A 60,948-nucleotide genomic window follows, 5' to 3' on the forward strand; every position below is an offset into this window, starting at 1 on the left:
GGTGACAACAACAATGGCTGCCGCTGGAGAGTTGAGGTGAGTAGATTCTGCTATTAGGTCTGTTCTAGAAGATACCGACAGCAAATTAATTTTAAAAGAGGAACAGAGAAACGCCATCAAGGCTCATCTTCTTATTCTAGGCGTGCAACTGCACGCTTTGATTTTTGTGGACAACAACTATGCCTCGCTTAACATACGTCACGCACTCCGTTGCTCTTATTGGTTGTAGGTCTATCCAATTGAGTGCAGAGGCATTTTTTTCCCTGGTTCGTTCGAAACACGCCCCATAATCACAGCTCTATGGAGCAGCATCAGACTCATTCTGACTAGAATGGAGTAGGACTACGTCAGGCTAGAGTTGTCCACCGCTTGTGGTCGTTACCACTTCAGAGCATCAAGTGCGGGGGAGCTGGCGCCAGCCGGCGCGGAGCATGCAGCGCTGTCCGTAAGGGATGATCCAAAGCTGAAAAGCAGTCCTGAACCACTTCAGAAACCAGGTTATCCGAGAGCCAATCTGGTATCCAGGGAGAAACCAAGCCGGGGTCAGTAAACAGTCCCAGTTCAATAACCTGCAAAATCCAGGGAGTCAGACCAAAAGTCACATTGGATGGCTAGAGTTACTCAGCTTGAAGAATCCAGCGCTGATGGCAGGAGAGCAAACAGCATAAATCGCTGCAGAGACGAAGTGAATCAGATTGGCAGCAATCAGCCGCATCAATAAGGCAGGTGAGCAGGAGCAGAGGAAGAAACCAACCATCAGCACCAGGATTATGACAGAAGGACCTGCAGTAGAGCTCCTTTTTCCAAAAGTCTCTGACTAAAGGAGCTGCTCAGCTCCTCTCCAGTCTGCTGCAGAGGGTGGAAGGTGGCGTCCATGATGGATGGAAGCTTGGACAGCTCCTCCTCTCAGCCACTGAGTCCAGACTGCAGCCTCTTTCTGTCCCTCTCTGAGCTGCCAGGGGCCCAGCAGACGACAGCGTAGAGGAGGGCTGATGCCTCCACAGAGTCAGAGAAGGTTTGAAGCAGGAGCCTCCTCACTCTGAAGGACCTCAGCCTCCTCAGGAGGTGGAGGGAGGCTCTGGCCCTTCTCATGCAGGGCGTCACTGTTATAAGTCCAGTTTATAATTGAAGTGAACACCCAGGGATCTGAAACTCTCCACAGTTTCTATTTCCTCCCCTGGATGCTCACGGGGGGGTGAGGTGGGGTTCTGCTCCTGAGGTCCATCACCATCTCCTTGGTCTTACTGGTGTTCAGAAACCAGTGAAAATGATATCATAGCTGATGGTGACTGATTGCATCCAGTCAGAGCAGGTAGAGACAGGAGACCTTAAAGGTCAGGCATCATCAGGAGGAGGAGCTTAAACAGGAGCTGCTTCCTTAAGGCCACATTGTTTCACCTCCTCTCATTATGTTCTTCTCTCCACGCAGCTGTTGAAGGAAACCCACCCAGATTCTCCTCCTCTACCACCTGCTGCTCCTAGTTAGCCGGTTTAGCTTCACCGCCTCTCATCACCTTGGAGGAAAACGACAGAACGCTCCAAACACCATCTCCTGCAAGCAGGGGGAGCTTTTTAACCCTCATGCATAAATTATGATAAACTAAGTCAGGATTTAAACATCCTTAGGCATGTAAAACAAGGTTTAATAAAATCTTTATATTTATGTAACCCTTATCTTTCTATACATAAATATTTATCTGTCCCATCCAGTGTACCTTATGCATTTTATACTATAAAAAAAAATCTATATATCAACAAAGTAGTTGCATAGATATACTCAGTTTTCCAGTTGCTATCCTGTATTCTGATGGAATGTTGGTTCCTCTTCAAGTAGAAACAGAAATAGTCGAGATTTTTAATCTTTTTCCGTCTGTCAGCAATCTATTCAATTCATTCAGTTTATTTCTATAGCGCAAATTCACAACACACGTCATCTCAAGGCTCTTTACAGCAGATCATCCAATCAGATTGATTCAAAGTTTTCTATATGACTGTTGCTTGTAGCGACAGTGGAGAGGAAAAACTCCCTTTGAACAGGAAGAAACCTCCAGCAGAACCAGGCTCAGTGTGAGCGGCCATCTGCTGAGGCCCACTGGGGTTCAAGGAGACAGAAGCAGACATAGAAAAAGAAGCATAGATACTAAAGGCAACTGTCAACCAGCTCCACAGGCGGCCCCGTCCAGGAAACACACAGCCAGGCAGACGAGCTCCGAGCCAGCTCCCACGTCAGAGGATGAAGAGAGCACATCCAGTTAGTCACAGTCAGAGAAACAGGACTACACTGGAAAACAGGCCAAGCTCCAACATCTAGAAACAAAGGTGTTGATGGCAGCAGCACAGCTGATATTTCTCTCCAGGATGGAGTCACAGCCAAACAGGAACAGACCAGATGAAGCTACTATGAGAAAAAGCAGAGAGAGCAGAACGTTAGAGATTGAACTAACAGATTCTGCAGAGTGGGAGAATAGAGATAGAATGATGAAAAAGGGGTCCCTACGTCCTCCAGCAGTCTAAGCCTATAGCAGCAGAACTATAGAGATAGATCAGGATAACCTGAGCCACTCTAACTAGAAGCTTTATCAAAAGGAAAGTTTTAAGCCTAGCCTTAAAGTAGACAGGGTGTCTGCCTCACGGACTCATCTTGATTTGACTGATTTTTTTCCCATTGAAATGATCAACAAAATAGATTTTTGCATATTGATTATATAATACCTTCCACTAGATTTGACTATAAGCATAAGTGGCTAAATTTGAAGGCTTACTTATAGAAAAAAAACTCTTTTGGACAGAAGGAACCTTCAACAGCAACTGATGGAAAAACATGGAACTGAGAAGATTCAATCAATTCAATTTAGTTTATTTATAAAGCGCCGATTCACAGCACATGTCATCTCCGGGCAGTTTAAGATCAGAGTATTTCTTCAAAGCATTAAATAACATTATGAGTTTATTTATTTTACCATACGAGTTAAAGATAATCATTTAAATGTTCATGGAAAAGCTTTAAAATCCTAACTTTGCTTTAAAGATTTTCTGCGACAGTTCAACTGCCTCCTTTTGTTTCACTGGTTTGGTATCCTTGCACTGGTAACCAGTCCCACGTTATTTCCATCTCCCCGTGGCGTATATGTGTGCATAAATATACACTTTAGCAATTTGTCCCGCTGATTTAGTGCTGGGCGACGCATCAACAGAAGGATTTGCTAGGTAAGACGGTTCTGCCTGCCAGCAGGAACATCGTCTGTTTGCTGCATAATAAAGGGTTGTTAAGGTAAATATTGTATACTGTCATCATCTGTACTTTCACTAATGATGTTTTGGTCATTTGCCAAACATTTATGAGGCAGATCTAACCAGACGTTATCAAGATGGGCAGCTCCCACGTTCTTCTCCTCGCTCTGTCAGCGTGTTTGTTTCAACGCTTGTATTTGAACCTGAAGCATTGCTAACAGGAGCGGGCTCTGCTGCAGCACTGAGCCATTGTTTTCCTTGGCAGAGATTAGTGGCCCCCAGGGGCCCGTGCCACAAAGAGGGCTCTGTTACCAACTAGAGGGCTTTATTGTTCCCTAAATTACCCCTATTGACAGGGTGGAAAGCAACATGGCAGATATTGAGCATGCATAATGTCAGTGGAAAACTGACAGCAGCCCAGGCCAGAAACTCCAGGCTGCAGCCCTGCTGCTCATCTTTGCTTTACAGACAAGAAGCACGTTGACTCAACATTACAAATGTTCAAAGTAACGTCTATGTGAACTCTGACCTCCAGTCCTCGTCTTTTACACATTCCTGTTTCTTTTAGCCTTTCTTTTCTTTTTCTAAGGGCTGCAAATATTTCATATTTGACTTAATGTTTGAACTTTTGGGATTTGTTGGCCTTAAACACCTGATCGAATGCTCATCCATGTGTCGCCGTTAATAAACTAATGAAATGTTGTGACTCACAGGATTCTTTGAGTTTTAACCCGTAGTTATAGATGTTAACAGCAGGAAGCAGGATGACACCATCTATTGACTGACAGCTCAACTCCATCGTGTTTTAAAGCCAGAGGCGTCAAAAGTATTCATCTTTATTCCTCCAGAATAAATCCTACTATTTAAAAACACTTTTATAGAAGTTAGAGGATCAACTGCAGCTTTTTACTCCAGTAAAACTCTAAAAGTACCATTTTTAAAACTACTTAAAGTATAAAAGTAAACGTAATGCAGGAATAAATGTAAAGGCCAGAAGCTTTACTGCTCTACTCTATTAAAGGAACTATTTTCTACAATTCTGAATGATAACTTTTCCTTTATTTTCTTATTTTCATAACTAAAGGTAACAGTCACATTTAACTTTGCATCATCTGGAAAAACTCTTTGTTTTGGTTTGTGGTGAGAAACAAGTTGGGGCAGCACCGAGTCCAACCACAAAGAAATCAACTATCTGGATGAAACTGATTATTTCGATGTTTTTTTGTTGTTTTTTTAAGCCATAATGAAAATGAGCTTAAATGAAGCAAAACTAATGATTCTATTTTAAAAATGTAAGGAATAGAGTAGAAAGTATAGATAGGCAACATTTCAGCTGAAGTAAGGAAGTAATTGGACTTTATTTGACGCCTCTGTTTCCAGCCTCTATAAAGCTTTTTCTGCTTGGATTGCAGCACCTCTGCAGAAGCTTCTGACTGAAGAACCTCTGTCTGATGAAGACGATGCTCTCTGCTGCCCTTCATCTTGTTCCTTCTCTGTGGAATCATCTCCAGAGCTTCTAGAGGAGAACAGAGCCGGTGTTCTGTCAGCTCAGCATACGGCGTCAGGCCAGCATTCCCTCAGAAACACGCGTTGCATAGTTTCCTCCATCTAAGCTATTTATAATCACGCTGTTTCATTTACCGATTTAGTCGGTTTTTATCAGAGTTTTGTTCATAAACCAATAAATAAAATCCACCACACACATTAGCTTTTAAACCAATGCAAGTCTATTTGATGCAGATCTTATTAAAGAATAATCTGCATTTTTCCACTGAGAATTAAATATTTATAGGGAGAGGATTCTACAACTCAGTTGACAGGATTAGATTTATCTGTTTTTAGTTTGTTTAATATGAGCAAGATGCAGATAATTTCATTTTTATTGATTGATTTTTACAGCACATTTACAGCACTGCTGAAATTATTTTCAGATTACATTAAATGAATACGTTTAGGGTTAGGATTAGGATTCAGAGGTAATAACAACCTACTGAACCTCCTGGCACAATCTGAAGCCAATCTTTGGGACTGATATAGGGTGGCCATTAGTCCGGCTTTAGGGCGGACAGTCCGGATTTTCATCGAACTGTCCGGCATCCGGCGCCGCATCCAGCCGGACGTGTATTTGTCCTCCTTTATGAGGCTCTAGGCTTGTAGAGCAGATTTTTATTTTATTTTTTTTTTGCTGGGCTGCAGCACAATATCCAATCATCAAAAATGCATCACTATCTGATCTAACAGATGATTGGCTAAGAGTGGCGGCGTGCCAGATAAAGATCTGCTGTCATTGGTTACAAAAGTAAACAAGGATCAGAATCACTGATGCTAAGTATTAAAGTTAGCGTCCTGTTAAAACCAGGACGCCGTTTAACCCAGAATGGACAACAGAGCGTGAATTTCTGACCAAAGGTAGCGGAGATTCATTCCATGGTTTCTGCCACTCTGTCGATGCGATGTGGGCGGAAGCAGGCGAGGAAAAGCTGCGATTGAACGGCGTGCGAGTTCAGATTAACATAAAGTAATAAACGTGCAGCAGCTTCAATGTCGGCTTTACATGAAGTTTTGTCGTCCCTGGATGCTAAAATAACTTGTGCATCTTATATTCAGTTATAATCTTCATTCTGCACGTGGCAGAGATCTGGGAATAGAATGAAAGCGACGTCCTTCAGCTAAGAACGAAGTGTAATATTTTGATAAGGCTGGAGACATGATGTCTCCTCATCTGCTAACATGTTTGATGTAAAATGTGATGAAGTAGCATCTGGAGATGTATAAAATGCCTCTTTAACTATTAATCAGGGTCACTTCCTGATAGGTGAGCAGCTGCCTTCTGTGGCTTTAAGAAACTTCTCTGATCGGAGTAAGATTACAATTTCTATCTAAATCTGTTGTCACGTCTCCTTATTTAATACGTATAAGTTATGAAGTGTTATTTAAAGAGTTTGTTCCGAGTGATTTCATTTCAGGAAAAAGAACCGTAGAGAGAAATCTTTAAGGAGTAGAATCCGAGCTTTCCTTTAACAGAAGGAAGTGAAGGAAGGGCAGCAGAAAAAGATGGAGCTCCTTCCCAGACCTGCAGAGAATAAGACTCCCTTTGAACGGGAAGAAACGTCCAGCAGAACCAGAACCGGGCTGAGAGTGAGCGGCCTGATGCCCCGATGGACCGAGAGAAGCAGACACACAAGATCTGCCTCCCATTCTACTTTTAGAAATTCTAGGAACCACTAGTGAACCTGCAGATTGAGAGCGAAGTGCTCTGTTAGGAACATAAGGAACAATCAGATCTCTGATATCAGATGGAGCTTGGCCATTTAAGGCTTTATAAGTGAGAAGGAGGATTTTAAATTCTATTCTGGATTTAACAGGAAGCCGATGAAGAGAAGCCAGGATAGGCGAGATATGATCTCAGCCCAGTAAGGATGAACCTGACCAGTTTGGTTACAGTTCACAGATATCTTTTCCCTTCATCTTTTCTAAAGCTTTACCTGCCCTCATGGCTCTGGGCTCACACACCCTGGGGTGTCACATGTGCTGCCACCAAACCATCAATAGCAGGGATTAACCCCCCTTTCATCTCCTTCCTCTGGGTTTTCTGATGATTCTATGCCTCATCGGCTCCAGCTGCGATTCTTCGCTTTCTGACACAAACGGACCAAAGGATCCAACTGCTGAGCTACTTTGAAGATCAGCAGCTATTATTCTTCAAGCGCCCACATTGTTCTACGCTTGGATTAGTGCACCTGAATCCACTAATTGATGCTGGTTGGTTGTGTTTGGACGTCCAGGACGTGTTTGGGCTGTTATGGGATGTCTGACTGCCTCCCAGTAAAAGCTGCTGCTGGTAAAACAAACCAGTATGAATATCTGAGCATTCAGAGGTAAAACTGGGGGGATGCTTTCTCTGCTTCATATATGAATACAAAAAAACTACAAAACCAACCCTTTTGATGCTGAAAACAAATACTGGCGTTTTGGATTTTGAAATTAAATGTTTTAATGTGCTTTGATTCAACAGAGCGAAATGTCTGAATGTTGTCAGGTTTTTATTTTACACATTTACTCTAATTGTTCCACTTACACCTTAACTCAACATAAAAACCTAATCTTAAGGCTAATAAATACAATATATTGAAACTATTTTGATCAAATTTAAATGTTATACATTATATAAAGGGTTTCTTCAGCTCCACTGGCTCCCCATACAGTTCCGCATTCAATATAAAATTATCATGATGACTTTCAAGGCACTTCACCATCTTGCCCCCCCATATCTGTCAGACCTCCTGCATGTTCCCACCCCCGCCCGTGCTCTTAGATCCTCATCTGCTTTGCACCTGTCTGTCCCCTCCGCCCGTCTCACCACCATGGGGAGCAGAGCATTCAGCCGCTCTGCCCCCCGCCTCTGGAACTCTCTACCCCCCCAACTTCGAAATACTGACTCAATTCTTCATTTTAAAATGCAACTCAAAACCCATCTGTTCAAGATTGCTTATTCTCTTTAAAAATATCAATTTCACTGTCACAGCCTCTGTATTTTTTAAATGTTTTTAAATGTCTTTATAATTATAATTTTTATTTTTTCTGACACTTTTTATGTTTTTGTACGGTGACCTTGAGTGTCCACAAAGGCGCCTTTTTAAATAAAATGTATTATTATTATTATTATTCATGCAGCTGGATGTTAATAGCTGCAGCTGCCGATGGAGGTAACTGAGAAGCAATTGACTGAAGAACTTCTGTTGGTGTTTAACGGTCTGATGAAGACGATTCTCTGTTTTCCATCATCTATAAATGTCCTGTACTTATATAGCGCCTTTATTCAAGTCAGGAGACTTGACCAAAGCGCTTTACACTACATTCATTCACCCATTCACTCACACACTGATGATGGCGAGCTACATTTTAGCCACAGCTGCCCTGGGGCTCACTGACAGAAGCGGGGCTGCCGTACACTGGCGCCACCCTCTGACCACCATCAGTAGACAATGCAGGTGAAGTGTCTTGCCCAAGGACACAACGGCACTGAAAGTCGGAGTCGGGGCTTGAACCGTCAACCCTTCGATTTCAGGGCAAACTCCAACATCCAACGCCACTGTCGCCACTTTATTTCTCTAATTCCTTCTCTGTGAAATTATCTCCAGAGCTTCTAGAGGAGCTTCTAGAACAGAGCAGGTGTTCTGTCAGCTTCAGGCCAGCATACCTGTGCAGTAATACTGTGGTCGGAAAATTTAGTTTCTCTTATTTCATATCTTGGATTTTGCTATTTTAATCCCTATAAAAGTTTTTCACTCAGTCTGTTTAACCTTGAAGGCCACACCATTCTCTGCAGGATGCTGTTTGTAGAGCAGACATAGCTTCTTCAATAACAAACCAGATTCTTTCTCAGGTTTATTCATAACATGTTACTGTTTAACCAAAATGTCTGTAATTAGTTTTGACTCTGACTGCTTTCCATTATTGTCAGTAAGGAGGAACGAACGCTGCTGGATCAGAACAGGATATTACCGAGCAATCAATGCAATCCTGATTGTATATATGTAACCGCAAATCTCTGTGTTACTCCCTTGTATTTTTTATTTTTTTATTTCTTATTTTTATTTTGTTTTTCATTATGTGTGATACATGTATGTACACTTGCACCTTAATCCTTATTTATCCTGATATACTGTATATATATATTGTTTATTCTTAATGCACCTTTTTCCTCCTTGTTTGCACCTTCTTTAATCACTATGCCAAAATGTGACGGGTGAATTTCTCCGCTGTGAGATCAATAAAGCTCATCTAATCTAATCTAATCTAATCTAATCTAATCATAATATTCTTTTAGAAATAAACAAGGAACAGCTCTAAACTGGTTTAGATCCTGTCAATCCGACCAAGTTCAGTTTGTTCACGTTAATGACAGATCTTCCTCATGCTCAAAGGTTACCTGTGGAGTACCACAGGGATCAGTGCTAGGACCAATTCTCTTTACTATATACATACCCCCAATAAAAATATTAGCGTGGGATTAATTTCCATTTTTATGCTGATGATACCCAGCTATATCTGTCTATAATCCAGATGAAGCTAACCCATTACATAGATTACAGGCATGTCTGAAGACACGAGTCAATGAGTCGAAGCAATCAACTGGCTCTAATTAGATAGAAAACTTTGAACAGATCTGATTGGATGATCTGGTTTAACTGTGTCTGTAAATTGCCTTAGGATGACGTGATGTGAATTGCGGCTTTAGAAATAAACTGAATTTAAATGATCAAAAAAGACCAAAATCAAAGCACTAATAACAAGGTTTCCCACATCTATAGGTACCATTTGCTTTCTTCATCATTATTACTATTATGTTTATCGGGATTTTAGTATAGAGGAGGAGCCTGTGCTGGTATTTATTGCCATGCCAGGAGCCCACAATGGAAAAGTGTTGAACTGAATTAATCTATTGACTTAAAGAAGGAAATACAGAATGATTTAATTTCTTTTAACATTCTGGGAAATACTTCTAATTACTTTTGTTTATTTGTCTGTTTTAGGCTTTTATGTTGAAATTGTATCAAAGTTAATTAATTGAATCTAAGGTCTGTGTGCATTTCATGCAACAATATAAATGCATGGATCTTTTATTAAACATAAAGAATGTTTTAAACGTGAGGAGCAGGAGAGTTGATGGAAGGTTGGCCTCGCTAATGGCGTCTGTGTGTGAGCCGTTCTCATCTTGTTCTCACTGCTCCTCTGACAGCCCTAAAGCTAAGCAAACAGCAATTACCAAATTACATTCTCCAAGCCAAACAAGCCATTTAAACAGAGGAGTCAGCTGGAACCAGCTAAAGCTAAACTCCTTTCTCTGGTGACAACGTGTGACGCCAAGCAGCAGGAGTGCTTTTCTCCCTTTGTACACTTTGTTATTGTAATAGCCGGAGACGTTAATGGACGAGCTGTAAAGCAAAAACAACTTGTGTCATTGAAGGCTTAGATATCTGACACCAACAGCCACTTCAGACTCCGACAATCAACAGCGTCTCGCTTTAAGGTGGTCATGGGAGAAGGAGATCAACAGTTAACGTTCCCATCATCAATGTGTTTTTATTCCATATTTAAAGATGATAAATGGCAGCCATGAAACTCAACATAAATAATGTGGTATTACTGGTATTAATGGTAATTATCATGTATTTATGATCCAACTTCTTTCCTCTCAGTAAGGTTTGACACATTCCCAGGGTTAATTGTGGCTCCTGTGATGGAGCCAAAGTGTTTAATGTAAAGATTTATAAATATGTTTGTGATTTTCTTAGCTTTTGTCTTTGATCTGAGTTTCTCTTTTGTTGGTAGAATTGAAGCAGCAGAAAAATACATATTTAATAAAATAAAGATATTTGTAGGTCCAAGTGATATAGGGCTTACTCTGTCATGTCTTATAATTAATAATCAATAACCACGTGTACTAAAAGAACATTTTATCCCTACTTTTATGGTGCGTTCACACCAAATGCATTTTGAGCTTTAAAAAAAAGCTACAAATGTGACAACTAAGATGATTGTGCATAAAAAGAGCAAAGAATTGACCAGAGATGGCAAAAGTACTCACTTTCCGTACTTGAGTAAAAGTACAGATACTTGTGTTATAAAATACTCTGGTAAAAGTGGAAGTACTGATTAAACTTCTTTACTCAAGTAAAAGTAACAAAGTACAGGCTTGTGAATGTACTTAAAGTATAAAAGTAAAAGTAGAAACCACTTTTTTCATGCCGTTGCCTACATTTTAAATGGATGTCTGCCAATAGGACTAGATCTCCGTTGTGTTCATTTTCAATCATCTCGTCGTCCATGCTACTATGCTAACGCCACCGCCACCAAGCTGCAATGATTTGCCGCCAATGAATACCGCCGAATCTGTCGATTCATCTTGTAGCGGTGCGTCAAATGCAACGTAGATTCCCATCCAATTAGATTGAATTTGGTATTGATGACGTGAAAAATAATAACGGTAACTCCATTGAAATGATTCAAAACTAAAGTAACGGGACAATTTTTTAAAATGTAAGGAGTAGAAGTAAAAAGTCGCCATAAAAATAAGTAGTAAAGTAAAGTAAAAATATCAGAAAAATCTACTTGAGTACAGTAACAAAGTATTTGTACTTCGTTACTTCCCATCTCTGGAATTGACCAATGCTACTGATGCGCATCTGGGGGAAATATCCTGAGTTTCAACACGGTCGAAATTAGTATTAACTTTTTTTTTTTATTAACATCCACCCAAATTTAAGTAATCCTCACCTTTCTGCATACCCAAATAAAAAAAAACTAAGAATTAAGGAACTGTAAGCCCAAATTCCATGTCTGACATATCACTTAAAGCTAACATATTCATGACAATAGTTTGACTAAAGGCAGCCTAAACTGCATCATTTCAAACACTCAAAAATATTAGGTCTTTTTTGAACAGCAGTAATAGAAACATGCTTTAGAATAGGCAGGTCTCATTGTATTACTTTTTTTCTACATCACCTCAACCACAACTGCAGAAAATTTCAGACCTCTTCCTCCAACAGTTCCAGAGCTGTGAGGCTTTGATCTTTTGGTGTCACCAGCGTATCAAAACCTCTCCAAATGTGCCAAACTGTGACAAATGCTTTTACTCAATTATCTGTATGCATGAATTTATGTATACAGGTGCTGGTCATAAAATTAGAATATCATGAAAAAGTACATTGATTTCAGTAATTCCATTTAAAAAGTGAAACTTGTATATTATATTCATACATTACATACAAACTCATATATTTCAGATGTTTATTTTGTTTAATTTTGATGATTACAAATGACAACAAATGAAAATCTCAAATTCATCATATCAGAAAATTAGAATATTACTGAAGACCAATAAAAACAAAGGATTTATAGAAATGTTGGCCAACTGAAAAGTATGAACATGAAAAGTATGAGCATGTACAGCACTCAGTATTTAGTTGGGCCTCCTTTGGCCTGTATTACTGCAGCAATGCGGCGTGGCATGGAGTCGATCAGTCTGTGGCACTGCTCAGGTGTTATGATAGCCCAGGTTGCTCTAATAGTGGCTTTTAGCTCTTCTGAATTGTTGGGTCTGGTGTATTGCATCTTCTTCTTCACAATACCCCATAGATTTTCTATGGGGTTAAGGTCAGGAGAGTTTGCTGGCCAATTAAGAACAGGGATACCATGGTCCTTCAACCAGGTACTGGTAGCTTTGGCACTGTGTGCAGGTGCCAAGTCCTGTTGGAAAATGAAATCTGCATCTCCAAAAAGTTGGTCAGCTGCAGGAAGCATGAAGTGCTCTAAAACTTCCTGGTATGTGGCTGCGTTGACCCTGGACCTCAGAAAACACAATGGACCAACACCAGCAGATGACATGGCACCCCAAACCATCACTGACTGTGGAAACTTTACACTGGACTTCAAGCAACGTGGATGAAGTGCCTCTCTTCTTTTCCTCCAGACTCTGGGACCTTGATTTCCAAAGGAAATGCAAAATTTACTTTCATCAGAGAACATGACTTTGGACCACTCACCAGCAGTCCAGTCCTGTTTCTCTTTAGCCCAGGCAAGACGCTTCTGACGCTGTCTGTGGTTCAAGAGTGGCTTGACACAAGGAATGCGACAGCAGAAACCCATGTCTTTCATACGTCTGTGTGTGGTGGTTCTTGAAGCACTCACTCCAGCTGCAGTCCACTCTTTGTGAATCTCCCCCACATTTTTGAATGGGTTTTGTTTCACAATCCTCTCCAGGGTGCGGTTATCTCTCTTGCTTGTACACTTTTTTCGACCACATCTTTTCCTTCCCTTCGCCTCTCTATTAATGTGCTTGGACACTGAGCTCTGTGAACAGCCAGCCTCTTTAGCGATGACCTTTTGTGTCTTGCCCTCCTTGTGCAAGGTGTCGATGGTCGTCTTTTGGACAACTGTCAAGTCAGCAGTCTTCCCCATGATTGTGTAGCCTATAGAACTAGACTGAAAGACCATTTAAAGGCTTTTGCAGGTGGTTTGAGTTAATTAGCTGATTAGAGTGTGGCACCAGGGGCCATCAATTTTGAACCTTTTCACAATATTCTAATTTTCTGATATGATGAATTTGAGATTTTCATTTGTTGTCATTTGTAATCATCAAAATTAAACAAAATAAACATCTGAAATATATGAGTTTGTATGTAATGTATGAATATAATATACAAGTTTCACTTTTTAAATGGAATTACTGAAATCAATCCACTTTTTCATGATATTCTAATTTTATGACCAGCACCTGTAAATATATATATATATATAAATAAATAAATATAGTGTGCCCTTTTAGCTATAGAATTAATTTATTGGGCTTTTATCAACACAAGTAAAACAATTTTATATAAAAATATAAACATAGATATAAAACGTTTAATTTAGTGAATAACAACTAATAACTCTTCGGTGAGTCATTTGCTGACAGGCAAGGAGTGATTGTCAGACTTCAACATCGCAGGAGAATGTTTGAGGAAAAAAAGTCTTATTAGCACGATGCTAAGCATCAGCTATGACTAGCTAACTTTTCTGACGTCAAAAAACGATTCTCTCATCACGGAATGTTTTTCTTATGAATTTTTTGGATTACTTCAATCAGTGGCGGCCGGCCCATAGGGGGCGCTGGGGCACCGCCCTCCCTGATAAGAAGAGAGAAACGTAAAATATATGTTTACAAATTAACTCATAAATGTCAGTTTTACTCTCTAGAGTGTTTACCTATAAGCAAAACAAATTATATAAACTACATTTCCCTATCTACTGTCATTCATTTGTGGATTTCCACAGACAGACTCCTACCGTCTCTGTTCTGGGGGCGCTGATCAGACAGCCCCACATTTGCAGAGAATCTGCCAATCATGTACTATTGCTAGGTGAATTTAATAAGTTAATGGTCAATCAGCGTCTCAGAATTTTATGGTCTTGGGGCTCTGAAAATACTGCGCTTTAACAGGCTTCTGCACCCAATGCGCAGGTGCCGACTATTAGAGGGAAGATGGCGAACGTAACGAGCGAGATGCAGCTTCCACCAAATTCGGTGAGATCCTTATTTATCTACCCGTTTGCCAGAAGAACATCCCTGTTGTAGGATATGAACATTTCCTGTCATGGTTATTGTGACCAAAATCATCACTGTTACTGTTATTATATAGTAAATTAAATCATTACTGTTAAATTGTATTTCATTTTCTGGATTGGTTGGAGACATACACTAGGCTATATCAGCCCCACCAAAAATATTTTTCACCAGCCGCCAACGACTTCAATCTGTGGACCTTTAGGACCAATAGAGTACAAATGATTGAAGATTGGATTTATAAAACAGCTTCTGGACCAGTGGCGGATCTAGGGGGCGGCTACTTGGGCTGCAGCCCCGAATGTTTCCCCTGGAGCCCCGGATCTCGCTTCTGAGCTGATCTGAGTAAAATGTGCAGTACTGGATTTCACCAGATGGTGGCAGCAAAGGCAGGAAAGCAGCCCGTAGCATTCCCGTGCAGAAGAAGAAGTTCTCACCAATGGCTGTTGCTAAACAGACTGATGTTCCAGGGATGTGAAGCTCTGACTGACTTCCAGACGTTGTTTGTCCCGGTGGTGTATGAAATTCTGTTCCCCTCGGGAATCGCATTGAAGCCAGAGAGGCGGACATGGCGGATGGGACCATTTTCACGACGCGTCTGATCGATTTCTCGCTAAAATCAGCTATAATCATGTCACAGTTACAACATCCAGTTTAATCAGCAGCTGTTGTTTACAAAATTGTAAAATAAATAAATAGACGAGGTGCTTTAAAGCTATTTTGTGTTATTTTAAACGCCAAGAAAATCGTCTTTTTTCCAACTTCTGTCACTTAAACCTGACAGAAATAAAAGTCAGTCACCAAACAGTCTTCCAACAGTAGTGAGTATTAATCATTTTTCATTGCTGATATCAGAGGATGGAAACTGGCTGATAGCAGGACACAAATATTCCTGAAAAGATGAGAGTGTAGACTTTCTGATTTATCCCGTTCTAATGTAAAATATGACAGATTACTGGATTAAGGACATTCCTAGTATACTACATGATATCACACAAACAATTTTTGAGAATCTGGAAACAGATGCTTTTTACTTCCCAAAGATACGGGAGGAGGAGAGACTTGATGTTTCAGCTGCCTGAAATAATCTGTTCCTCCTCCATAACATGGGAAGAGATTAATTTACCTGCACATTTTTAACTGTGTTTATTCCTCTTCATCAACAACAAATCCTCTGGATTTAGTGACATTTGATCATTATTTGCCAAAGTTATGAGGGGGGAATCGTATATTTTAGCCCCCTGATAGAATCCGTTCCCCCTTTGATGATCTTTATGAAATATATTTTCTGTTTAAATGTTTATCTAACAATTCATAAATATTCCAACAACAAAAAAAGTTCAAACCAAAACCTCTGGACATTGTTTTCCAAGTTTGAAGATGTTTCTTAATTCCAAATGTCTGGAGCAATGCTATTGCAGACATTTGGAATTGAGAATTAAAATACATTAAATAAAGATAATCCAACAACTATTTTGGATTTAAAAATATAAAATAATAAATGTTTTAAACATAATATATGAAAAATAATGACAGTTTCACTGGATTTGTTTATTTTTTTTCCCATGTTATGGGGAAACGGATTCTATCAGGCGGCTAAAATATATGATTTCCCTCTGATAACTTTGGCAAATAATGATCAAATTTGACCAAATCCACAGAGTTTGCTGTTGATGAAGAGAGGGATAAACAAAGTTAAAGACTTGCAGGTGAATTCATTTCTTCCCATGTAATCGAGGGGGAATTGTTATGTGTGACAGCATGTAGTATAGTAGAAATTTCTTTAATCCAGTAATCTGTCATATTTTACATTAGAACGGGATTTAGAAGAAAGTCTACCCTCTCATCTTCACCCTCGGGGCTAAGCCCCTGATCTCCTAGGATCCTAGATCCTCCCCTGTTCTGGACGCCTTCAAAGGTAGGCTAGCGTGTCTCTTTGTCATGTTTTTGACCTGCTGCTATATCTGGGTTAATTGTGCTTTGGTGCTCGCTGTCTCCATGAAATGAACTTAGTGGTTAAATTGTGGAGAATCAAACTGGACCCGTTCATCCGTTTCTATTTGTATGTTTTCTAAACTAAAACCAGGCTTTGTTAGGCTGCTGGATAAAACCTGGAACTAAACGCTATTTCTGACATTTTGGATTGAAAAAACTTCCTGGATGGAAGAGAAACGTCTTCAAACTTGGAAACAAAGACCAGCGGATTGATTTGTTTTTAACTTTCTCTTTTTGGAGTGACTCTGACCTGGATGACTGGGATTCTACACCAGCATACAGGTACCTGTTAGTATCCTCTGAAGTTGGTTAGTACAAATAAAAGTGTTGCATTCTGTACCCATCCCAACCCGTACCCAGTCCATCATCTCTGGAAATGTCTTAAAGACCTTCTAACTTCTCCTTTCCAGGGTCTCATTCTGCACACTTCCAGTAGTGTAAACATTTACCCTAAGAGGATGATGCACAGTGGACCAGAGAACGTACCAAGTTGAGAGGTGGGTCAGAATATGCGAAATACACCAACTGCTAAACTAATACTAACCTGATCGGAAGTATTAAATCTCCCACTCACTATAGTGGCAGATTGAGATAGAAACCTTCTTTAAAGAACCCTAAAGAATTGCTTTGAAATAACGAGGAATCACATCAGTGCCTGTAAAAGAAATAAAAGGAAGAAACGGAAGAAAAGGAATAAAAGGAAGAAAAGGAAGACAAAAGCAGTAGAACAAGAATTTCTCTCCAGGACAATAGAAAACCTGCTTTGTCTCTTATGCAATTTTCCGTAACAAGAGCAATTTACTAAACATGTTAAAACACGCTGGGTAACTAATAACCTCATTCACACAAACATTGGTTTATGAAGGCCTAGAGTGACAGCTCATTAAACTGTTGTCAGAACCTATCAGTAAACTCGTCTTTAATTTGCATTGTCCTTTCAGACTATTAAATAAAATACAATACTCTCTTTAACAGATTCATGGTAACAGAATCATCTTGAAGGTAGTTTAGCAGATGAGCTGGCGTCTTGTGTACCAAACACTCTTTAATGAATCCTCATCAATCATCCCTGCAACAGACACCTCTGCAGGGAATCAGTTCATCCATTATCAGTCAGATTTGATCGGATTTAAGTAGCTGCATTTCTATAAAAACTGATATCATCTTAATTATTTTAAGATAATGATATAAACGTTTTAAAAATTAAAATAGCTGTTGTTTCTGAGTTGACAGACGGTTGAAGGTTTGCTTTCACTCAGCAGGTTCTGTTGTTTATCCATAAACCCCACCGAGCAGAACGAACATCACGACTCAGAGACCAAGGCCTACAGATCAACCATCAATGGCAGTAAATAATGTGCGCCAATCCTGCTACTAATTCCAGCAAGCATCAAGCTACATGAAGGAAAAGCAAAGTTGCATCAATTCAGGCGGATCTCCAACATCTAGAAACAAAGGTGTTGATGGCAGCAGCACAGCTGATATTTCTCTCCAGGATGGAGTCACAGCCAAACAGGAACAGACCAGATGAAGCTACTATGAGAAAAAGCAGAGAGAGCAGAACGTTAGAGATTGAACTAACAGATTCTGCAGAGCTTTCAAGGTTTCACTCGCTAATCAGTCTGGAGACTCTCCGTTAAAGAAAATTTGGAGCCGTTCACCAAACGAACGTCCAATCAGCGTTGGCTTTGAGGCGGGTTGAGGTGTGACGCAACGAGAAGCGCGACAGTTCAGTCTAAAGAACATGGCGGCTTCAGCCGATGAAACTAGCGTTAGCGTGGCTATCGAGCAAGTTTTATGGGAATTACAGAGTATTTCTTCACTGAAAGAAGAGCAAAACACTGCTCTGGAGGCTTTTCTCAGAGGAAAAGATGTTTTTGCTCTTCTCCCGACTGGTTTCGGCAAGAGTTTGATCTATCAATTGGCTCCTCTTCGTCGTCGCTCTGTTAGTACGTCATATGCTTCGTTGATCTGATTGGTTTATTTGGCCCGTCTATCACCAACATAGGCCAATCAGCTAACCAGTATTTTCGCCCCTTCCCAAAATTACTTCAACGGAAGGTTTCCAGATGGATATGCCGAGCAAATCCATCTGGCGGAGTCAGGTTAATAGAGATAGAATGAAGCAGAATGATGAAAAAGGGGTCCCTATGTCCTCCAACAGTCTAAGCCTATAGCAGCAGAACTATAGAGATAGCTCAGGATCAGCTGCAGCTGTCTGATCTACTTTCTTAGTTCTAGTGAGGATGCAGGCATCAGCATCTGGATCCTTTTCTTATCCCTGATTCCATCTTTGCATTCACACAGAGCTGAAATCGGTTCATAATCATCTGGTGACATCAGAATGTAGGTTTGGTGATCTATGCTGTTTATTAAAATTCAGACATTGGAATTGAGAAAGCTTCCTGGAGGGGAAGCGAAACGTCTTCAGATCTTGGAAATCAAGTCCAGTGGATTGTTTTTAAAAAAATTTTAAACTTTTAGGGAATGACTACGACCTGGATGACTGAGAATCTTCATCAACATTAAAATCTATGTTAGGGGATCATATAGATATGGAACAGGACGTGCCCTAAGATGGACCCCTGGGGGCCGCCACATTTGATGGCATTCTACTTCCCGTTTCCAAATAGTTTCAGAGCTGGGGGGCTTTCAAGCTCAGTTCTCTCCCTTAAACATTTGCTGTGAATGAAGTAGAGGAGCCATGCCGCCGTCTCAGAGGCTAATCCGATGAGCTCACACCCAGGACGCTCCTCCTGTGAGTTCTGCATGACTGGCGCTGCCCCCAGAGATGAAGAATGGGGGGGGACGCTGCTGTCCTCACATAGAGGCGGGGGGAGGTTGAGCTGTTGGAGCGGGAGGGGGGGGTTGTGTGTATAGCTGGGAGGGGTGCAGGGATCCAATAAGGCCTGAATGTGCATCAGTGGAGGTGGGGGAGGTGTTGGGGGGGTCTCATCATGATTTGTCTCTTCCCGCCTCAGACACTGACCTCTTTGTAAGATTTGTTTTAAAAACTTTGGCCCCGTGAAGAGGACCCCCCCCCAACTTCCTCGCTCTAATCTGGGGATCCATTCTGAGGTGAGTAACGGTTGGTGGACATCCCAACGGCGGTACGTCAGCGGGTCTAGGTAACACGGATCTAACGGGTCAGATCAGGTTAAAGCCTAAATCTGAGGATTAGAGGATATTTGAAATATTATTGGCTGAATATAAAGGAAGTTATTAGGGGGGCCACATGCCGAAGGCATGGCCCACCTATTACTATTGCACATATTTATTCCGCGTATTATTAGGGGGGCCACATGCCGAAGGCATGGCCCACCTACTACTATCTCACATATTTATTCCGCGTATTATTAGGGGGGCCACATGCCGAAGGCATGGCCCACCTACTACTATCTCACATATTTATTCCGCGTATTATTAGGGGGGCCACATGCCGAAGGCATGGCCCACCTACTACTATCTCACATATTTATTCCGCGTATTATTATAGCTTATTATTATAGTTCTCCTCGTCCCCTAAAAACTTCGGCGCGTAACTAGTCACGCACCATTCGTCGGATCGGGCCCAAAGTTGGCACACGCGTAGGGACCAATGGGGCGATGCGTGCTTGTATAAAACTTTCTCATTAGTCCGAAGGTTTGCGAATTATTAGCGAAAACGTCGCAAAAAAATCCCATAGGAAATGAATGGGGAGAGGTAAAAAAAAGCATAAAAAACAGCATTTCACTGTGTCACCATACATTCACGTAGAAAAACAGTTTAAAGCTCAGTTTGTAGATAAATCCTTCGTCTATTTAAAACTGAAGACGGCATGTTGATAACTGCTACGGTTTTTGTATAATCAGACCTCAAGCGCCACAAAGTTTTAGCAAAATCCACCCTTCTAGAGTGGAGAGACTGAAAAGCTAGAGTGTGAGGCAGCCGTTTTTTTAAGACCAAAAAACATTTTAAACTCGCCCTCACGGCCACATATTTATAGCTAGAGTCACCATTTTTGGTCAGTTTGTAGACTGAAATCTCTGGACCCACACAATGTCTTCGGAATTACGGTAGGATTAATACTTTTCCTTAAAAAGCCTCCAGACCGACCTAAAGTCGATCAAAATCAGAGCCGTTTTTCATTGGTTTTGGAGCAGCAGTGGGGAGAAAAACGAATGACATTATGTGTTTTCAACTCGTCATAAATATTTTTCTGAAAGACACACATACACCAAAGTTGGCATAGTTGGAGTCGAAGGATTGCTGACGCTCACGGTGAAAGAATTTTTTGAATAACTCATACGGTTTTTGCTCAGCAGTCGTTTGTTCGGAGGACATTTTAAGCACCTTAAAGCTAGGGGACAGTGAGAGGTCTGCTGCAGCTAGCTCAGTTAGAAGCTAAGGACTGAGGACCCGTTTTTTTCTTATTCTTTCTCTTCCCATTCAGGTTGTAGATGACCTACAGCCATGAAAGTTACTCCAATTGAAGACAACATATAGCTGTCGCTTAGATAAAAAGAATTTTTCAGATATCATTTATGGTTTTTACTCAGCAGTCGTTTGTTCGGAGGGGTGCTTTAGCAGCAAAAAGATGAGAGAGGAGCTGCTGCAGTTAAACCAATGGTAGGAGAAGGTGGGACCCACCATTTTGTTTGTGCTTCGTTTTGGGTTGTGAAAGACCTACAGACATGAAGGTTACCCCAGTCTGAGACAAAGGATAGATGTTTCTTTCACTGAAAGAATTTTTCTAATACCTTTTACGGTTTTTGCTCAGCAGTCGTTTGTTTGGAGGGTAAGCACCTGGAAGCTAGCTGACAGTTAGCTTCTGCAGCAGCCTGCTGCAGTGAAGCAGGCTGTCGTTTTTTTAAGACCAAAAAACATTTTAAACTCGCCCTCACGGCCACATTTTTATAGCTAGAGTCACCATTTTTGGTCAGTTTGTAGACTGAAATCTCTGGACCCACACAATGTCTTCGGAATTACGGTAGGATTAATACTTTTCCTTAAAAAGCCTCCAGACCGACCTAAAGTCGATCAAAATCAGAGCCGTTTTTCATTGGTTTTGGAGCAGCAGTGGGGAGAAAAACGAATGACATTATGTGTTTTCAACTCGTCATAAATATTTTTCTGAAAGACACACATACACCAAAGTTGGCATAGTTGGAGTCGAAGGATTGCTGACGCTCACGGTGAAAGAATTTTTTGAATAACTCATACGGTTTTTGCTCAGCAGTCGTTTGTTCGGAGGACATTTTAAGCACCTTAAAGCTAGGGGACAGTGAGAGGTCTGCTGCAGCTAGCTCAGTTAGAAGCTAAGGACTGAGGACCCGTTTTTTCTTATTCTTTCTCTTCCCATTCAGGTTGTAGATGACCTACAGCCATGAAAGTTACTCCAATTGAAGACAAGATATAGCTTTAGCTTAGATAAAAATAATTTTTCAGATACCTTTTACGGTTTTTGCTCAGCAGTCGTTTGTTCGGAGGGGTGCTATAGCAGCTTAAAGGTGAGTGAGAGTGTGGTGCTGCAGTTTAAAATAAGGGAGGAGCTGGTGGGATCAGCCATTTTGTTTGTGCTTCGTTTTGGGTTGTGAAAGACCTACAGACATGAAAGTTACTCCAGTCTGAGACAAAGGATAGATGTTGCTTTCACTGAAAGAATTTTTCAAATACCTTTTACGGTTTTTGCTCAGCAGTCGTTTGTTCGGAGCTGTTCCTCCCATTCAAAAAAGCCTGACAGCGAAGGAACGATAGTGCTGCGCTTTTCTCTCTGTCACTGACAGGCTCGTTAAGCGTTGTCAAGGTAACCGTGCTTCAAAGAGATTTTACCTCTGCTGTTTTAAACAGCATATATTATTCTAATGGAGGGTGAAAGCACTGATTTAACATTGGGAAATGGATACTATATGACTGCTGTCCATGACACTTCCCTTGCCACTCAACACTGACAGACTTTCAAAATAAGACTCCAGGGACCCTACAAAATTAAAGCCTCTATATTTTTTACATATATTTATTGCCCTATATGGCTCAACATTATGACCCAAACTCAACCCCATTTTAGAGAATAGACTCTAGGAGACTTTTTAAAACACACCCTAAGGCAAATTTCAAAATAAAAGCCTCCCATTTCATCTTCATCTACTGCCCTAATAACATGGAAAAAAGAGTGATTTAACGATTGGAAAGTCATCAACTATCATTGCTGGGTCTGAACATTTTCTCTAAACATAACTCTGTTGGACTTTCAAAATAAGAGTCCAGTGACCCTACAAAATAAAAGCCTCTAGATTATACTAATGCAATAATTGATGCAAATGGCTCAACATTATGACCCAAACTCTTCCAGGTTGTTTTTATTAGACTCTAGTGACCTTTTCAAAACACACCCCAGAGCAAATTTCACAATAAAAGTCTCCCATTTACTCTGTAATACAGCAGCTATTCACCTAATAACATGGAAAACCAGTGATTTAACATTTGGAAATGGATTCTATATCACTGCTGGGCATGACCCATCTTTTGATGCACATACATGATAGACTTTCAAAATAACACTACAGGGACTCTACAGAATAAAAGCCTCTTCCTTATACACACTTATACATTCTGGCATATTACTCATAGCCATTTTTTATTTCATCACTGCAATGACTCTTATCAGGCGGGCTGAGCCCGCCAATGGTGATTACATCACTGCAATGGCTATTAGAAGGCGGGCGAAGCCCGCCAATGGTGATTTCATGGCTGCAATGGCTCTTAGCAGGCGGGTGGAGCCCGCCAATGGTGATTACATCACTGCAATGGCTCTTAGCAGGCGGGTGGAGCCCGCCAATGGAGATTTCATCACTGCAATGGCTCTTAGAAGGCAGGCGAAGCATGCCAATGGTGATTTCATCGCTACAATGACTCTTATCAGGCGGGTGGAGCCCGCCAATGGTGATTTCATCATTGCAATGGCTCTTACAAGGCGGGCGAAGCCCGCCATTGGTGATTTTTTTCATCGCTACAAGGGCTCCTAGCAGGCGGGCAAAGCCCGCCAACTGAGCTTCACCAACTGCAGTTCAATATGGACAACCCATATTACCCTTGCGCATCATACTCTGTGCACGTCTATTTCCCAGATTTCAGGCAAAGTGGCACACAGCTCTCTTTGCCCATGATGACCTCGCCCTCTTTTCTTCCCTCAGCAGCCCTCAAAGGCGTAAGCAGTTGGTCTGGGGAGCCCCACCATCACTTGCCAGGGCCGTATTGGCCCGGTTTCCCAGACGGGCAGTAGGTGGCCCCCCTCAAAATTTCTTTAGAAATTTTCTAGTTATAGCTTATTATTATAGTTCTCCTCGTCCCCTAAAAACTTCGGCGCGTAACTAGTCATGCACCATTCGTCGGATCGGGCCCAAAGTCGGCACACGCGTCGGGACCAATGGTGCGATGCGTGCTTGTATAAAACTTTCTCATTAGTCCGAAGGTTTGCGAATTATTAGCGAAAACGTCGCAAAAAAATCCCATAGGAAATGAATGGGGAGAGGTAAAAAAAAGCATAAAAAACAGCGCTTCACTGTGTCGGCATACATTCACGTAGAAAAACAGTTTAAAGCTCAGTTTGTAGATAAATCCTTCGTCTGCATAAAACTGAAGACGGCATGTTGATAACTGCTACGGTTTTTGTATAATCAGACCTCAAGCGCCACAAAGTTTTGGCAAAATCCAGCCTTCTAGAGTGGAGAGACTGAAAAGCTAGAGTGTGAGGCAGCCGTTTTTTTAAGACCAAAAAACATTTTAAACTCGCCCTCACGGCCACATATTTATAGCTAGAGTCACCATTTTTGGTCAGTTTGTAGACTGAAATCTCTGGACCCACACAATGTCTTCGTATTTACGGTAGGATTAATACTTTTCCTTAAAAACCCTCCAGACCGACCTAAAGTCGATCAAAATCAGAGCCGTTTTCCATTGGTTTTGGAGCAGCAGTGGGGAGAAAAACGAATGACATTATGTGTTTTAAACTCGTCATAAATATTGTTCTGAAAGACACACATACACCAAAGTTGGCATAGTTGGAGTCGAAGGATGGCTGACGCTCACGGTGAAAAAATTTTTTGAATAACTCATACGGTTTTTGCTCAGCAGTCGTTTGTTCGGAGGACATTTTAAGCACCTTAAAGCTAGGGGACAGTGAGCTGCTGTAGCTAGCTCAGTTAGAAGCTAAGGACTGAGGACCCGTTTTTTCTTATTCTTTCTCTTCCCATTCAGGTTGTAGATGACCTACAGCCATGAAAGTTACTCCAATTGAAGACAAGATATAGCTGTCGCTTAGATAAAAAGAATTTTTCAGATATCATTTATGGTTTTTACTCAGCAGTCGTTTGTTCGGAGGGGTGCTTTAGCAGCAAAAAGATGAGAGAGGAGCTGCTGCAGTTAAACCAATGGTAGGAGCAGGTGGGACCCACCATTTTTTTTTGTGCTTCGTTTTGGGTTGTGAAAGACCTACAGACATGAAGGTTATCCCAGTCTGAGACAAAGGATAGATGTTTCTTTCACTGAAAGAATTTTTCAAATACCTTTTACGGTTTTTTCTCAGCAGTCGTTTGTTTGGAGGGGGAGCACCTGGAAGCTAGCTGACAGTTAGCTTCTGCAGCAGCCTGCTGCAGTGAAGCAGGCTGTCGTTTTTTTAAGACCAAAAAACATTTTAAACTCGCCCTCACGGCCACATTTTTATAGCTAGAGTCGCCATTTTTGGTCAGTTTGTAGACTGAAATCTCTGGACCCACACAATGTCTTCGGAATTACGGTAGGATTAATACTTTTCCTTAAAAAGCCTCCAGACCGACCTAAAGTCGATCAAAATCAGAGCCGTTTTTCATTGGTTTTGGAGCAGCAGTGGGGAGAAAAACGAATGACATTATGTGTTTTCAACTCGTCATAAATATTGTTCTGAAAGACACACATACACCAAAGTTGGCATAGTTGGAGTCGAAGGATGGCTGACGCTCACGGTGAAAGAATTTTTTGAATAACTCATACGGTTTTTGCTCAGCAGTCGTTTGTTCGGAGGACATTTTAAGCACCAGAAAGCTGGGTGACAGTGTCCTGCTGCAGCTAGCCCAATTAAAAGATCAGGTGTGAGGAAACGTTTTTTCTTTTTCTTTCTCTTCCCATTCAGGTTGTAAATGACCTACAGCCATGAAAGTTACTCCAATTGAAGACAAGATATAGCTGTAGCTTAGATAAAAATAATTTTTCAGATACCTTTTACGGTTTTTACTCAGCAGTCGTTTGTTCGGAGGGGTGCTATAGCAGCTTAAAGGTGACAGAGTGTGGTGCTGCAGTTTAAACAAAGGGAGGAGCAGGTGGGATCAGCCATTTTGTTTGTGCTTCGTTTTGGGTTGTGAAAGACCTACAGACATGAAGGTTACCCCAGTCTGAGACAAAGGATAGATGTTGCTTTCACTGAAAGAATTTTTCTAATACCTTTTACGGTTTTTGCTCAGCAGTCGTTTGTTCGGAGCTGTTCCTCCCATTCAAAAAAGCCTGAGAGCTAAGGAACGATAGTGCTGCGCTTTTCTCTCTGTCACTGACAGGCTCGTTAAGCGTTGTCAAGGTAACCGTGCTTCAAACAGATTTTACCTCTGCTGTTTTAAACAGCACATATTAATCTAATGGAGGGTGAAAGCACTGATTTAACATTGGGAAATGGATACTATATGACTGCTGTCCATGACACTTCCCTTGCCACTCAACACTGATAGACTTTCAAAATAAGACTCCAGGGACCCTACAAAATAAAAGCCTCTATATTTTTTACATATATTTATTGCCCTATATGGCTCAACATTATGACCCAAACTCAACCCCATTTTAGAGAATAGACTCTAGGAGACTGTTTAAAACACACCCTATGGCAAATTTCAAAATAAAAGCCTCCCATTTCATCTTCATCTACTGCCCTAATAACATGGAAAAAAGAGTGATTTAACGATTGGAAAGTCATCAACTATCATTGCTGGGTCTGAACATTTTCTCTAAACACAACTCTGTTGGACTTTCAAAATAAGACTCCAGGGACCCTACAAAATAAAAGCCTCTAGATTATACTAATGCAATAATTGATGCAAATGGCTCAACATTATGACCCAAACTCTTCCAGGTTGTTTTTATTAGACTCTAGTGACCTTTTCAAAACACACCCCAGAGCAAATTTCACAATAAAAGTCTCCCATTTACTCTGTAATACAGCAGCTATTCACCTAATAACATGGAAAACCAGTGATTTAACATTTGGAAATGGATTCTATATCACTGCTGGGCATGACCCATCTTTTGATGCACATCCATGATAGACTTTCAAAATAAGACTACAGGGACTCTACAGAATAAAAGCCTCTTCCTTATACACACTCATACATTCTGGCATATTGCTCATAGCCATTTGTAATTTCATCACTGCAATGGCTCTGAGCATGCGGGCGGAGCCCGCCATTGGTGATTTCATCACTGCAATGGCTCTTAGAAGGCGGGCGAAGCCCGCCAATGGTGATTTCATCACTGCAATGGCTCTTAGCAGGCGGGCGGAGCCCGCCATTGGTGATTTTTTTCATCGCTGCAAGGGCTCCTAGCAGGCGGGCAGAGCCCGCCAACTGCGCTTTACCCACTGCGGTTCAATATGGACAACCCATATTACCCTTGTGCATCATATGCTGTGCACGTCTATTTCCCAGATTTCAGCACAAGTGGCACACAGCTCTCTTTGCCCATGACCTAGCCCTCTTTCCTTCCCTCAGCAGCCCTCAAAGGCGTAAGCAGTTGGTCTGGGGAGCCCCAATGTCACTTGCCAGGGCCGTATTGGCCCAGTTACCCAGACGGGCAGTAGGTGGCCCCCCTCAAAATTTCTTTAGAAATTTTCTAGTTATAGCTTATTATAGCTTATAGTTCTCCTCGCCACCGAAACTTCGGCACCTAACTAGTCCCGCACGGTTTGTCGGATCGGGCCCAAAGTTGGCACACGCGTCGGGACCAATGGTGCGATGCGTGCTTGTATAAAACTTTCTCATTAGTCCGAAGGTTCGCGAATTATTAGCGAAAACGTCGCAAAAAAAATCCCATAGGAAATGAATGGGGAGAGGAAAAAAAAGCATAAAAAACAGCACTTCACTGTGTCGGCATACATTCATGTAGAAAAACAGTTTAAAGCTCAGTTTGTAGATAAATCCTTCGTCTATTTAAAACTGAAGACGGCATGTTGATAACTGCTACGGTTTTTGTATAATCAGACCTCAAGCGCCACAAAGTTTTAGCAAAATCCACCCTTCTAGAGTGGAGAGACTGAAAAGCTAGAGTGTGAGGCAGCCGTTTTTTTAAGACCAAAAAACATTTTAAACTCGCCCTCACGGCCACATATTTATAGCTAGAGTCACCATTTTTGGTCAGTTTGTAGACTGAAATCTCTGGACCCACACAATGTCTTCGGAATTACGGTAGGATTAATACTTTTCCTTAAAAAGCCTCCAGACCGACCTAAAGTCGATCAAAATCAGAGCCGTTTTTCATTGGTTTTGGAGCAGCAGTGGGGAGAAAAACGAATGACATTATGTGTTTTCAACTCGTCATAAATATTTTTCTGAAAGACACACATACACCAAAGTTGGCATAGTTGGAGTCGAAGGATGGCTGACGCTCACGGTGAAAGAATTTTTTGAATAACTCATACGGTTTTTGCTCAGCAGTCGTTTGTTCGGAGGACATTTTAAGCACCAGAAAGCTGGGTGAGAGGGACCTGCTGCAGCTAGCCCAATTAAAAGATCAGGTGTGAGAAAACGTTTTTTCTTTTTCTTTCTCTTCCCATTCAGGTTGTAAATGACCTACAGCCATGAAAGTTACTCCAATTGAAGACAAGATATAGCTGTAGCTTAGATAAAAATAATTTTTCAGATACCTTTTACGGTTTTTACTCGGCAGTCGTTTGTTCGGAGGGGTGCTTTAGCAGCTTAAAGGTGAGTGAGAGTGTGATGCTGCAGTTAAAACAAAGGGAGGAGCAGGTGGGATTAGCCATTTTGTTTGTGCTTCGTTTTGGGTTGTGAAAGACCTACAGACATGAAAGTTACCCCAGTCTGAGACAAAGGATAGATGTTGCTTTCACTGAAAGAATTTCTCAAATACCTTTTACGGTTTTTTCTCAGCAGTCGTTTGTTTGGAGGGTAAGAACCTGGAAGCTAGCTGACAGTTAGCTTCTGCAGCAGCCTGCTGCAGTGAAGCAGGCTGTCGTTTTTTTAAGATAAAACATTTTGTTCTTGCCTCACGGCCACATATTTGGAGCTACAGTCACCATTTTTGGTCAGTTTGTAGGCTGAAACCTCTGGACCCACACAATGTCTTCAGAATTACGGTAGGATTAATACTTTTCCTTAAAAACTCTCCAGACCGACCTAAAGTCGATGAAAATCAGAGCATTTTTCCATTGGTTTTGGAGCAGAAGAGGGGAGAAAAACGAATGACATTATGTGTTTTAAACTCGTCATAAATATTTTTCTGAATGACACACATACACCAAAGTTGGCATAGTTGGAGTCGAAGGATCGCTGACGCTCACGGTGAAGAAATTTTTTGAATAACTCATACGGTTTTTGCTAAGCAGTCGTTTGTTCGGAGCTGTTGCTCCCATTCAAAAAAGCCTGAGAGCTAAGGAACGATAGTGCTGCGCTTTTCTCTCTGTCACTGACAGGCTCGTTAAGCGTTGTCAAGGTAACCGTGCTTCAAAGAGATTTTACCTCTGCTGTTTTAAACAGCACATATTAATCTAATGGAGGGTGAAAGCACTGATTTAACATTGGGAAATGGATACTATATGACTGCTGTCCATGACACTTCCCTTGCCACTCAACACTGATAGACTTTCAAAATAAGACTCCAGGGACCCTACAAAATAAAAGCCTCTATATTTTTTACATATATTTATTGCCCTATATGGCTCAACATTATGACCCAAACTCAACCCCATTTTAGAGAATAGACTCTAGGAGACTGTTTAAAACACACCCTAAGGCAAATTTCAAAATAAAAGCCTCCCATTTCATCTTCATCTACTGCCCTAATAACATGGAAAAAAGAGTGATTTAACGATTGGAAAGTCATCAACTATCATTGCTGGGTCTGAACATTTTCTCTAAACACAACTCTGTTGGACTTTCAAAATAAGACTCCAGGGACCCTACAAAATAAAAGCCTCTAGATTATACTAATGCATTAATTGATGCAAATGGCTCAACATTATGACCCAAACTCTTCCAGGTTGTTTTTATTAGACTCTAGTGACCTTTTCAAAACACACCCCAGAGCAAATTTCACAATAAAAGTCTCCCATTTACTCTGTAATACAGCAGCTATTCACCTAATAACATGGAAAACCAGTGATTTAACATTTGGAAATGGATTCTATATCACTGCTGGGCATGACCCATCTTTTGATGCACATCCATGATAGACTTTCAAAATAACACTACAGGGACTCTACAGAATAAAAGCCTCTTCCTTATACACACTCATACATTCTGGCATATTGCTCATAGCCATTTGTAATTTCATCACTGCAATGGCTCTGAGCATGCGGGCGGAGCCCGCCATTGGTGATTTCATCACTGCAATGGCTCTTAGAAGGCGGGCGAAGCCCGCCAATGGTGATTTCATCACTGCAATGGCTCTTAGCAGGCGGGCGGAGCCCGCCATTGGTGATTTTTTTCATCGCTGCAAGGGCTCCTAGCAGGCGGGCGGAGCCCGCCAACTGCGCTTTACCCACTGCGGTTCAATATGGACAACCCATATTACCCTTGTGCATCATATGCTGTGCACGTCTATTTCCCAGATTTCAGCACAAGTGGCACACAGCTCTCTTTGCCCATGACCTAGCCCTCTTTCCTTCCCTCAGCAGCCCTCAAAGGCGTAAGCAGTTGGTCTGGGGAGCCCCAATGTCACTTGCCAGGGCCGTATTGGCCCAGTTACCCAGACGGGCAGTAGGTGGCCCCCCTCAAAATTTCTTTAGAAATTTTCTAGCTCTGTGTTATTATTGTATCTATATCCTTTAAACACAGAGAATTGTATCTAGAAAGAATTTTGTTGCACAATAATATCATATAAAAAAACTATTATATTTTGGTGTTTGACATCTATGATGATATTTTCCCCCTTGTTAAATAATAGGTGAATAGATGCAAAATAAAACATCCTTAGATTATAAAGCAATTATAAAAGTGGGGTTAAGAGCAGAAAAGCAGAAGCTAAACAAATAAATGAACAATGTACCCTTTATAAAGTGCTTGTTCTTAAAGACATAACCCATTTTATTTGAAGAGGCCCCCCGCAGGGAGGGTTGAAGAGCCCTGCAGTCAGCTCTACACGAAGAAACACGACTCCTCCATGTATACAAACACACAGCAGCGAATCTGTCAAATGATTTTTGGTGGGTGGGTGTGTGTGAGCACTATAGGAGCCAGCAGTCGCGCTGCGGTGATGATGTTGAAACTCCGGGGAGAAGTAGATGGGGGGGGCTACAGGACTGAGCCCTTGAAGTGGCCAGAGAGTCTCCACCGTGCATGAGGTCTCTCTGTGGGGTAAGATTAGACGTGGTGGCTTCCTCTGGTTGCGGCAGCGCTGCCTCTGTCTGTCCTCCCGGGCTGAGTTAGTATTGGATTACAGGTTCACACGCTCGCTCTCAGACCGCCCGTCGCCCCGACCAATTGCTCCATTCATTCCTGCGCCGGAGACGGCCGTCGGCCTCTGATTGGTTATCAGCACCGGTTAAGGAACTTTCCCACGGCCAGCGCGTGCTGACAGCCGGCCAGCCACTCCTCGTCACCACCGGGACACACACACACTCACAACACAGCAACACACACTGTGTGGAGGAGGAAAGGGTGGAGAAGGGGGGTGGGGGCACTGGACCGTCTACTGGACCGCTGTCAAAGTTTCTTCAAAGATCCTCTATGTTTGGAATGATCAGCCACTAACACACCCTGAAAAAAGTCCCAAACTAAACTGTGAAATAAAATTTTAAATAAAGATATTACAATAAAATTCATTGCTGCATGCATGGTACTAATTAGTATACGGAAGAGGATTAGGGCCACTGGAAAAAATAAAAAAGGTAACTGATTTTTAAATATGATTTCAGTTTAATATGGAAAAAAGTCAGAATTCTGACTTTAATCTGAGAATTATGACTTTTATTTCTGAGGGAAAAGTCAGAATTCTCAGATTAAAGTCAGAATGTTGAGAAAAAAGTCAATTCTGAGAAAATAAAGTCAGATTTATGAGATTAAAGTCGGAATTCTGAGGAAAAAGGTAAGAATTCTGAGATTAAAGTCAGAATTTTGAGAAAAAAGTTTGAATTCTGAGATTAAAGTCAGAATTTACACTTTAATTTCTGAGAAAAAAAAGTCTGAATTCTGAGATTAAAGTCAGAATTCTCACTTTTTTTCTCCTATTATACTGAAATAAAATTTAAAAATAAGATAACTTTTTTGTTTTTCAACGGCCCTAATCCTCTTCCGTATGAGTATGACACTGAAAAACAAAAACAAAAAATACAAAAAGACCAAACTGATTAAATTCCCATCTAAAATCATCCTGAAAAAAAAAAATCAATTAGATCAATATGACCTAGTTTGATTCATAGATATGTTTGGGACATTAGAAACGTGGCAAACATTTAGAGGTGTCCAGGTCTGACTTAGATTTTTAGACTTAGACAACTTTTATTGTTATTTTGTATACACATAGTGTATACAAAATGAAATTTCATTTAGTACAGCTTTCCAGGCAGTAAATGAACAATTGCATGCGATAAAGTGCATTAGTGATCAAATGTAAACAGTGTGAAAGAAAAAAAACATGGTGCAAAAAATTCATTGATATGGAAGTTTAGAGCATTAATATATATCGTGCAAATATGCAATATTTTTGGTTTTGTGTTATCAGTGTGATGCAGAATCTGCTATTAATACCATATATTGATCTGATGCTAACCAAAAAAGTCATATCAGATTATATCGGCCAGCATCTAAAATTTCCGACATTAACAAGCTGGTAGAAATACTCTATTTATAGTTTCTGTAACCCATTGGTTATTATTACATAGGTCAGTTGTTCTCATACACTATATTGCCAAAAGTATTTGCTCACCTGCCTTGACTCACATATGAGCTTAAGTGACATCCCGTTCCTAATCCATAGGGTTCAATATGACGTCGGTCCACCCTTTGCAGCTAGAACAGCTTCAACTCTTCTGGGAAGGCTGTCCACAAGGTTTAGGAGTGTGTTTATGGGAATTTTTGACCATTCTTCCAGAAGCGCATTTGTGAGGTCGCACACTGATGTTGGACGAGAAGGCCTGGCTCTCAGTCTCCGCTCTAATTCATCCCAAAGGTGTTCTATCGGGTTGAGGTCAGGACTCTGTGCAGGCCAGTCAAGTTCATCCACACCAGACTCTGTCATCCATGTCTTTATGGACCTTGCTTTGTGCACTGGTGCACAGTCATGTTGGAAGAGGAAGGGGCCAGCTCCAAACTGTTCCCACAAAGTTGGGAGCATGGAATTGTCCAAAATGTCTTGGGATGCTGAAGCATTCAGAGTTCCTTTCACTGGAACTAAGGGGCCAAGCCCAGCTCCTGAAAAACAACCCCACACCATAATCCCCCCTCCACCAAACTTTACACTTGGCACAATGCAGTCAGACAAGTACCGTTCTCCTGGCAACCGCCAAACCCAGACCCGTCCATCAGATTGCCAGATGGAGAAGCGCGATTCGTCACTCCAGAGAACGCGTCTCCACTGCTCTAGAGTCCAGTGGCGGCGTGCTTTACACCACCGCATCCGACGCTTTGCATTGCACTTGGTGATGTATGGCTTGGATGCAGCTGCTCGACCATGGAAACCCATTCCATGAAGCTCTCTGCGCACTGTTCTTGAGCTAATCTGAAGGCCACATGAAGTTTGGAGGTCTGTAGTGATTGACTCTGCAGAAAGTTGGCGACCTCTTCGCACTATGCGCGTCAGCATCCGCTGACCCCGCTCCGTCAGTTTACGTGGCCTACCACTTCGTGGCTGAGTTGCTGTCGTTCCCAAACACTTCCATTTTCTTATAATACAGCTGACAGTTGACTGTGGAATATTTAGGAGCGAGGAAATTTCACGACTGGATTTGTTGCACAGGTGGCATCCTATCACAGTTCCACGCTGGAATTCACTGAGCTCCTGAGAGCGACCCATTCTTTCACAAATGTTTTTAAAAACAGTCTGCATGCCTAGGTGCTTGAATTTATACACCTGTGGCCATGGAAGTGATTGGAACACCTGATTCCAATAATTTGGATGGGTGAGCAAATACTTTTGGCAATATAGTGTACCTACTGTTGTTGACTGTTGTTCTCTGTTTTAGCAACATCACTTGATCAAGCATTTACTAACATTACAAAATAAGTCATAAAATCTGGTTTTGTATGTGCTGATATTGTATCGGGTCAATATCGGTATCGGTTATATTTCTCAAAGCGACAATATCAGTATCATAATGAAAATGGAAAAGTTGTTTCAGGACTCTCCTTACTTCTTACATTTAATAAAATGCAGAACATTCTTTTTTCACATGATCTAATTGTTCCAACCTTATGCTAGATGATTTATTTTAAGTTTGTCTGTTCTTTTATCACAACGTCAGCTTTTGGTATTGATTATGCGGCTCGTTGGCCAAGGTGCCGCCCCATCGAGGAGCAGCACAAGGGTTTGCAAAAAAGGAAGACTAACAGTAAAAAAAAAAAACTTTTATTTTATTCAATTTATTTAATAAAACATAACTTTACAATTCATAAACACGGCATAGACACATACCCAAATCAATGCATCATGAATGAAAAGGAGCAGAAAGAAGGACAATCTTAGAAAATCTGCCTCCTAATTCAATTTACAACAACTCTGCATCAGTTCTGTTACATTATTTACATCCATCTTTTCTCAAATTGAAGTTAGTTGCTGATTTGACACAGAAAGGTTACTAAAAAATGAGTACTGTTTGCATGTAAGCTGGATTCATAGCTGTGTTGTCCTGTAATAAGTAGTGGGTTTTTATTATCAGTATGTCGCATCAAAAAAATAGAAATCTGACCTTTTTCTCATTTAATGTTGTTTAAACCCACAAATGTGTTTTCTTTTCACACGATTACTGAGATTTACACTGAAGTTAACACAAATACATAAGAATTCCTTTTTGATCAGAGCTCAGGGTGATTATCCCAGCAAGCGATATAAGAGGACATTTTCCATGAAGAAGCATTGTAAAATGCATTCAAAATTTTATTATTTCCATATTATCCTTTATGTAATTAACAAGTAGCAATATTATGCATTTGCATTATGTTCAACACATAAGGAAAAACTTTCCTAAATCAGCCATCAACTTGAAGAAAATATAGCCTGCAGCTACCTTAAGAAAAGGAAAGGATCAACATCCCTAAAGAAAGGTTAAGCTGGCTAAAACAAGGCAAGTACAATTTTCCTTTCCTTTGGAAATAAATATATTAAAATGAAACAAAATATACAGTTTTTGGTAATTAACAATAATAGTTAATATCATGAGAGTTTGTGTCTGAAAAACAGCTGTTTTGCCTGGCATAATCAATTTAGTCATTTTAAAAAGTCAGACTCAGATTAAAAGTTAGTTTTTACAAAAATAATAATAAAAAATAAATTTCTCCACTAGCATTATAAAGGCTTGTACTCAGTTCATGTTCAGCAACAGTAATAGCTGCTATATAACAGATGCCACACATGCAGAAAAGAATATGGCTGCAGATTTAAAATGTTTGAACAGAAATAGATCTAAATGGCAGGAATAGCGGCTCTGCTTTTTTTTTTTTTTTTTAGAAGTTAAAAATACCTGTGGTCCCATCATGGTCTGATTGTGAAACAAAGAGCCCCCAAACTCCTCAAAAACTCCCGAGTTGAAGAAACTCAAAACGACCACAAACCACACTGCTGTGTCATTTCTACTTGTAGTGCGTCTCCGAAATGATTATGTTGCAGATGTGCATTCTTTGTAGTTCTGCGTTGTTATTTTAAAGGATTTTGTTTAGTCACTCTGCATCTGCCTACTAACACTGTCCAAATTAACAGTTAGTTATGCTTTTTGTGTATTCAATGTCTCTTTTTAAAGGTTTCCTAAGGAAATTATAATTTTATTCGCTTTAAATGCTTCTAAATAGTCCCCGGAGTGATACGTCTGAACTCTTCCTCCCCTCTCAGGTCTCGTCCAGGGGTGCTGTCAATCAAAGCCCAGGCTGTGCTGTGATTGGCTCCCTGCAGCACCAGCCCCCCGCCCCCGTTGTCGGACAGCAGCGTTGAAATGACACCGTGGGAAAGCGGAGCGCTTCAAACCGAGTCGCTCCGGGCGAACCTGTGCACACGCACGTCTGGCAGACCTACCCGACACACCGAGGGGAATACTCTGAAAACCCGTGAAAATGAAAAGGAATCACGATTTTAGCTCATCGGACAGCGAACTGGATGAAACCATTGAAGTGGAGAAGGAGAGCGCGGACGAGCATGGGTAAGCTGAAGTTTATCAGCCTTTAATCTGATAAACATGACAATTACTTTAGATTTAACATTTCATTTTATGTTGTTGTTTTAAGGAATATAAGTTCCCCTCTCGGATCCATGTCTCCAACGACATCCACTCAGGTGCAGGCGAGAAAAAGGCGCAGAGGCGTAAGTCAATCAGACTGTCTGAACTGATCGGGTCAATTAAAGCAATTAAGGCTGTTTTCTAACGACGCATTTTTATTGATTTGTCAGATTATCGAGAAGCGGCGCAGGGACAGGATAAATAACAGCTTGAGCGAACTCCGCAGGTTGGTTCCCAGCGCCTACGAGAAGCAGGTGAGCGCTCCTCACACAACTCCCACTAAACCAATAAAAAAAAAAATGTTTTGCAAAATTTAATGCATTAAACAAAACTGCTATTAGGTGCTTTTTGGATCTAAACAATTCGTTTTTTTTTTTTTTTATCTCATTGATCCTCAAGGGTTCAGCAAAACTTGAGAAAGCAGAAATTTTGCAGATGACTGTTGATCATCTCAAGATGCTTCATGCTGCTGGAGGCAAAGGTAAATACACAAACACTTCTGATTTGTTTTCGTTTATTTATTTGTTATTATTGGTCTGTTACAGGTCTAACACTATAGGCCTTTTGACCTAAACTACACTGCAAAAACCATATTGAATTAAGTAAAAAATTTCTTAAATTGAGTGTATTTACCCTTAATTTAAGTAGCTAAATAAGATGATTTGCCAATGGAATGAGCATTTTTACTCCCAAAACAAGATACTTAGATAGAATGCACTTGAAATGGGACAAAGTATTTTTTTTCTTATTTTAAATGTAAATTGTCTTGCCCCATTTGCAAAGTATCTCAGTTACCTCCACAATTCAAGAAAATGCACTTAATGTAAGCAAAAATGACTCATTTAGATTTCCATTTTTTCACTAAAACACCTATATCATAAAAAACAAGGATTATGCAAACAAGTGATTACTTCTGTATGTAAAACCTTAAACTTTCGCAAGATGGACTTTATTAAAAATATTGGAGGAGACATCTTGTCTCATTTAAGCGTCAAGAAAGACTATTAAATTATAAAATGGAAAAGAGTGCAAGGACAGTGAGAATCTAAAAATGATAACAGTGATCAATTTTTATTATTATTCTTAGACATAACAATACATATTTTAGAGGGTTATTACTTTCAGCTGGAGGTTCCAGAGCTCAGATTATTTCTGGCTGAATAGAAAATAGTAATCTAAATATATAACAAAATGCTTCCTGGACTCTATCTTGATCTTTCAAAAATAAATAAATAATAATGAAAAATCTGATAATTTGAGGGAAAACTAGTCTTCTCCATTTGTTACTGTTTGGTTTATAATTCCTTCTGCAGCTACAGAATTGGAGAGTAAAAAAACACAAACTTTGTAAATAGCAAATAAGAGAAAAAGTAGACAGCTGTTTATGGATTTGCAACTTTTAGTTTTTTTTATATATAATGGATTGCAAATGCCATTATGCATCATTAATTCCAACAGCCAAATCAGAATTTTTGTAAGCAATTTCAGACCTCCCATTGTTGTAGACCTTTGTACTATCAATAGTTATTTAAGTTAAATCAGCTTAATTATTGTGTTAATGCGATATTAATTAGCATATTGGAATGTATCAATTATTTACATCTCTTAAAATTTGTGGGCACTTTCAAAAAATGTGGTTGCTAACTAAGTTTATTTATCTGATAGCAGCTCTGTCTGATTTCATTAAAATGTAAAAGATATAAAACTTACTTAGCAGCTGTTGTGTGTGTGTGTATATATATATATATATATATATATATATATATATATATATATATATATATATATATATATATATATTAGGTTTTTCAGTATATGTCAAATTAGCACAGACGTTTCAGACTTTTAAAAAGAACATATTTTTAAACCTGACTTGGGTGAGAATATTCTCTCTTTAGTTTTGCCTAAACTTGTTCAGATTTATAATGTTCCCTTTCCCCATATCTCCAGGTTATTTTGACGCCCATGCTCTGGCGATGGACTACCGCGGTTTGGGTTTCAGGGAGTGCCTGGCTGAGACGGCTCGCTATCTTAGCATCATTGAGGGCCTGGACAGCACAGACCCTCTCCGGATCCGCCTTGTCTCTCACCTGAATAACTACGCTAGCCAGCGAGAGGCTCACACTGGCCTCAGTCACCTGGCGTGGGGTTCTGCCTTTGGATCTCCTCCTGCCCACCTCCCACATCCCATCCTCCTTCAGCACCAACAGGGGGCTCCTTTAGCACCTCTGCCCAGAAGCACCACCAGCAGCCCGCAGAATCCCCTGTCGTCCACGTCTTCCACATCACCCTCCTCCTCCACCTCCCCTACATCCTCCTCATTAGTCGCAGAGACTCACGTACCAGGCAGACGCAGCGGCAGCGCCACCCCGCTCTCGGATCAGGGTCCGATCAGGGTTCCATCCACCTCTACAGCTCCCACCACTGTCCTGCACCCCGCTTTGGTTCCGTCGTCTAAGCTCTCCCCTCCCCTTCTCTCCTCACTTTCAGCGTTCCCCTTTGCTTTCGGTGCCTTCCCTATCATCTCCCCTACCACTGCCATCAGCCCTCCAGCTCAGAGCTCCAGCGTGGGCAAACCCTACAGACCCTGGGGGATGGAGATAGGAGCTTTCTGACTGAGATAAAAAAAACTCAGTACACGCTTACACAGACTTTCACTTCCCAGTTGAGCCGGACTCAATGACAAGACTTTATGTTCCCTGATAAGAAAGTGTTATATCTTTTCTATTTTGGTAGAATCCCACAGAGGATAGTTAATAGATTTAAAATTCTGCTTTTTTATATATAAAGACATATGAAGTATGACTCAAGTCAGAAAATTTCAACTAAACAGTGATTTATTGAGCACTATCCCAGTGCTGACAGCTGATGAGCAATGGCTTTACCAGATGGTATAGCAAGTTACTTGGTAAAAGTGTCCCCCATAATGCCATACACCCTCTTTGTTGTTAGCCTGAACTGCATAAACAAAAGCGATGACCTGGCTACACTGGGGAGGGACAGGTATGATAGGGACCCACCTCCCCACCCGCATTAACAGCATTTTGTTGGGTGTAATAACTGAAACCAGGTGTCTGTTTGACTGAATACTGGGAACAAAGATACCAGCCTGACTCAACTAATCGGTGCACCATTATCCAAGCCGTCTTCCAAATTGATGTCTTCTTCCTGATGTAAATCTTCACATTTGCTTCTTTTGTTCAGATGTGAATAAGGTTAGGTTTATTCATCATATCTTCCTGTTATTTTTCAGGAATTTCCTTGTTTATTATTACAACCATGGAAATATTTCAAAATGAAAGTATTAAGGCCATCTCGGTTTCATTTGAGCATTATCACATCATTTCTCAAAGTGTTTTTTAGTCCCGATTCACTTCGCGTCAACGATTTGTAAATTAATGTTTGTTTCTGTTTTCACCTTGTCTTCAATTATTTACGTGCATTTATTTGTTGAGTGTAACAGCATTGTCAGCAATAATTATAAAACTCTCTGTGAAATCAGTTTCAAAGAAACACAACCGCATTGTTTTTTTTTTTTTTAAGTGACTAATTTTGTTGACATTTAGGTATATCAACATTTAGCTTGGTTAATGGTTGTACAGAATACAAACACGCGCCAATAAATTAGAGTTTTCAGTTTTCCATTTCTGATGCTGCTGTTTATAGACAGCTGCCCTGCAATAAACAGTTTATTATGATAAACATGGATTCATTGTTGTCTGTTCCAGTGAGTGCAATCTGCAGTATGTTTGCTTGTTGATGCCTGCAGTTGTTTTTCCACCCCCTGGCTAGGAATGTGTGTGTGTTTGTTTTCATGTGAGCGCAGTATCGACGACTGGTATCAGATGCGGCTGCTTGTTTCTCTCAGCAGCCTTCTGTGTGTGCACAGGAAACCATTAACAAGGCGGGGATATCCTGGACAATAGCAGGCCCGGACGGACCCGTGTGCTCCGTGGGAACTGGAGGAGGGAAAGAAAGAAAGAAAGAAAGAAAGAAAGAAAGAAAGAAAGAAAGAAAGAAAGAAAGAAAGAAAGAAAGAAAGAAAGAAAGAAAGAAAGAAAGAAAGAAAGAAAGAAAGAAAGAAAGAAAGAAAGAAAGAAAGAAAGAAAGAAAGAAAGAAAGAAAGAAAGAAAGAAAGAAAAGGCTAAGGCAAATGTAGAGAAGAGAAGTAAAAAAGACATTAAAAGTGGAAGCTGCATTGAAGTGCTATGAGAAAGGAAGTCCAATAACTTTTTACCATCATTTCAGCTCAGACCAGCTGCTCCCTCTGTTTTCAGGCCAGACAAACTTTTCCTCCTTTTCTTGGATTTTGGTGTTTTCAAACAATTTTTATTCGATTTCCTATAATTATGTTCATGTTCAATAAACCAGATTTTGATAAAGAATAATTATGTTTTGTCTCCCTCTGCTGGCCATAAAGTGTTTCTCCAGTAGAAGTGATTAAATAAAAAGGGCAATACAGGTCCTTCTCAAACTATTAGCATATTGTGATAAAGTTAATTATTTTCCATTTCCTGGGAACCACCTATTCGTTTAGAAATATCTTTCTGTGTCATACCCTCTTGCTTGAGTGTGTAAATGATGGTGTTCTGGACAGCAGTCAGGTCGGCAGTCTTACCTATGATTGGGGTTTTGAGTAATGAACCAGGCTGGGAGTTTTAAAGGCCTCAGGAATCTTTTGCAGGTGTTTAGAGTTAATTTCTTCATTCAGATGGTTAGGTGCATAGTTCGTTTAGAGACCTTTTTCATGATATGCTAATTTTGTGAGATAGGAATTTTGGGTTTTCATAAGCTTTATGCTAAAATCATCCGTATTAATAAAATAAAAGACTTGAATTATTTCAGTGTGCAATGAATCTAAAATATATGAATGTCAAGTTTTATCCTTACATTATGGAAAGTAATGAACTTTATCACAATATGCTAATATTTTAAGAAAGACCTGTATATAGCAAATAAAGTGTCATTAAAGCAGTTTGTACCTAGAGTCTATATCATAGTTTTTATATCTTATCCATAGCACTAGAGTTAATAATCTTGGGCTCTTGATGAGTTATTTACACCATTTATTTTTCAGGGGAAGTGAGAGTGCCAAACAAACAGGAGGTTTTTACCATTCTTTCTAAAATCAAAAACAAAGGCCTATCTTAAATCATCCACTTGATTTCATCACAGATGTTTTTGAATCAATTTGATTATCTAAGGCGACCTGTCAAGTTCTTTCAAATCAGACCTGCTATTACACATTCACTGAAACTGCTTTGGCCTTTTGGAACAGGAAAGGTGTCTGTCCCCAAAAGGTAATGTGTTCAAAAGGAACTCTGAGCATTAAGAGTTAATTTTAATGGAAACTTAGAGACTGATGGTTTGCATTGCATCTGGTTATGTGAAGCTGCATTGACCTGCTCAGACACTTCGGTTCACCATCTTTCACTGCTGGTGAGCTAAAGTGAAAACCATTTGTAGTTTAGAGGTCTTTATCTACTGGCTGTGTGACCTCTGTACCATGATCCTGAACTAGATCTAGCATAACTACCACTTTATAGCAAAATAAAACCACAGATGATGGTAGATAATTAAGGCCTAAAGTTTCATTTCTGTTGTAACAGGAGAATGGATCCCCCTGTAATGTCACCTCCAAACTTTCTGAATAGGGCAAGTTTTGATCTGTAGTGACATCATCTGTTTAAAACAGGAACTACAAAGATGAAGTCATATGAAGCAAGGGCAAGAAGGTAAAAATGTTTTTTTAGTGTTAAAATTCTCTCAGGATATCCACCTCAGGTATACCAATTCTTCTCCCACTAATGTTTGTAGAGGCAGTCCAAATGCAGTCAAGTGACTTTGCATTAAATTCCTCATGATAGAAGACATTGGAACAAAATTTAGAGAATGAGTTGGATGAGCTAATACTTTTGGTATTGTATTGTTTGACACTCAACAATGTTAAGTTTATTCTCTTTAGAAAGTTGTATAAAAACAGAAATTTTTTTCCTAGCTGCTGAGAAGCCCTTAGTAAATACTCTGTTCTAAGGAGGGAGAGGATAATGCAGGAGGTTGTTAAATCCTGAATTTTGTTGTAACATTCCAAAACTTAAAAAAATCCCTAGCCTCTAGAGGTGTCAATACCCTTAAAGTTCGACCTAACTCTCACTGATGAGATTATAAGGCCCTAAATTGTATAATGGAATTCCTTTCAAAGAGAGTTTGCTCTCTTTATGCACTTATTGATTCTCTTCAGTAAGTCTGACTACTTCGCACAGTTCAAAACCATAGATATTGGCTTAATTAGTCTCATTTAATTGCCCTTTAGGAGTGACTTAATGCTTTTTGTTGCCCTGTGATGGACTGCTACGTGAGAACTGCCTTTCCTATTGACTTCTTGGTGTAGTTATCAGCATCCACCTTGCAACAAATCGCAGCCCCAACCATTTTTTCTGCATACTCCCCAGTATTATATAGTATAATACACATGATGATACACGCAGTGGCGGTTCTAGACCAAATGTACCAGGGGGCCAGGAGGGGGCCAGGAGCGTTTTCAAGGGGGGCACAGAAAAGCATGAAATAAAAAACAGGGCAAGGGATTCAAATGTATTAACGGAGCTGGATGAAGTGAAATTTCTATTTAATTAGGTTTAATAAAATTTCTATTTCTTATGAGGTCAATATACATTTATAATTTAGGAATTTTACATATTTTTCACTTAATTTAAGTTAAAATTACCATTTTCTAAAAAATCTGAATTAGAACTCAAGAAAAACTGATAAATTCAGCTGTAACAAATAAAGTATTTCTTAAAAAAAAAACATTTAGCAGATGAAAACCGGGATCCTATCTCAATACCATTGAAGCAATTGCCTTATTGTTTTTAAATAATTAGTAAAACATAATTTGAAAAGGAAAAAAATGAAATGATCCAAAGGACCTCTCAGTAACCATATCTGTTCCAGCTCATATCATCATTAGAATTAGTATTATCTTTTCAGTACAGGGGCCATAACAGGGGCCATGACGTGATCTACAGGGGTACTGGCCCCCGTTGACCCCTGTCTAGAACCGCCCATGTAAAAAAAAAAAAAATCTGCAAAGTTAAACTTCGCAACGCATTTTATACATACATTTTTTGACAAATCGCTCTCAAAGCCAGTTTTATTCACTGAACCCCAAATCTTTATTAACCACTGCTTGCTCACAAAGATATACGTGGAAGAAGAGGAAACACACAAATGGACGGAGGAGAGAAAGAGTCAAGAAGGAAACTAACTGTCTGATTCTAGCTTTCTGACAACCATTACACGCTGTATTGTTGTTTGTTTTTATTTCTAAACAGATCAACACGCTAACTATCCAGTCTTAGTGCAGTACACTCACACACCCACTCACACACTTCCACGGGCCAACTGTGCGTGTGTGACCATCCCAGTACAGCACCGTTCCTTGCATCTTATATTTACGTTTACTCCTAGAAATACTGTGTTCCATGGATCACTGTTGCAGTTATGCCTCTTATGGCTTAAATATCTTCATTGTGCCACTATTTACTGTGTTTCAAGGGGAAGGTTTAATGATTTGATGATGAACAGACCAAGAGGAGTTGATGATGGATCAAGCAAGTTTTTTTTCGTAGTATGATGGTAACAGTTGGAGATGGATGAGCTCCAGTGTCGTAAAGATGCACGATAACTTTAACAGTGGTGCTTAATGTAACAGTGGCTTCTGACAATGTAAAGACACCATTTATTGAGGAAGCTTTAAGAGATCAATGGCGCGTCAAACGGTATTTTCCTGTGCTGTGTGGAGAGCATGTGAGTGATTTTTTACGGTCTATGTGAAAAGAGATGGGAATGAAGGGAAGGAGGATGAGGGCGGACTCTTTAAATGCTATAGTGTTCTCCTGCAGTACAGTCACTACTTATTTTCACAGGAGCGGATGTGTGGAAACAGCTTGCAGTCCCCCACAAAAAGCAAGCTTGCAAAATTGAACCCACCCCTTATTTCCACCTTTCCTTCTAGCAACTTTTCTGCAAGTGAATGCAAAGGACTCCTATTTCACCTTGTGCATGCAGGCTTTTATGGTGGGGAGGTGCAACCTGTTCACAGCAAAACATCAGCTAGCTGGCAAACTCACAACAAACACCTAAGCTTGTTACCACACGAGAGAAACCTAAAACAAACATTCTTAGGCTGAAATGAGAGGAAGGAAAGGGAAAATGAAAAGATCATCACATCCATATATATATGTATATATATATATGTATGCAGGGAGAGGAAACCTATATAAAAATGGCACACTGCAATCAATACTTTTGCTGCTTGTATTGAATCGTATATAACAAAAAAAAAGTATTTACAAAAAACATTGTCAGGCGTCAATTGGATTTTTTTTCTTCACGTTTGAGCAAAAACATTCTTTTTTATTTAAGGACGGGAGATGATAGTTTTCCCCCTTTTTTTCAAATTTTTTTGCAATCCTTTCCACCCCCAACTTTATTTGAACCTCCCTCTATCCCAGGGGGGCGTTTCGTAGCAATACAGGGGGAGGGGTGGGGGGATGTCAGCAGGGACGGGTGGATAGGTGTGGACATGTAGGGCGAGGTGGGGAGGGAGGTGTTCCTCGGACAGGTTGTGGTGACTGGAGGTGGTGGGGGCGGGGGGGTCGTAGAGGCAGTTGAGGGCCTCTCACGGCATCAACTCTTCTCTCAGCTCCTTGTTTCTGCGCACTTCCTGAGCATGCCTCTCCTGAAGAAAAAAAAAGCAAAAAAAAAAAATCAGATTGTGTTTTTTTTATTTGAGTTCTTCATTCTGAAGGGGAAAAAAACAGCGGATGCCTGCAGAACAGCAGTAATAAGCACATAAATGTAAAATGGAAGGGCACTGGTGTGGCCTCTTCCAGATCATGCTATTTCTACTAAGCATAGACCTTTTATTAAAAAGTTAAATCTATCAGGGGTACGCAACGTTGGTCCTTGAGTTCTCCACTATCCTGCAGCTTTTGCATGCATTCCTGCTCCAACACACCTGAAACAAAAAGATAAATTACCTCTTTGGCACTGGTAAGTTTAGCAGGGGCCTGGCCAATAACCATTTATTTGTTTCAGGTGGGTTATGAAAGGGATGCATGCAAAAGCGGCAGGACTACGGCCCTAGAGGACAGATGTCGCCTACCCTGCTCTATCAGGCCAATTCATCTACCGAGTGTTTCACTGTGCGCAGTACGTCTAGATTTTTACAGGGCTGTTCTAAGGCCCTAATATGCTTTAATTTAAATCAGCTAAGATAATTTCCCTTTATTTAACTCCATGCATCTTCCAATCAACTCTAACCAGCTCCTCAATGTTCCCACACCATAACATAATATGGGGTGATCAGACTGAACTCTGCTGTCTGTTTTCAGTGAAACAAAGATTTTACTCTAGTTTTATCTTAACAAAGTACCTTTTTAACATCTTACTTTTACAATGACTCTACTAACAGTTTCCCTCTTATGTTGCCCGGCTTTAGTGGACAGCCCTGTCTTGCTACAGTTGTAGTCGTCTCTTACTCTGCAACAGCTGCGGTTCTCCTATGCAATTCTTTTTTTTTTCCAGATAGATTGAAGTTGTTCAAAACTGATTTATTCCTTTTTGGGAGATGGAGGTTAGGATATTGTTTATGGCTTAATCTTTAAATGTTTCTACCATTTTATCCCTAACATTTGTTTAGTAATGTTAGTCATTAGTCGTTGCAGCTGCTCCTTCATTGCTATTTTTTATAGGTATTGAAGCCATTGAAGGCAGCCAAAGAGGGGTTAATGTTAATCTTTTTAGGAAAAAGAGAGAGAGGTGAGAGTTTAAACCCTACAGGAATAAATGAGGATCTGTTAATTTATAATTTCCAATAATTTAAACCCTCCTTAACATTTATGGTTTTATGTTCCTTTAATATTATGACCTCAATTTTATATTAATTACACTAAGAAATAAACTAGCTGTTTTTTGTTTTTTTTTGTTGTTGTGGATTTTAGGTTCTATTGTGGATGTGTGGATAATTGGGCATTTTTTTAACCAGTCTGAAAGTACCAACACCTGTATGCTGATTGCAAAGGTGGTCTGGGTGTGAATATATAGATTTTCTTTTTCTGGATTGAAATTTTCATTTAAATGCAACCTATGAGGCAATTGTGCTGAAGTTTTCAGCTTAACCTGTTTAATAACGCTTTCTATCAAGCATCGCAGGTCTTCAATGGTTAGATTCATATCTGAATGTATACACAGCTAAAAGGTATTATTTAATAAACTGTCTGTGAAATGTGTCAGACTAAAACAGGTTGAGAATAGACACTGCAATTTTTCTTTTTCAAACAAACTGTATTATTATTTTTCCTCTTTATAATTACACAAGCAATTTCTGCTGGTTTTCTAATATAAAGATGATATCTTAATATCATCATTATCAGGCCAAAAATAATGCATAACCACAAATCGGAAAGCAGATAGTTTAATTTAGATTTCCACTCAACATATAAAATAAAATCACGATGATCTTACATTTTCAGCAGCAGACTCAAATCTGTAGATAACTCTTCACAAATATATATCTGGTTAAGTTTATCATGTCTTTTTTTATTCTCATTTTCATATTCGATATTGTATAATTGCTACATTTATGTTTGCTTATTTGGTTTTGCTGTATTTTCCTACAAAGTGACACAAATGAAATTGGTTCTTCTTGTCCAGTTTCTTCTTGAACTTTCTCTTGAGAAAGAGCGCCATCTGCTGGTGGTCTACTCCAGGTTCCTTTTATTAAAGCCCAGTTTTAAAATAATAATTTAAAGGAGTCCTTTTCATTGAAAGTCAATATCATTTTTTACTAGTGGCAAATAAAAATGTAATTGAATATTTTATATTATATATATATATATATATATATATATATATATATATATATATATATATATATATATATATATATATATATATATATATATATATATATATGTGTGTATGTATGTATGTATTCTTTTGTAAACAACAAAGCTTTCTTGTAATCTTCCAAACTGGCATGGATCAAGAATTCTTCATTCTTAAATGTGTCTTTAGACTTCTGTTGTTTTATTGATTTTATTAAGGCCTTTTACCTTTTCAAGGGAGGAAAGTGGACAGCAGAGAAAAAAAAAACAAATAACACTGTTTTGATTGAATCTTTCATCCTGTAGTTGTCCACACTTTACCGTTTCATCATTTCATCCTCTCACCTTCTCCTGCAGGCGCTCCATGATGGCCGCCAGGTAGGCCTGCCGGTTCTCCTCGATCTGTTCCATCTTCACCTGCAGCTTCTCCTCAGCCATGCGGCTGAAGTTGCTGTTCTCCTCCATGGCCTTCAGCAGCACTTCGCGCTCGTGTTCACGTTTCTCGGCAAGGATCCGCAGGATCTGCGCCTCCTGGGACTGAAAGAAGAAGAGAGTGATGAGCAGCCGAGAGAATGAGTTCAGTAACTTACTAAAAAACCCTTGTATATCTTAGGCGAGTATGAAATGGTAAATCACATTGTTAGAATAAGTCAGTATTGTCTCTGTCTGCCTACCTAACTTCCTGAAGATCAGATACTGTGGTTTCTAAGCTTTCTAGTGTGAAAGAAATCAATCAGGCAGTCTTATTGATTTTGGCAATTATTACATAATTGATTTGTAGATGGATTGCCTGAGGTACCAGGTGCTGGACTCACTGCATTGACATTTCAATCAATAAGATGCAGGGATTATCTCACAACAGAAAGGGTGTTTTTAATACATCTGGAACTGTGGTTTGACTATCAATGAGTCCACATACATGCATTCAGTCAACATAGAGCTTAAAACCCTGCATTTGGGGTAAAATTTTAAGAATTACACAATTCTCTTAAACTGAACATTTGGCAGCTGGCTGCACTCATGACGACAGAAAGCATCCTTACTCTCCTCCTGTCCTCGGCCGCCTCCAGCTTCTTCTGGATGTCCTCCAGGGAGATGTCCCTCTTTGGGGGGCTGGTGATGCAGTGAGCCACATCGGATGTAGGAGAGGGTGGCTTAAGGATGACCTCAAATGCTTGACCTGATGCCCGTTTGTTGATTGGCTTGATATCCATATCTGCAAAAAAGCGTGTTTCAAAAAGAAAAAAAAACTTTCATCTGGCGCTTTAATTATTTTAACTCAAATCTGTTCACTAATAGCTATTAGCGCGGCTATAAAACATTTTTAGCCACATATATAGATTACTTTAGTAGCAGTACGCATAAGTACACTGCAAAAAAATCTATATCTAGATAAGTCATTTTTTCTTAAAATAAGTGCATTTGTTCTTGAATTGAGGAGGTAAAAGAGACATTTTGCCAATGGAACAAGACAATTTACACTTAACATAAGAAAACACAATTGTCTTGTCTTATTTCAAGTGCATATTATCTACTGATTTTATTTTAAGAGTAAAAATACTCATTCCATTGGCAAACTATCTCATTTACCTACTCAAATTAAGGGTGAATACACTTAATTTAAGACATTTTTACTTATTTCTAGATCGTTTTTGCAGTGTATACCCTGTGAATCTCACACCAGCTCAAGCTTATTTATCACAGATTATTTCCTCCTACCTTCAAAGTCCCCCAAAATGTTTTTTCGGCTCTCAGGGTACAGACAGGAGCATATGAGCGAGAGGACGGAAATCTCCTTCATCTTCTCTTTGTAAGCTGTGAATGAAAAAGAAGGAAAAATGTACAGCATTCTTATCAGACACACGGATCCACAACTGTGCTCCTTACATTTGAACGAGGAGATCTTAACCCAGTAACACAGAAAAAAGTTGAAACATCATTAACCCAGTTTAAGCTTCAGTAGGAGAGCTTTGATGTAAATACGAAGACTCCGTTTTTTTTTTTTAGGAAACTAACACCCTCATCATCAAAGCCTGTCTGATGCAGCTGAGCTGCTTTCATCTGCTTTTGTCTGCTGTACGAGGAATGTCTGATAGATGCCGCCTCACTTGGCCTAATTTCCCCGAACAGCTTCGATGTTCATACCCCAGCGGGACTTGTGACACATCATAGACTATGCATTTCATTTGGATGTATTATTAATTAACTCTGCCACAGGAACGGCCCTATAAATCTAGGCAATTCTCTTTCTAATACAAAAAAAAAATCATAAGAAAATATCTACTGTAAAAGCAAAAAGAAAAAAAAAACTATTTCACATATATCCTCGGTTTGCCTTCTTTAGTCATAAGTAATATGAAGCAGCCTGACTCTTTCTTTGGAATAATGCTTTAAATCAGTGATTCAAGACGATAGAGGGAAAAAAAGGAATAACCCAATCCCTATTTTCTAAGCTTGTTTTCCATGTATAATTGTGTTTTTGGCACATAAATAACTCTGTAATGTGGGTTCAGCCACAGCCCCTCCAGAAAAAATAGGAGAATGGATTTGCAATATACTGCAGCTTGCTAAACGTTTATCCATCTCATAAATCAAACAGTCATCTAGATTGCAATGCGCAGCCTGTTTAGTGGAAAGAAAGGATGTAAAAGAAAAAGACATCTAGCTTTTTCTAACCTTTTTTCTTGGGTGTCTTGCATCTTTAAGACTTTTTTTCATTTATTCAGCAACATCCCCAGTAGGGAAGAGGTGGAGCCATATCTGCAACACACTGCAGGTTTTTGAACATTCTGCGTTTTTGCTCTCTAATAGTACGCTCTGCATGCCAGGTGTCACAGAGCAGCGTCGTCCATTATCCAGAGCACAAGGCCTGTAGGGCTTAAATGTGGCACTTCTGATTCATGATCTGCAGCAGGCTACGGCATCAACGACACCAGTTTGACTAACGGTGAAGGAGCGATACAGTTAGAATATGATTAATCTGAATCCTAATGTGCTTATTGCAGCTCTCTTTTCTCTATCTGGTTCACTTTCTGCCCTGCAGACTGACAGACGCCCCACTAATGTGATAAACTCTCACATGCAGCTCTTACTACTCTCTGATGGCCTTGTTAACCCTTTCCCCGAGGAGAAGGTGGGAGAATGCCAGAATACTGCAAGGGGAGATGAAAACTTTCAATAAAAATGGAATGAAGAGGAAAGAAGATTAAGGTTAAATGGAAAAGAAAAGTGGTTTCCTTTCAATAAAAGGGTATGGAAATGAGGAGCCAACCTGCTGATGGTTTTTACACTAATGCTAACGCTTCTTTGATTGGAACAGGAATAAAAAAGGAAGTATTAGACTCAGCAAAGACTGAAGCCCCCTGAGGAATATCTGCCATCGTTGACTGCCCCCAGGACAGCCTAATGGAAGCAGCCTCCTCAGGTGGAAAGCACATCAGTTTGTAATTAGCGGATTGTCCTGTTTCCGCTTATCACATGCTGGGTTTGGAAATATTTGAAGGGATGTCACCATCTCCTTAGGCGCTGCGTCTCTGTCAGGACTGCAGCAGCCATTTTCTAGCTTCTTGTTGACATCTGAAGGCAAAATGTAGATTTTAAAAATTATGTCAACCCATGCATACTTTAAAGGAGCCATCGTTTTTTGGTTTGTTTTTTTTTTTGGTTCTAACCAGGAAATCCCACACAAGCACCGTCTCCATAAAACATTATTTTGGTTCCCCTTGATTGCACCTTGCTCGCCTGTCTCGATTTCATCTAAAGGAGCAGCTCCAACAATCAGGGACTCGCCTGTCAGTAAATGTAACTGCTTGTGTAACTTTTGACTCACTGCGTAAGAGACCAGTAAACGATGGGGAAACAAACCATGGCAAACTGCTAATGTTGCTAATTCTACATCCACATGAACGCCATTACACTCAAGTTAGGGGAAAAAAAGAGCTATGTATGAAAAAGTGTAAGAAAGAGCTTTATAAAAGAATGTTCTCTTAAAAATGATACAAATGAGAATTTAAAGACAATTACAGAAGTGTTGGAAGGTTATGACTCTTTTTAATGCTTGTTTAATAGTTTAAGCAGATTTGCTCTAAACTTGGATCACATTAAATGTAGCTATATTATAATTCTTTGCAGAACATCAATCCAGTTTATCAACAGACTATGTAATTTTGCCCCTTTGCTAGGGATGTTTTTTCCTGCTTTTAAGCTCATATAACCATCCGGATAAGGATCCAGTTCAGCAATGTTTGATTGGACAAATATTAGTTTAGCTTGCTCGGGGACAATATAATAAACGAATGTAGGACGGGACAGAATTTTAGCTGAATAAGAATTATTTCCAATTGACTGTTTCTAACAAAACGCCTTGTGTTGTAATTCCAGTACAATATGAAAGAAAATGTATCTGCAAAAATCATTTATTAACAAAAAAAAAAAACATGAACAGGGCAATCCCTACAACTAGTCATTACGAGGAACATTTAAACTTAGCCCACAGCTGTTCTAATAGGTTACCGGTGGAAGATATCAAGACCTCGAAATGATTAATACAAATTTGCATTCATTATATTTGATTCAAGTGATAAATGTGAAATAAACACCTCTTGTGAGATAGGGAAACTCTTTGTCTGTCGTTAGCTCACTCGCTGCAGTTCTCCTCCCAAACAGTAGTAACCGCCACTGATAACATACCACAGCTACACTGCTTAAATGGAATGAAACCTTTGATGGCCTTTGTCACCACCATTTTTTGGATAACGTTTTTCAAAAGATTCATTTAAAAACTGCTTCTAATCATGGCTGCTCTACCAGTACAGCTGGAGCGCAGAATTATAACAAACTGGTTCATCTTGACATTATTCAGAATCTGAAATACTTTAACGATCCAGGGGAAATTATCTTCGTTATGTATACATATACGTGTATATATATATATATATATATATATATATATATATATATATATATATATATATATATATATCTATATATATATATATATATATATATATATATATATATATACGTATATGTATGTGTATATATATATATGTATATATGTATATACGTATATGTATACGTATCTGTATATATATATATGTATATATACATATATGTATATATATATATATATATATATACATATATGTATATATATATATATATATATATATACATATATGTATATGCTTATATATATATACATATATGTATATATATATATATATATATACATATATGTATATATATATATATATATGTATATGCTTATATATATATATATATACCTGTGTGTGTTTACAGATCTAAAATAAAGTGATAATATGCAATGTGCAAAAGAACAAATGTCAAATCATTGTCAAAAGTTCTATAAATCTGAGTCAGAATTACAGAGGGGGGCAGTATGACTTTCTGAGCGAGGCGTTGTAGAGATTGATGACCACAGGCATAAATGATTTCCTGTGGCGCTCTGTGGTGCATCTGGGTAAGAGGAGTCTCCTGCTGAAAGAGTGTGTGGAGGACAGTGTGTGAGACATTGTCCAACACAAACTGAAGCCTGGACAGCATCCTCCTCTCTGCCACGGTTGTTAGAGCGTCCAGCTCCTCCCCCACCATCAACATATACTTCACTATAACTAACTACTTCTCTAAGAAAAACACCTTAGGGTTCAGCTGGAGGTCTAACAATAAATCAAAATTCTACTCACGAGCTTCAAAAAGCTCTTCTGCCTCAAACTATGTAAAAGCAGAGAAAATAACATTCAAATTTAATACAATCAGCAAGTGAACTCAGAATGATATTAGCTGTAATGTTATTTAGGTTTTTTTCAGGAGTCTGAGGTGCATTACTATTTCACTGCAGATTACATTCCTTGGATATTTTGCTCAATAGATGCTTATAGAGAACCAAATCACCCCCCCCCCCCCATCCCCTTATTCTCATATTTTAAAGAATCCATAATCAAAAGTTTATTAAAAAATATATGAAAGCGTCAGTGCATTTCTCTAAGCGGAAATTATAAGCCCCCTCAGTAAAAACTGTAATAACACACCCTCCCTCTGTGGATCAGGGGTATAAAAATGACAAATGACTGCAGCGACAGAACAACGCAGAGAAGACAAACCTGTGGTTAAAGGTTCTGCTTGGCTTTTTGCTGCCTTCTTGCTCAGAATGGGATGGGCTGAAATGGGATGGAAGTCAACTCAGACTGGGATGATAACATGTTTAAATGCTTCTCTCTGCTTCCACCAGCATTTCCAGACAGCCAAGTCAGCAGGTTTGCACTTCATCCTTACGTTTTGACAACCAACGCACCCGTCAAAGTGCACTTCCGCTACCAATCCATCAACCAAAGAGCCCAGACTATCAATATTAGTGAGCACCTCTCATTTTGCCACTCTCTGATGCTCCTTCCATCAGTTTCATCTTGTTGATGTATTCTCCCTCTTATTTATTTTCCTTTGACCACTGTTTGATACCCACCCATACGTATTTCCCTTTGTCAGCACACACTACACCTGCAGTAGCTGCTTTCCCATGTTGTTTTCCCTCTGCCTCCGTCTAATCTTCTAGAAGAGAGTTTTACAGTCACTTTGAGAAACCATTAGCGGCTTCAAACAAATATGCAGCCTTGTTCATCCAAGGCCTACAGGCCCCCCTGGGTGCTGTAGCAATCGCAGCTCTGTGGGTGCATGTTTAGCAACTTTACAGCAACAAATAAATCTGAAGTTATAAAGCTATAGCAAGAGGAAAATAGATCGTTAAATGAATCATTATGGCACCCAGACGTTCAAGGACAGTGAGCAGATAGCTGGTGATGAGATTCCTATTATTGAGACTTCTAGTTTTTAATAGCTGTCTGTAAAGTCTTATAAATCTCCTGATTCGATAGTCAAACAGTTGGGTTGTTGACAGTTTCTTTACATCTGTGCTAGTGATTTGCAGAATGGTAGTATGGCATGAAATATGAGGAGACCAATCAAATATTAGATATTTATTTAAGGTAGTTATCAGCTGTTTTGTTTTTTAAATGTCTATCTGGTTGTAAGCAGGATCTTTCTTTACTGTAACCGTGACATTTTTAATTACATTTGTTCTGCTCTGTCCACACAACGCCCTTCCTGCATATCGGATTTTAAGTCTTATCGATGTTTTGACATTTGAATTAATTGAACCTTTGACAACTTTTTTTAACACCCATATTGAACATAGTTAAGAAGAAACTTTGGAAATAAATGTTTCCTGTAACCTCATTGACTATGTGGACAATATTTACTTATTTGTGCTTCTAATAGCTATTTATAAATGATGGCTGCTGTTTTTACTATGGACAAGCTGACATTTGAACTGATCAAACAGAATTTTACAAATTAAAAAAACGGATTTTGCATTTTTGTTGCCCAAAAAAGAGAATTTACTTTCAAACCCTTTTCTTATATGTATTCTCTTAACAATCAGAGGTGTTTATGCTAAGAATAAGTAAAATGGGACCTGAAGCTTTGCAGCTAAATCAAGGTTAAAAGATCGAAAAATATTTTGCTGAAAATAAATGAGGTATCATTGGATGTTCCTCCCAGTTTTTGAAATTTAATTACTTTATTTAATAATTATCTTTCAAGTTAATTAAAATCGTTCTGTTATCCTCTATGTCGGTGAGACTCACCTATAAAAAGGTAGAAATTGAAATAAAAGGGTAAACTAGGGTTGTTGATTAGCCAGTAATATCCCTGATCTGAATATTTAGATGTGCTAAACATCACCAGCAGGACTGATGTCACCGCCTCCTCCTCTCAGCCTGTCATTAGGAATAATGGTAATCTAAGACCAGTGAGCTGCACAGATCGATAGGACCAGACCAGTGATAAATCAGGATGAGTTGTGAGCCAGGCGCAGCTCATGTACATATATACATAGCAACAAAGGTGATAGACACCAATGAACAAAGCAATACAGCAGAATTGTCATGTGAACTAAAGAGCCAGATTGGACTCGTTGATGTTACTTTACTAAAAACGTGAATTTTAACCTAATATTAGTTAGGTTATTAACATCAACAACTAACTTCTGGTGTCTTAATTCACTATATCAGATCAGTTGGTTCCAGCTGCTTTAATATGACACCATGGGTGGTTCTAGGCAGAGGCCCTCAGGGGCCACTGCCCCTGTAGAACTGGTCCTAGCCCCTGTTATGGGCCTGTAATGATTATATATGCTGGACATACAGTGACTGATAGCTCCATTGAAGCCATTTCTTTTTTTTTCTTTTCTTTTTAACAAATCTGTTTTAATTATGATTTAAAAATAAGGGGATAGCTTCAGTTGTGATCAGATCAGATCACGGTTTTCACCTGTTAAATGTTGTGTCCAAACAAATAAAAAAAAAACACACATTTTGTACCGCTGAAATGATCAGTTTTACTTGAGAACTCATTCTGATTTAATCTAAACAAGGCATTTTTATTAAATATAGTTCAAAGATATGTAATAATTCTGAACTATGAATGTACATCGACATAATACTCCAAAGAATAGCATTATTTTAGTTTTCAGTAGATATTTTGAAGTGGTAAGATTTTTTTATTTTATTTATGGTAAATAAAATTAATATTCATAGTCCAAAGATATTTTCGATTGGAACAACAAATACCTTAATTAAAATAAATGTGTAAATTTCACTTCATTTAATGCAGAGCCCCAAGTAGCTCTTTGGTTCCCTGTCTCTGTTAATATATTTTAAATGATAAACTATTGCCCTGTTTTTTTTTTTTTTCTTCATGCTTTTTTGTGCACCCATAAAAAATGCACGCCCCCACCCTGGCCGCCGTAAGTAAATTTATTTAGAGCTTCCACTGGATGCCACCATCTCCAAGACTAGCCTAGACCAAGGTGGACTTCAACCACCTTAACATTGCCACATCCCATAGCAGTTAAACCAAATGGTATTTAAAACATTAACATAAAGGCTGATATTTTTTTTAAAATGATATATGAATGCATGCTGAATGGATGTAAGAAGCAGAACTCTTAGATCAAAAACATGTAATACATGTCAAGTCAAAGTAAAGCAGATTTAAAAAGGAAAAAAATTCTGAAAAGGCTTGGTTCTGTTTACGTTTTCTTTTTGAGTTTTCGTTGGTTTTATTTCCATAGTTTGTTATTACAGTTGTTTTTGGTTGTATTTGAGTTCTTATATATTTCTTTTTTACCCTCTGTTGCCCTCTTGTGTCAGTCTTCTTCTCCTAACGCCCTTCCACTTTCTTCAGTCCACACCTTTTCCTTGTCTGCTAATTAGTCCTCCCATTGTTTCTGTCTCCCATATATACACCTCCTGTTCAGTTACTCTCTGGTGGTTCCTTGTCATTTCTTGATCCTCATGTGTATTTTTCCTGACATCTTCTAGGTTTTGTTTTGTTTTTTGGGTGAATTTGGACTCAGTTACCATCTTTTGAATTATTAAATCTACAAGAAACCACCTCAGCCTCCGTCTCTGCATTTGGGTCCTCTAAAAAAAACAAACACACAACCTGCCAAGCTTTGATTTTGACTGAACCTCATCTTATAGAGTTTGTTGAGCAGAGACATTTTTCTTATATTACAAAATATAACTAATAGCATCCTCTTTGAAATAAAATAATTATTCCTGCAGTGTCTTCAGCCAGAGCCTTCTTAAGACATGCTGCAACACAGACCACTGGAGGAGATCCTTCTTTCCTACAGCTATAACCATTCAGAATGTTTCTGAATAAACCAAGATATATATAGTGCTGGGTTACTGCATCTTATAATGTCCAAATGGAATTAATACATTATTTTCTAAAAAGATTAAAAATGAATAAGTTACCTCCCCTTTGTGTCCATCTAGCCTGGGCAAAATCAACATGCGCATACACATGTTGGTTAGATTAAATACTTTATAAAGATGCCAAGAGTGTCTCCTTTTGTTGTGACCTTTCTAATAAAACTTCACCTCAAAAACGCTGCACAATCCATCTCAGGCTGGACATTATAGGATGATCTCCATTTCTGGCCACAAAGGAATTGATTATTAACCTGAAGGTAAATGACTACACCTAATTGGAAATGACAAGAGGTATTCATCATCAATCCTGGGCTTTAAGAGTGGCAAAAATAACACAGTTACTAATCAATCCATGATGAATTTAATGTTTATTTTCAGTTCAAATGAACTCAGTGACCTTCAGTGTGATGACTGGCATCATGGCTGCCTTCCGTGCCCATCCCATTCTGCCTGTCTGCAGCTCAAATCAAGATCATGTAGGAGGAAGGGAAAAAAGAGGCAACAGAGGAGGAGGAAAAAAAGGAGCAGCATTTAAGTGTCCCAGAGCTGAGACACCAGGACCCTTACAACTGGCCCCCCGGCATGCACACCCCTCCATCACCTGCTCCATCTACCACAAAACAAACACTGTTCATATATGAATATTAAGGCTCTCTCATCCTCTATTAATCCACAAGAATCTGCAGTTGTGCAGTTTGTCTATACAATATAATTTATTAAAATCCAAATAAAACGCAATAAGTGTGCCACCTTAAAACAGAACATATCAAGATAGCAATCTTAAATTTCCCATATTCAGTGCCCTTCCTAACAGGATTAGGGTCTAATATTCTGGGTTTTTTTCCACCGCCAGTCGTAAATTGTAATTCGTGATAAAGATGCTCCTCTGTCCATCATGTCTGTTTATACAGAGGTTCACTTAGAAAAGGGGTTCAACATCACAAACGGAGAGGATGACCCAGTTTTTTTTCTCAAATTAAACAGCGGATTATTGATGGTTAGACGTTTCTGGAGGGAGCGGGGATGTTGGGTGGGGTCGCTGGAGCTGCATTATGCTGCGCGGCTCTGAGTCAGGCAGGAAGGAGGCAGGTGCTGCAGCGATCAATGGATGCTTCCAAATTAATAAGGAAAATAAACATTATTTTAGTTATTATATGCATTAATCAAAATGGAGACTATATAAGCGAATGCGTCACAGACTGACCCATATCAATTAATGAGATTTAATAAAATAAACAATACAATAAACTAGGATGAAATCATAATAGATGAAATACTATAATAATCTGCAGGGTTTTTTATTTATTTTTTTAGAAGTGAGTTGCAGAGGAGTTTGGCCGCTCCCTCCTGTCAACCCTCAGCATCCTTTTGTGCCATGGGTGTCGCCACTGCCTCTCATCATCATCATCACCCTGAAAACTGTCTCGGGTTTTTTTCTTTCTTTTTTTAAAATCTAACTAAAATAATTACTCACCGACTGCGGTTTTAGCCATGTCTGAAGGGTATAGCTGGGATGGGCCGGTCAGAGAAATGTGCGCCTGGATGCTGGATCACCGGGAGAAGCGACTGCTGTTAAGGCACTGAGTCAGCAGAGAGAGAGACGCGCTTCACTGCTGCGCCTGGTGGTCTGCGCTGAGCTGCAGGAAAGGGGGCGACAATAAACCAGGACGATGCCGGAAGTTAGCAATAATTCCGCCAAAATAAAAGAAGAAGCTTTATTGGGGGAGAGCAGGGGCTGTTTTTACTTTCTCTTTTACTTAATTTCTTACAGGCTGTTTGAATTAAAAGGATAATATTTTAACATAGTAAGATCAAATCTGTGCATTAAACTATCATAGAAGTGCATCATTTCGAAGCTTGCAAGAAGCATGTTGCAAGAGTAGCTTTTTACAAATAAAACTCAGTTTTTATTTTTATTTTTTCCAAAGTGATCATGCAGGGGTGTCAAAAGTACATATATTTGCTACTTAAGTAGAAGTATAGATACTGCAGTTTAAAAACACTCTGGTAAAAGTTGGAGTATCAACTTCTCTTAGCAAAAAGTAGTATACTGGAAGTAAATATTTAAGTATAAGTTTAGAAAGTATACCGAACAATTGTACTTTTAGTGTACTTAAAGTATTACTAAAGTAATACTTCTTCGAACTAAATTGGGACATTTTAAAGTTTACTACAGTATACTTAAAGTATACTGTAGTAAACAATAAAGTAAACAATAGTCAAGTACACTTGACTATACTATTGTTAAGTATATGAAATATAGTTGAAAGATAGGGCCAAGGATGAGGGAGGTCTTGTTGGTCTCCATCTCCCGATACGCTCTCGCCTGTGTCCGACATTTCAACATCTTATTCTGAATCCGACATTGTAGCATGGCATAGACAATTCATGTTTGTAGTTTGAAGAACACCTGCTTGTTTCTAATGACTTCCTTTAGCTAACCAATTACACTAGTTTTCACTAGATGTTGATGGCGACAATGATCTGCACTGGATGGCGCACATGACGTGAAATAAATATTTATAAACATTAAACCGAAGCCAAAAGTAACGAGTAACTTTTGTTTTAAAAATGTAAGGAATAGAAAGTACAGATACTTGTGGGAAAATGTAATGAGTAGAATTTAGAAGTATGAGGAAAAATAAGTAATGGAGTGAAGTATAGATACCTAAAAAAGCGTACTTAAGTACAGTAACGAAATATTTGTACTTCGTTACTTGACACCTCTGCTATTATGCAACTATTTCACTTAACTATTTGTCTCATTACATACTTTGATATTAAAACTAAAGAGAATGTGCACAATTCCTTCCTACTTAGATTAATAATAAATAACTACCATCTTTAAAGCTTGATTAATGTTTTTTGGATTTTCCACAGGCCCAGGCCTGTTAGAAGCCTAGGAACTGATGTTTCAAACTATATAACTCTAAAGTCCTCAATACAGACAGTATGGATGCAATCACAAAAAAAAAAATAATAATAATAATCGTTAAAAATCCAACTTTTTTTTTCTCGGCTGGTGAGTGTTGGCCTAGTAGGTTAGGGCAATCTGTTTATATTCAGCAAACTGCAATTTCTGACAATTGAAAGAAAACCCCCCAGAGTGTTGGGCATTCAACTAGCTCTTATTTTGAAAATATTTGAGGAAATATCTGTATGTTATTTTACTTTATTTTGAGCCAGTAATGCATGTTTAGTTGCCAAAAAGGCCTCCTGCCACTCTCCCTTCTCCCAGCTGCAAGCCTGGCTGCCCTTATGTCCTGTAATTCAGAGCTGAGTCCTCCTGTAGCTGAGGATGGATGCTGTGAGTAATGAGTAGGTTCCAAAACACACTCAGATCATCCAGTTGCTAAAGAAAATAAATGCTTTCAAGAAATCTAAATGTTATCTAAAATGTATTATAATTTATTCTTTTATGAATTCACTTAATTTTCCTCTTTAATTCCCGTTTACAGCAAAGGATGTATTTTTTATGCAGATTGAATGTGTTTGGTGTCAGTCAGAAAATCATGTTTTTATTTTATCAGGCAGTGATGGAGAGTGTCATCAGGTCTGGGGTGACCCTGTAGTCTCTTCACACAGTCCAAATCAAAGTTACAGCACCTGGTACAGACTGCTATGAAAGTGATAAGGGGGGCTTGAAAAGCTCTTCCTTCAGTTCACTTATGAGCAGTCTGTACTCAGGCAGGCGCAGAGTGTACTGCAGGACCGTCCCACATGCTTTATGAGGAATACGAGCTCTTGCCTTGTGGCAGATGGTTCAGAATCCCAAAAACCAAACTGAACCACTATAAATACTCCTTTATACCCAACTACATCAACATTTTAAATCAACATTTAAAAAGATATTTAAGGTTGAAAATGGGAAATGTGCAATAACTTGTGTTCTGTTGTTGTTTTAGTTTTGTATGTTATATTTATTTATTTTTATTCTTATGAGCGTTTATGTAGTCTATGTGTACATTTTTAGCTGGTAATTGTTTTTATGCATATTTATCGTTGCTAAATACAGCAGCTACCACTGTGCACTGCACACTTGTGTCCATGACAAATTTCCCCAAGGGGATGGTAAAGTCTATTCTATTCTATTCTATTCTATTCTATTCTATTCTATTCTATTCTATTCTATTCTATTCTATTCTATTCTATTCTATTCTATTCTATTATCTTCACGTGAAAGTTTTTTTTAAATAATCCTTAACAGTTCCAGCAGTAGGCTATCAGTTTAACTGAATAAACTATATTGATCAATGTAAATAGAGGAAAAA

At 39.4% G+C, this 60,948-nt stretch overlaps 2 protein-coding genes across 2 annotated transcripts; one reads left to right on the top strand and one right to left on the bottom strand.

Moving 5' to 3' along the window:
- Nucleotides 1–35,693: 35,693 nt before the first annotated feature.
- Nucleotides 35,694–39,690, top strand: hey1 (hes-related family bHLH transcription factor with YRPW motif 1). The gene is made up of 5 exons (XM_038304080.1): nt 35,694–35,910; nt 35,996–36,071; nt 36,159–36,242; nt 36,388–36,469; nt 37,939–39,690. The coding sequence occupies exons 1-5, from the start codon at nt 35,825–35,827 to the stop codon at nt 38,601–38,603; spliced, it is 993 nt and encodes a 330-aa protein (XP_038160008.1). The 5' UTR covers nt 35,694–35,824; the 3' UTR covers nt 38,604–39,690.
- Nucleotides 39,691–43,139: 3,449 nt separating this feature from the next.
- stmn2b (stathmin 2b) lies at nt 43,140–58,312 on the bottom strand. The gene is made up of 5 exons (XM_038304055.1): nt 58,152–58,312; nt 48,600–48,695; nt 47,924–48,096; nt 47,226–47,417; nt 43,140–44,731 (listed from the first exon to the last, which is right to left on the bottom strand). The coding sequence occupies exons 1-5, from the start codon at nt 58,168–58,170 to the stop codon at nt 44,672–44,674; spliced, it is 540 nt and encodes a 179-aa protein (XP_038159983.1). The 5' UTR covers nt 58,171–58,312; the 3' UTR covers nt 43,140–44,671.
- Between the last annotated feature and the right edge of the window lie 2,636 nt (nt 58,313–60,948).

The sequence above is a fragment of the Cyprinodon tularosa genome, unplaced genomic scaffold, assembly GCF_016077235.1.
Source record: "Cyprinodon tularosa strain WSP-4 unplaced genomic scaffold, ASM1607723v1 ctg525, whole genome shotgun sequence".
Taxonomy (NCBI): Eukaryota; Metazoa; Chordata; class Actinopteri; order Cyprinodontiformes; family Cyprinodontidae; genus Cyprinodon; species Cyprinodon tularosa.

Bases quoted from the DNA above. Each gene is read 5' to 3' on its own strand.
- hey1 (XM_038304080.1), top strand. From the start codon at position 35,825: ATGAAAAGGAATCACGATTTTAGCTCATCGGACAGCGAACTGGATGAA. The intron at 36,243-36,387 runs GTGAGCGCTCCT...TTGATCCTCAAG, and splicing joins CCAGCGCCTACGAGAAGCAG to GGTTCAGCAAAACTTGAGAA. The intron at 36,470-37,938 runs GTAAATACACAA...CCATATCTCCAG, and splicing joins TCATGCTGCTGGAGGCAAAG to GTTATTTTGACGCCCATGCT.
- stmn2b (XM_038304055.1), bottom strand. The intron at 47,418-47,923 runs GTAAGGATGCTT...TTCTTCTTTCAG, and splicing joins CGGCCGAGGACAGGAGGAGA to TCCCAGGAGGCGCAGATCCT. The intron at 44,732-47,225 runs GTGAGAGGATGA...TTTTTTCTTCAG, and splicing joins TGGAGCGCCTGCAGGAGAAG to GAGAGGCATGCTCAGGAAGT.